The sequence below is a fragment of the Rhinolophus hipposideros genome, assembly GCF_964194185.1.
Source record: "Rhinolophus hipposideros genome assembly, chromosome: 3".
Taxonomy (NCBI): Eukaryota; Metazoa; Chordata; class Mammalia; order Chiroptera; family Rhinolophidae; genus Rhinolophus; species Rhinolophus hipposideros.
The window spans coordinates 95,791,008-95,861,503 of record NC_138049.1 but is presented as its reverse complement, the minus strand read 5'-3'; the positions used below and the strand labels follow the sequence as shown (position 1 = coordinate 95,861,503).

Genomic DNA, 70,496 nt, shown 5'->3' with positions numbered 1-70,496 from the left:
ATAGGAGTGGTATGTACTGATCTCCAAGGCTCCTTCCTTCTCTGAGCGCCTTTGAGATGAAGATTCTCTCTCTAGGGTCCAGCCCCTATAAGGGGGCCTTGCCCTCTCTACTCCTGGGGGCCAATTTCTCTCTGAGAAATAGAGGGTCATTATCCACTCAGGGCCCAGGGATCCCAACCCCAATTCCCCATTTCCAGCTCCACTTGGGACTTGAGTCTTCAGTCCCTGCCCTAAACTCCCGACATGCTCCTCTTTCACCACCTTCATTTGCATGTGGGGCTAAGCTCAGTGTCACCCCAGGCAGCAGAGGGGTCCCTGTGCCTGCACACCTCACCTTCTCATCCCTTTGCCAGAGGCTATTGACTGTGTTCAAGGCCCGCAGCAGGAGGCAAAGAGAGACGGGAAGGTACTTCTGAAACCGGCCTGCAGGGGTCCATGAGCAGGAGGGTGATGGGCTTTGTCTTTTAGGCCCACAGCTAGGAGTGGGGATTCTGAACAAGTGTGGCTCTGGCCGTCCTCGGCTGAGAGTCCTGGTGGGCCATGGACAGGAGGGGCAGCCGTTATTTTGGCCTCCCACCTGTACCCCCCGCAGGATCAATCAGTGGGCCTCCAAAGGCAGCGGAGAAGGGAAGTAGTACTGAGAGGGTGGGCTTGGGAAACCCAGCACGGGACCCTGGGCTCCCCTCCCCCCAGGCCAGGATGAAAGCTCCCCTCCCTAACCCGTAAGTCCCTGGTTCTCATTAAAGACCCTAATCCTGTTGCTGATTCAGATGCTTCTACCACCAGGTCTAGTGGGGAGGGGACAAGTGATCTTTCTCTGTCCCTTCCCCCACCAACCAGGCTGAGCCTAGGCACCTGACCAAGTGGGTAGTGGGCGACTGGGGGCCACGAAGACCCCCGGATGGAGCTTCTGGGAAGTGGAGGAGGGAGAAGACAGGCCTCTGAGGGGAGGAGTCCTGGGAAAAGAGGGAAAAGAGGAGGAGGTGGTGGCAATGTTCTAACCGAGTGGGAGAGTCCCTGGCAAGAGACACTTCTCCCTTCCTCTTGCCCCTTGCCACCCCGGAGATCCCCCACTGAGGGGTGCCTGGAGGGCAGGCATGGGCACCCAGCTCAGTACCTCTGCTGGAGCAGAGAGATGAGGGCCCAGGAGCAGGCTGGAGACTCTTGGGACTTAGTTTCCTCAGCTCTCCAACGGGGCAGATCATTCCCTCACTGGCTCTTGCCTCCCTTCCCAGGGCCAGCATGAGGGCAGATGGAAAGTCCAAGGGGAACACACTTGGGCAGGTAAGCATAGCAAGTGCTGGAGGAGGCTGGGGCCTGCGTTCGCAGTTGGATGGCCTGGTGCCGGCCTGCGTTGTTTCCATTGGCCCAGAGCTTCCTGGTGGAGTGTGGAGCAACCCCGTTCCTTCCCTTTTACCTCCATTGTCTCAGGGCTGCTGAGAGTGCTTCCCAGGGCTCTTCTATCTAAGCTGCCTAAAAAGGCCTTACTGGGAGACCCGAGGTTCTCTGTGCCCACCCACCCTCCATGTCTACCAAGCTCCCTAGCTGGGGGTGCTGGGCAGGGGGCTGCTAGCAGCTCTGGGCAGAGAAGATAGCCTGTCCTCAGGCAGCTCCCAGGCTGATGACAGAGACACAACTCCTGAAAACAGGCTTGGAACAGAGAAACAGGCTCTGTACAGCATCCACTGTTGATTGAAAGGAGCAGGTGGTCAGTGATACAGACCATGGACATAATCAACTCTGTTTCTTCAAAAGCAAGCCCCACAATTCAATTACGTACCGCCAAGAAGAAAGAACACTGCTAATTAAACTATGACACAGTGCCTTCTTGTTAGTGATTACAAGGTGCATTCTAGTTTCAGAGATGTTCAAATGTGTGTCAGAGAACCAAAATAAAGTTAAAAACATTTCTCTTGAACACATTTTCTCTGCATCTACTGGTGTTTACTTAGAAGGGGTGTTCTGAGGTTATGAGATTAGATATGTCACGCAACTGGCGCATAGTAAACGATCACTAAATGTTAACTATTATGGCTGTTGCTATTACATGCGCGTGAATTTTATGTGTATATAGAAGTGCTTTCTGCTAATTTTGTATTGTTCTAGAGGCCACGGTCTCTGAGAACACAAGTGGCTCGAGACAGAGAAGCCAGGAGTGCTGAGGATACAACTTGGAGAGGCGCTATTCCATGGGTGAAATCTACAGTGCACCTATGGTCCCCGGGGAGCCCTCAGGTGGGGACTGAGCCCAAAGACACATTTGCCAGTCTCTCACAAAAGTGCTGCCCCTGACTCATTATCCTTATTGATCAATCAATCAATATTCAATCAACTCATTCATTAAGACATGTCTCCAGCACCTGTGCCTTCCTTCACAGTCACTGTGCTAAGTCCCCTCCTCCAGCATCACCACTGCCCTCCGCCCCCAGTGAGGAGCACCCAGGCTTCGGCTATTTAAATTGGCACATCAAAGGCGGATTGGCCCTGACCCCTCTTCAGGGGCTTTTCCCTGTGGATCAGCCAGAGGGATCAGCTCCTGCCCCCTCTCTCACCACCCCCCATCTTGCTCACAACAGGGGAAGGGGTCGTCCTTTCCCAGATGCTGCTAGGCCTTTGTAGAGGCTGTTCTCTCTGCCAGGACACCCTCAGCTCTGTTCTGTGCAAAGCCTCACTCCTTCCCATTGGTTACAAAGAGGCTTCAAGCCCCTTATTCCGGAAGTCTTCTCTGAGAATGCTTGTCCCCCCCCACACTCAACTTCTGTGCCCTATTTCTCAGTGCACTCAACACACAGTCTGTACCCTGCACATTGGGCCCTCTTGTGGTCTATGCTTCTCTCTTGTCTCTGTGTCCCAGCTCAGCTGGCCAGATGCCATCTGTGCAAGAAAAAAGGTCATCTAGGATGGGTATCTCCAGGATACTGCCGCCCCTGAACTTGAATCCTGAGATTTTCCCTCCCAGACCTGCGTGTGTGCTCCTGGGAACCAGGCCAGGCTCTGTGACAGGCCGTGGGGATGGCCCTGCCCTCAGAGCCCCCTCTCAGCCTACTGGGCTATAACGTCCTCCCCTGCCTCACCACATTCCTCAGGCCTCAAGTCCTTGAATGCCAGCCTCTTCCAGTGGAGACGGATCCTATGCCCTCATCAGATTGGGGTATTCCTGTTGAGGGAGGGAAGCTGTGTGGAAGCTCTTGGGAGACCCCAATCTCCCATCAGCTACAGTGCATTAGCTAAACTCTGTCCCCACACCCCCTCCTACTCTAGCAAGCCCTCAGTTGTTTATTGTTCAAGTGCAGGCCTCAGGGGCCCAGGCCTTTCCCATACCAAGGACTGAGCTGTCCCGTCCCCAGCTTTCCAAGAACAGGCTCCATCGAGTGCACACAGTTGTGAAACCATCCTGCTGGCCCCTCCAAGGGATGAGGCCATTTGTAGGCTGAGTGGGCTGCTGCTGACTGCCAAGGGTCAGGCAGGGGACCTGCATGCGCCAGGAGCCAGGGCTCAGGCTGCCGCCTCAGGGAGGGCCAGTCTCCTCCCTTCACACAGCCTCTTAGGAGCAGGCCCGCCCTCCTGCTTTCCTCCCCACTAGGGCTTCTCCAGAGGAGAAGACATGGGGAGCAAAATAGACCTTCTAAGCTGGGGGGGGGGGGGAGGTTGCTATATAATCTGTGGGCCCAGTGCAAAATGAAAATGCAGGTTCCTTGTTCGACAGCAGAGAAGAAGCTGAGCATGGGGGCCTGTCCTACATCCTGCTGGAAGCACCCCAGGAATCCTGGGGCCATGTTCCACATATACCGAGGAGGTGTCTGTGACCTGAGAGGAGCCTTAGCCACTGCCATCCCAGAATGGAGCCTGGGATTCCTGCTCCCTGTGCAGGGCTGTTCCCAGCCCCACACCCTCTTCCTGTCCTGGGCCTTCCTACTCACCTTGTCCTCACATACTTCTGCGCCTCCAGAGAGGTTCCCTGTCCCCCAAGCTCTCCTCTTCCCGGAAGCCTTCCTTTCCTGTTTAGACCAGTTTAACCAGCTGATTATACCCACGCTTCTTACGCCTTCCAGGCTCATTCCCATAGCTTTGCCCTTGAACTTCTGAGTCTTTGTTTAATTCTGTTAGTACACATTAGTGAGAGGGGACAGCCTCCTGCCCTTGCCCACCAGTTGGGGTCTCCCTCATCGTATTAGGAGCTCCCGAAGGACAGGACAGGCCATCCCTTCAGACTGGGGGCCCTCTGGGATTGGAACTCTTTCCTGGGGCCTCCCTCTTTGGCTTGCCTCTGCACACGGGAGGCTGTCCCAACTATGTTGAACTAAAAAGGTGACTATGCCCCTGTGGGGTCCCCAGTGGGCTGTGTATATTGGGGGTGGCTGCTTCTGGTTTTCTGACCATCTTTGCTCTTCTTTTCTGATCAGTGGCAGCCAATTCTGTGAGTAAAGCCAGTTGGGGGAGAGGGAGCCAGGGTGAAGGAGGGAAATGGGGGCAGCAGGAGGAAGGGTGGCCCCCCACTCCGCCTCCCAGTAGAGCCCCAGTGGAGAGTGCAAAGTATGACCTCCTTTCTGTATGGCCTTTGCTCAAGGTGTGAGGGAGTAGGGCTGGTCTTGGGCTGGGGTCAGGATGGGGAGAGCAGCCCTTCAGCTGAGGCTGGTCACTCAGAGGCAGGGTTTATGACATTTGGGCCTGCAGGGGAGGCAATGTGAGGAATAGCCTGACTCAGCAGCAGTCAGGCACCCTCCCCCCCTCCCCTGCCCCCTGTCCCTGGCCCCTAGCTGCAGAGGCATTGGGGGAGGACTGATTGTTGAGAACATACAGATGGTGGAGGCCTGTCCACCCCTCCCTCCCCCCTCTCCATTCTGAGCCCCCCCCCCCCACCTCGACTGTGTTTGGGGAGGAGGCTGGGGACAGATAGAAGTCAGAAACACTGAGGCCTCCTAAAGATACTGGGGAGGCAAGGAAGGAAGCTGAAGGAGGGGGACCGGGGTAGGGGTGATTTTGACATTGTCGTAGCTAAGAATATCAGTGACACGCAAAGGAATGTCCCAAACATGAAGAGGGTTATTCCTTTGTGGGGACAAACTGGGGGAAAGTATGAGGGGAGGGCTTGGCTAGAGAGTAATGTAGGGGAGGGGTATGAAGGGGAAAGGGTATTAAATGTGAGCAAATGGTGGCCTGAGCCCCCAGTCCAGTTGAGTGGGAGGTAGATGGGAGCCCACTTTAGTGAAATCTAGAGCTCCTTTCCACAATTTGATTAGAAGCTTCATTAAGGCAGGGACCATCTCATAACATCTCTTAATTATCTGACAACCCCTCCACAGGGCTGAGTGCACAGCAGCTACGCATTCTGTCTAAGCTTGATTTGGAGTATGCTTAAATTATTTTTAAAGCGGTCGTGTAATATCAGGTACCCCAAATTAAACTCACACCCATAATCCCGGCTATTTACATTTCTCCTTGTACCTTCCACCGTCTTTATAGGTATACACTTACGTAAGGTGGACTTATGTAAACTCGGCGTGAGTCAAGCTTTTCCAGCGGCTTTGGCGAGAGAGCGCAGCCTGACGGGTATGAACGGGTCAGGCCACGCTCGGAAGTAACCCTTGTCCACGGGCAAGGAGACGGGGTGGCAGCCTCACGAGGCAGGTTTCCCTCCTCTCCCCTGTGTTTACATTGCTGCCAAGCAGATATCTGCTTCGTTTATCTCCAGATTTGAAAGGGTTCTGACTTATGTAAAAATGGATTTATGTAAGATTTGCCAGAACTAACCTGATTTGGGGAACACTTGTGTGTGGCAATGGTTCGTTGCCTTCATGTACAGGTACCCAACCATTTTGAGGTGGAAAAACCCTATTTTAGCACTAAAAAAATCACCCCAGGGCCGGCCCGGTGGCTCAGGCGGTTAGAGCTCCACGCTCCTAACTCCGAAGGCTGCCGGTTCGATTTCCACATGGGCCAGTGGGCTCTCAACCACAAGGTTGCGGGTTCAACTCCCTCAAGGGATGGTGGGCAGCGCCCCCTGCAACTAAGATTGAACACAGAACCTTGAGCTGAGCTGCCGCTGAGCTCCCAGATGGCTCAGTTGGTTGGAGCGCGTCCTCTCACAAGGTTGCTGGTTAGACTCCCCTAAGGGATGGTGGGCTGTGCCTCCTGCAACTAGTAATGGCAACTGGACCTGGAGCTGAGCTGCGCCCTCCACAACTAAGACTGAAAGGACAGTAACTTGAAGCTGAACGGCACCCTCCACAACTAAGATTGAAAGGATAACAACTTGACTTGGAAAAAAAAAAGTCCTGGAAGTACACACTGTTCCCCAATAAAGTCCTGTTCCCCTTCCCCAATAATAATAATTTAAAAAAAACCTTAAAGAAAAAAAACACCACCCCAAACGTCACAAAGCTCCAAAGGACAGTTGTTGTATGACAAGTATCCATCGTCTGAGAAGTTCTGTGAAGGTAACAGCTACTGTGAAGTTAGGAATACAGTTGGCCCTCCATATCTGCGAGTCCCACCCCCATCCCCGGGATTCACCCAACCACAGATAGAAAATATTTGAAAAATAAAAGTTGACCCAGCAATCCCTCTCCTGGGTATCTACCCAAAAAGTCTGAAAACATTTTTCCATAAAGTCAGGTGTGCTCCAGTGTTCATTGCAGCTTTATTGATGGTGGCCAAGACATGGAAACAACCAAAATGTCCTTCGATAGATGAATGGATAAAGAAATTGTGGTACATATACACAATGGAATACTATTCGGCGGTAAGAAAAGATGAAATAGGACCATTTGTGACAACATGGATGGATCTTGAGATTACAATACTAAGCAACGTCAGACAGAAAAAGGAGAGAACCATATGATTCGCTGATATGTGGTATATAAAACTGAAAACAACAAAAGAACAAGATAAACAAATAAAGAAACAAATACTCATAGACACAGACAATAGTTTAGTGGTTACTAGAGGGTAAGGGGGGTGGGGGGAGGGAGATGAGGGTAAGGGGGATCAAATATATGGTGATGGAAGGAGAACTGACTCTGGGTGGTGAACACACAATGGGATTTATAGATGATGTAATAAGAATTGTACACCTGAAATCATGTAATTTTACTAACCACTGTCACCCCAATAAGCTTTAATTAAAAACAAAGAAAAAGAAAAGTGACGTTGTTGCTGACATGTACTATACAGTGAGGCCTATGATGGTTCCATCTGTACTGAACATGTACAGACTTTTTTTCTTGTCATTATTCCCTAAATAATATAGTATAAAAATGATTTATTACAGCATTTACATTGTGTTAGGTATTATAAGTAATCTGGACTTGATTTAAAGTATATGGGAGGATGTGTGTACATTCTAAGCAAATGCTACCCCACTTTATATAAGGGACTTGAGCGTCCCTGGATTTTGGAATCTGTGGGGGGTCCTGGCACCAATCCCCACCTTGGATACTGAGGGATGACTGTAATTTGAAATGAAATTGTGTCTCATGAATTTTCATAGTATGTATACAAGTTTGAGAGAACAATAGCAAATGTATTGAAGACTAATATTCACTTGACTACGTGAGCAAAGATGCTCCTGACAGTGTTATCATTTACAGTGAAAGAACTAGGTTCCTGTGGGAGAAAGCATTCGTCATCTGGATACATGATGTCACTGTACTGTGAAGACTGTGTTTGTGGGGGCTGTAAATGGAAAAGGGGAAGGAAGACATTAGAACACAGCATTTTGCTTGTGAAAATTCAGTGATCCTTGGGAGAGGAAGGAGAAGATGGGTGGTGAGGAGGAGCTGCATGGATGGTGTCAAATCTGTGGGTGCTGAGAAGTCCATTCTGAGACCAAGTAAGTTAGTGCCAGGCTTTGAATTCTGGGTGGGGTGGGGAGAGGAGGCAGGCAGAGAGGCCAGAGCACACAGACTCCTGTGGGTCATGCTGAGCAGAGGCTCCTTATCCTTACAGAGAAGACTCTTCTCTGGGTGCAGTGTGAAAGACAGCTGGGAAGTTCTTCCTTGCACTGAGATCCTTCTTGCTGTGGTTTCTGAACCATCCCCTTTTTCCTTCCTCTCCATTTTATATAATCGCTCACGGTGCAGGGCAGCTGAGTGTAGACCTTCAATCTGCAGTTCCAGAGATCCTAATTTGCCAAACTCCACATCTTGGCCTGAGGTCTGACAAGTCCCAGAAGAGCTGCGGGGATTATGAAGCAGGATATATAAAATAATTAGGGCCTTACAGAAAACCAGAGCAGGAGCAACGAAACGGGGGGCCAACTCCCACCTCCCTTCCCTCTTGCCTACCCCCCTCCAGGGGCTGGGAGCAGTCAGCCCAGGCACTTTGTGTCTTCACACAACACTCCTCTGGGTACTTCTCCAAGAGTAACGTGCTGAGGGAGCACTTGTGAACCATGGGGACAGGGGGGTGGGGCAGGGGTCAGGGTGTTTTTTAATTTCTCGTTAGCGATGACAGCTGTAGAACTCAAGCAATTAAGGAGGAAGACTCCCTCAGGATGCCAGAGGGCCAGTCCCCCCACCCAGCTGCGCAATCTTCCTCCCTTCCTCCTATTCCATTACCACCCCCCCCACATCCATGCACACACACCCACACCCATACACACACACACACACACACACACACACACAGACTTCCCCTCTCTGGGCCCAGAAAGCTGTGGGCTACAATTATAGGGAGGAAAGGGTTGCAAAGGGGTCCCCTCCTCTGGGCTCCAGCAGAGGGAATAGGACAGAGTAGGGAGAGGCTGCTGAATCTGAATCTAGAAGATGTCGCCATCATCCACTCCCGGAGGTGAGCTGAACTTACGGAGAGGGGGTCCACTTTCTTCGGAGTTGGTATTGAGGATAGAAATGACCAAGACCATAGCAGCCTTCCCTGTGCTTTTAGACTGAGTGACCGCCTTCACCCAGCCTGACCTTTGTGGGTGCAAGAGAAGGGTTTCAGGTGGGGAGGAGCTTTTCTTTTATTCTGTTAAGACCTCCAGGGCATTCCACAGCTCACACATTTCCTCTCCATCATCTCACTGGAGATTTTTTCTAACCATCTACTCTGGATCTTGCCCATTTTGTGGCTTCTGGTTCTGTCTCCAGCTGTGGGGGGAGGGTACATGTGTTCCATGCCATTCTTTCTATTAGCATCAGTCCTGCTGCATGGATGGGGTGTGTTTGGGGATGCAGGAGCAAGGCCTTATATCCCTGGACAAACGTTTCGCTCCACCCACCAAAGGACACTTGAAACCCCACTACTAACATTTGCTTCTTTAAGGCCGTGTGCTTGTTAAATCGCAAATACCCCTGTGGAGAGAACCCCTTTATTGTGAACGAAGGATCTAACAGCTGATATTGATAAAGAATAACTTGGGTGGGGGTATGCTGGCCAGGATTTCCAGTATGGGGATGGCTCGGGGGTCAATAGGTTTATAGAGAACAGCAGATACGCTCCACAGCTTTCCCCTGCATATATATATTTTAAAGATTTTATTGGGAAAGGGGAACAGGACTTTATTGGGGAACAGTGTGTACTTCCAGGACTTTTTTTTCCAAGTCAAGTTGTTGTCCTTTCAGTCTTAGTTGTGGAGGGCGCAGCTCAGCTCCAGGTCCAGTTGCCATTACTAGTTGCAGGGGGCACAGCCCACCATCCCTTGCGGGAGTCGAACCGGCAACCTTGTGGTTGATCCCTTGCTTCTGATTAAGTCTTTAGAGCGTGGGAGAATGACAACGCAGGCTGGTCTTCTCTGACCTAAAAGAAAAGGAGGCCTCCAAATTCTCATGGTCATGACCGTTACCATCAAAGCCTCAGGCAGACAGGGAACACCGATCATGCTACAAAGATACTCAGCGCATGGCCCTCGCTCTCAAGATGCTTACAGCCAGGTTTTGAGCACCCAGCTCCCCTGAGAGACCAATGAGGAGCCTATGGAGGTTTCAGGGGACGGGTTTACACACGTCAATTGTTATCTTATAGGGATTATAAGATAGGTGGCTGTGACCATTTGAGGCAGGGAAGGGAAGGGGGGATGGTGAAACTCTTTGGGAGCCCTTGCCATCATACAGGTGAGAGCTAAAGAGGCCTCAGTTAGGCTGATAGTGGTGGGAAGACAAAGGCTGAGACTTAGGGGGAGGCATTTGGGAAAATAAATCTCCAGGACTCTGGCTATGGGGAGGATGAGAGAGGGAGGAACTGAATGTGAATCTAAGGTGCAGAGCTTGGGTACCTGGGCGATGGTTGTGTTATTGGCAGCAGAAGGGAAAGGAAGGGGAAGTTGTGCTTGGATGGAAGGTGATGTCTATCTCAGCATGTTACATTTGAAGAGAAGCCACTCCCCTGAGAAGAGGGCAAGAATGAAGGCAAGCCATGCTTACACAGAGTGCAATTTTTTCTTAAAGAACTTACACAAATATCAGCTGTCCTTCAAAGTGGTCAGCACAAGAGGCTAGACAATTTCCCCAAATAGCTTGCCTTTGATCAAAACATTTTACCCATTTATGGAATGGTTCCTGAGCGTCCACTAGGCACCTGCACAGTCTTGTGTAAGGACATGTAAACTGTTGGGTTTATGCCTTCAGGGAGCTTACTACCAAGGTGGGGTGACATTAAAGTAAAACTCATAAACAAGGGTATATGTATCTATGACTTCCCATTATACCGAGTATATTAGATGTCTATTGCTATATAATAAATGACTACAAACTTAGCAGCTCAAAACAACATTTATTGATGAGCCCACCGTTCTGCAGATCAGAAGTTTGGCACAGAGTGGCTGGGTTCTCTGCTCAGGTATCAAAAGGCTAAACAAGGTGTTGGCTGGACTGAGTTCTGATCTGGAGGCTCTGAAGGAAAACTCTACTTCCCAGCTGATTCTTATTGTTGGCAGAATTCAGTTCTTTGCGACTGTAAGACTGAGATTCTGTTTCCTTGGTGACTCTCAGCCAGGGCTGCTTGCAGCTCCTAAGGCCGCCTGTATTCCTTGTAACATGGTCCCCTCCGCGTTGAATCAGCAATGGAACATCAACTCCTTCTCACGCTTTAAATCTCTGACTTCCTCTTTGGATAGCGAAAGAAAACTCTTTGCTATTTTTCTTTTTCCATATATATTTTTTATTATGGTAAAATACACATAACATAAAATTTACCATCTTAACCTTTCTTAACTGTGCAGTTCAGCTGTATTAAATACACTCATAACATTGCACAGCCATCACTCCCATCCATCTCCAGAACTCTTTTCATCTTGTAAAACTGAAACTCACTGCCCATTAAATAATAACAACTACGCATTCTCTCCTCTCCCCAGCCCCTGGGAACCACCATTACAGTTTCTGTCTCTATGGATTTGACTACTCTAAGTACTTTATATAAGTGGAATCATACAGTATTTGTCTTTTTGTGACTGGCTTCTTTTACTTAGTATAATGTCCTTAAGGTTCATCACCATTGTAGCATATTACAGAATTTCTTTCCTTTTTAAGGCTGCATAAGAGTCCATTGTGAATAATGCTGCTATGAACACAGTTGTACAAATACCTCTTTGAGACCCTGTTTTCAGTTCTTTCAGAGAAATGCCCAGAGGTGAAATTGGTGGATCATTCTGATTTTAATAAAAATTAAAATAATTCTATTTTTAATTTTTTGAGGAACCTCCATACTGTTTTCCGTAGTGGCTCTATCATTTTACATTCCCACCAATAGTGCCAAGGTTTCCAGTTTTTCCACATCCTTGACAACACTTGTGATTTTTTTTTTTTTTTGGTAGCAGCCATCTTAATGGATGTGAGGTGGTATCTCATTGCAGTGGTTTTTTTTTTTTTTTTTTTAAAGATTTTATTGGGGAAGGGGAACAGGAGGGAACAGAATTTTATTGGGGAACAGTGTGTATTTCCAGGACTTTTTTCCAAGTCAAGTTATTGTCCTTTCAATCTTAGTTGTATAGGGCACAGCTCAGCTCCAGGTCCAGTTGCCGTTGCTAGTTGCAGGGTTGCAGGGGGCGCAGCCTACCATCCCTTGTGGGGGCTCGAGGAATTGAACTGGCAACCACGGAATTGAACTGGCAACCTTGTGGTTGAGAGCGCACTGGCCCATGTGGGAATCGAATCGGCAGCCTTCAGAGTTAGGAGCACGGAGCTCTAACCGCCTGAGCCACTGGGTGGGCCCCTCTCATTGTAGTTTTGATTTGTATTTCCCTAATGATTTGTGATGTTGAGCACCTTTTCATATGCCTGTTGGCCATGGGTATGTCTTCTTTGAAGAGAAATGTCTCTTCAAGTCTGACCATTTTTGAATTATGCTGTTTGCTTCTTGTTGTTGAGAAAACTCTATTTTTAAAGGGCTCATGGGATTAGGTCAGGCCCATTGGTATAATCTCTCATTCTGGAGTCTACTGTGCCATGTAACATAACCTAATCGCAGGAGTGAAAGCTATCACATTTACAGTCCTGGAATTATAGGAGTCCCCCTTTATCTGAGGGGGACACGTTCCAAGACCCCCAGAGGATGCCTGAAACTGAAGATGGTACTTAATCCTATAGGTCATGTGAGTGTGGTCTCTCTCTCTCTCTCTCTCTCTCCTTTTCTCTGATAAATGATCTGATAACTGAGACAGCTACTATGTGACTATCAGGAGGGGAGTGTATACAGTGCAGATACTCTGGACAAAGGGATAATTCACATCCTGGGCAGGATGGAGTGGGACAGTGCAAGATTTCATTATGCTTCTCAGAACAGCATGCATTTTAAAACTTATGAATTGTTTATTTATGGAATTTTCCATTTAATATTTTTGGACCAAAGTTGACTGCGGGTAATTGAAACCACAGAAAGCAAAACCACAGATACGGGGGGGGGGGAGCTACTGTACATAGAGTGTGTACACCAGGTCGCAGGGAATCATGGGAGGCCATTTTAGAATTCTCCCTACCACACTCAATTAAATGTGAAGTTTCTACAGCGGCCTATAGGACTTTACATGTTCTGACCCCTAACTACCTCTCTTCCGGCCATTTAGACATTATTTTCCTCAAAAAGGCAAACATGTTCCAACGTCAGGACATTGCACTTGCTTCTCTCTCGCCTGGAGCACTTTTTCCCAGACATGTGCGTGGCCTTCTACCCTATTTCCTCCAGGTCTCTGTTCAGAGACAGGCTTTTGTTGACCTCATCTAAGATAAAAATAGTATCATCCAGCCTGCTCGGTCTTCATCCCCTCACCTTGTTTTATTTTTCTGCATAATGTTTATTACCACCTGACATATTATATTTTTATTGCCTGTGTTCTCCAACTAGAAGTAAGCTAAGTGAGGGCATTAACTTTGTTTTATTCACTATTCTATTCCCAGAGCCTAGAACAGTACCTAACACATAGTAACTACTCAATAAATATTTGATGAATTAATTTTTGGATGTGTTTTCATACCTACTGAGAGCTTTCGAAATGGAAAAATTATTCTAGAGCACAAAATCGATGAAAAATTTTTTCTGGGTTATTTTTGTTTGTAGTTTGAATTTTTAAATGTATTTAAAAGCCTTTAACTAGAGCAAATTAAACACAAAGTAAGCAGAAGAAAGGAAGTAATAAAGATCAAGGAAAATTAATAAAATAGGAAACAGAAAGACCTTAGAGAAGATCAATGAAACCAAAGCTGTTTTTTAGGAAGGTCAATAAAATTGATAAAACTAGCCAGATTGATCAGGAAAAAAAGAGAGAAGACACAAATTACCAACATCAAGAATGAAAGTGATGACTTCACTATAGATTATACAAATATTAAATAGACAATAAAATAATATTATGAATAATTTTACTCCAATAATTTCCATAACTCAGATGAAATAAACAATTTTATTAAAAGACACAAGCTATAGAAGTTAACTCAAGAAGACATAGAACAACCAAAATGTCTTTCGATAGGTGAATGGATAAAGAAGTTGTGGTATATATACACAATGGAATACTATTCGGTGGTAAGAAAAGATGATATAGGACCATTTGTGACAACATGGATGGATCTTGAGAATATAATGCTAAGTGAAATAAGTCAGACAGAAAAAGCAGAGAACCATATGATTTCACTGATATGTGGTATATAAACCAAAACAACAAAAAAACAAGACAAACAAATGAGAAACAAAAGCTCATAGACATAGACAATAGTTTACTGGTTACCAGAGGGTAAGGGGGGAGGGAGGTGGTAGATGAGGGTAAAGGGGATCAAATATATGGTGATGGAAGGAGAACTGATTCTGGCTGGTGAACACACAATGTGATTTATAGATGATGTAATACAGAATTGTACACCTGAAACCTATGTAACTTTACTAACAATTGTCACCCCAATAAACTTTAATTAAAATAATAATAAAAAAAGAAGAAATAGGTAACCTGAATAGACCTATATCAATTTTTTAAAAAGTTGCATTTGTAGTTAAAACCCTTTCCACAAAGAAAAATCCAAGCCCAGATGGCTTTATTGATGAAATTTGCCAAACATTTGTGGAAGAAACAATACCAATTCTACTCAAACTTTTCTAGAAGGTTAGAGAGGAAAGAACACTTCCCAGCTCATTTTATGAGGCCAACATTACTCTGATCCCCAAAACAGATAAGATTACAAGAAAATAAAACTATAGATCAATATACCCCTCATGAGCATTGATGCAAAATTTTTCAACAAAATTTTTCTAAGTTGAATCTAACTCTATTATTGTAGATAGAGTTTCTGTCACTATCTCTATATCTCTATCTCTACGTCTATCTCTATGATAATAAATCATGACCAAGTGGGATTTATCCTAGGGTTGCAAGTTTGGTAACATGAAAAATAATCAATGTAGTTCATTATATTACTAAATTAAAAAAGAAAAAAAAGAGATCCTCTTAATAGATGTAGGAAAAGCATCAGACAAAATCCAATATCCATTCCAGATAAAAGAATTTCAGCAAACCAGGAATAGAAAAGAACTTCCACAACCTGATAATAAGCCTTTACATAAAACCTATGATGATGAAAGATTTAAAATCAGGAATAAGACAAGGATACCTACTCATACTGTTTCTATTCAACATTGTAGCAGAGGTTCTAACCAGTGCGAAAAGGCAAGAAAAATAAATACAAGGCATTAAGATGGGAAAGGAAGAAGTAAAATTGTCATTTTCCGATGACATGATCATCCAGGTAGAAAAACAGATGTCATATGCTAGAACTCATAAATGGATTTAGTCAGGTTGCAAGATACAAGACAGGTATACAAAAATTAATTGTATTCCCATGGATTAGTTATGAACAACTGAATTCTTTTAAAAATTATTATCCGTTGCACTGGGCTCTAAGGAATTCTTCAGTTCTGGGAAAGTTTGTTAGATTATAACATTGATGATGTCTTTCCTTTAGTTTCTCTGTTTCTCCTACTATTTGGATGTTCTGTTATTTGTATATTATTGTCTGAACTGGTCAATTTTATTGTATAGTCATTCATACCTTTACATCTTTTTGTTATTTTCCCTCTACTTTATGGACATTTCCTCAGTTTTATTTTCCAAACTTTTACGGATTTTTTTTTTCATTTCTGCTAGCACATGTTTGATTTTTCAAGACTTCTCTTTTGTTCTCTTTTTAGAAAATACTATTGGGTTGGATTGGTGCAAAAGTCATTGCAGTTTTTGCAGTTATTTTTGACTTTTTAAACCGCAATGACTTTTGCACCAACCTAATATTCTGTTTTTGCTTCATTTTTGCAATGTTTTTTCTTATCATTCTCAGGATATAATGATAATGTGTTGTTATGTTTAACCGTTTGTCTTGCTGTGTAGTCTTGACTTCCTCTAAGTAATTTTTTGTTCAGTTCCGTTTTGGTCTCTGTCTTTTGTGTGTTAGAAGCTTTCTTCAGATGTCTCATAATCCTTGGTTGTTTGCTTATTTTTTAAGTGTGGATATCTGAAAAGCTGTTTGGAAGTGTGTGTATGTACGTGTGTGAGCATGTGTGATTTGTCATCTGTGAGCCTCACAGTAAGGTGATCAAACTGACTGGGATATTTCATGATGAAGTCTCCAATATTAGTATCTTTGGGTCTTCTCTTCCTTTCAGGTTGGTCAGATTCCACAGAGATACATCCTCCAGTTTCAAGCCTCGAGGACGAAGGGCAGTCTGGGATTTCAGGAGGTAAGAGGACGCAGGTCTCAGCATTCACTACGTGAACATTTTCAGGAAGATACTTCTGCCTTCACTATCCTGGGGTTCCCCTGTCAAAGATCCTCTGTTTTCCCCTCACCAGGGAACAAGCCTCCAGCCTTTTGCCTGAAAATCCGAGGATTTAACTGCTTTTAAAACCACTTTCTACCAGTCTTTTTTATTTATTCAATCCCCCTTATATTCACTTCCAGAAGTAACTAGTGCCACCAATTCCTGAGCCTTTCGGGGATTCTGGGGTGTAGATTAAATGGTTTTGGCTTTCCTCATCTCCTACTCCATGTTCTTTACCGCTCTCCCACCTGCTTTATAGCTTCTCATAATGTGTTGCTGTTATCTTCTCTTTCATTCTCTTGCCCCTGCAGTTACACCTTGCCCCCTATCTCCTGCCGTTGTTGGTGAATACCTTAAACAATACAATTTTAGAAAGGCTTTAACTTTGCTTTAGTGGAGTTTCAGGAAAGAGCAACAATGGATACAGGTGTTCAGGCTGCCATTCCCACCCCCGCCCACCCCCCAAGTCCCTTAATCAATTAGTAGAGTCTTTTATTATTATCAGTTCCATATATCATGTATGCTCTGCTCAGGAGCTAACCTGTACAGTCCAAGAAGGCAGGAACTGTGTCTATCTGGTTTACTGTGGTATTTCATCCTCCAAAAGACAGCCTGGTATATAAGGAAGTATCAATAAATATTTACTAAATTTATGCATCAACAAATGAGCTGCCTTCAGAGCCATTATTACATGAAAATTTTTCCTTAGTGTGTACAGATGGCCACAAGACTTGTGAAAAGATGCTCAATGTCACTAATCATCAGAGAAATGCAAATTAAAAGCACATCTGTCAGAATGGCTATCTTCAGTAAATCAACAAACAACAAATGTTGGCTAGGATGTGGGAAAAAGAAACTCTCGTGTACTGTTGGTGGAATTGCAGATTGGTGCAGCCTCTATGGAAAACAGTATGGAGGTTCCTCAAAAAAATTAAAAATAGAACTACCGTATGACCCAGCAATCCCACTTCTGGGTATTTAGCTTAAGAAATCCAAAACACTAATTTGAAAAGATATATTTATCCCTATGTTCATTGCAGCATTATTTGCAATAGCCAAGATATGGAAGTAACTTAAGTGTCCATTGATAGATGCTTGAATAAAGAAGATGTGGTATATATAGTGGAATATTACTTAGCCGTAAAAAAGAATGAAATCTTACCATTTGTGACAATATGGATGGATCTAATGGGTATTATGCTAAATGAAATAAGTCAGACAGAGAAAGATGGATACCATGTGATTTGACTTATATGAGTAATCTAAAAATCAAAAAAACTAACAAACAAAACAGAAAGAAACTCATAGATACAAAGAACAAACTGATGGTTACCAGATGGGAAGAGGGTTGGGGAGCTGGGTGAAAAAGGTAAAGGGATTAAGACGTACAAATTGGCAGTTACAAAATAGAAATGGTGATGTAAAATGCAGTGTAGGGAATATAGGCAATAATAGTTTAATAACTATGTATAGTGACAGATGGATACTAGACTTATTTGGGATCATTTCATAAGTTATAACTGTCTAACCACTATGTGGTACACCTGAAACTAATATAATATTGAATGTCAACTGTAACTGAAAAATAATTTTCCTCAATGATTAATGTCAAGATTTCATCCTTGGAAACTGAATTGTACAAGTATGTGGAAAGAGCCAAAAGGTGTTTAATGCCAAGACATGTGACCTAGAAGAGTGAACTGAACAGGTAATGACAACACCTTTTTTTTTTTTTTTTTTTTTGCTTCTAAACAATGTGTGGTATCAAATTATGAGATTGGTTTCCTTGTTTGGTGTGCAACAAAGTCTGAGGTCAATTCACACAAAGAAATAAAGTCCAAAAGTATTTTGAGTAAACTTGGTTTCGTTGGCCTAGGTATATAGGGCCCAATTTTTGGATGTATGAGATTTTGCAGGTAATTTGGAAGCAAACAGTGTATGATTTGGGGCAAACCATTTAGGCTGCAGATTTCCAAGGATGAAACCTTGACATTCATCATTTTCCTGTCAGAAAAAATAAAGTTGACTGGGTGAACTCTCACTGCCTTTTCGGCCATGGAGCATGACTCTAAGTCTTTGGGGGGCAAGGTGTGACTGCAGGGGCAAGAGACAGGGGTCCATGTAGGCAGGAGGGAAGGGGTACTAAGAGTAGCAACTTCCCTACAGCGAGAGTGGGGTCAGGCAGCTGGGCGTCTCTCCTTGGCTTGAAAGGGCAATATCAACAGCCCCAAACATTTATTATGCGCCTACTCCATGCCAGTCCTATGCTTTATACACATCCCCTCATTAGATCCTTGCCATAGCCTTGTGGGGTTGGTAGTGATAACGATAACATCTCCATTTCCCAGGTAAGAAAACTGAGTCACAGGGCGAGGAATATAGCGCAGACATTCCAAGTCAGTTTAGCCGCAGAACGACAAGAGGACAATGGCAAAGGAGGCCAGAAGGGCATACATTCCCCATAGCCAAGTTTTATTATAACAGCTGGGGAGTGATGGAGGTATACGTGAAAATCAGTCAGCAAGCGGTTTTCTGGTGCTTACTCCATGCTGACTGACCAAAGTTGCCAATTTAATTATCAAAACGTTGTTAAATTATTGATCAACAAAGGGTGAGAAAATAAGTTTTTCTTACAGACAGTTAAAATAGAGCTAGGATTGGGGTGACCGGATGGCTCTGTTGGTTAGAGTGCGAGCTCTGAACAACAGGGTTGCCGGTTCAATTCCCACATGGGGCAGTAAGCTGTCCCCTCCACAACTAGATTGAAGACAATGAGCTACCGCTAAGCTTCTGGCCGGATGGCTCAGTTGGTTAGAGCGTGGGCTCTCAACAACAAGGTTGCTGGTTCAATTCCTGCATGGGACGGTGGGCTGTGCCCCCTGCAACTAAGATTGAAAACGGTGACTGGACTTGGAGCTGAGCTGCGCCCTCCACAACTAGATTGAAGGACAATGACTTAGAGCTGATGGGCCCTGGAGAAACACACTGTTCCCCAATATTCCCTAATAAAATTTTTTTTAAAAAAAGGTTAAGACTAAATTAAAAAAAAAAAAAAGCTAGGATCATTCTGAGGATTAGAACATTCTGGTGACTGAGTGATCAACGTAAGTGATTTTAAAGTAAGTGATTTTTTTTGACTCACTCTGGGATGAGTACTTTTTTCAACCTCATTGGCTAATTTTTTTTTTTCTAAAACCCAAGTAAGGCAAGAAGACCTGGTGCCTCTTTCTGCAACGACTAAGGTACGCTGACCTCGCTCTGAACTGGGTGTGATGGGGCTCAACCTCCAACAGACTCTGATTTGAAACCCTGAAAGCATTTGGTTGAAGTTTTGATATCACCTTGCTTTATTGTTATTTCCTTCTTTGACTACAGAAAGGATATTCTGGTTTTCGGTTCATTCTTTTACTCAAACCAGAGTGTAGGCTTTGGAGCCAGCCAGCCAGTGTAAATCCCAGCTTTTAGTTCTGTTTTTCATTTGCTGTATAACCTTAGGCAACTTAAAGTCTCCAAGCCGAAGTTTTACAATGATAACCTACGTCACAGGGTTTTGTGGGGATTAATGAGATAACACAAGGCACACAGTAGGCGGTATCTACCATTATTATCACAGGCATTTACAGAGTCTACGTGTGGATATCTCCACCTGCAGGCCTGTATTAGTTCTTAGGTTGCGGTGGAGGGGATAGAGGTCACTGAAAAATACAATCCCTCCTGTGTAAGTGTGCTTGGAGATCTCTCTCTCTCTCTCTCTCTCTCTCTCTCTCTCTCTCTCTCTCTCTTTCTCACGCACTCACAAAGTTAAATGCTTTGAACAGCAATTCGAGGATGGCATGAGAGGCAGAGATAGCTCCTGCTGCAGGAATTTTGGGGAATTCACTGAGCAGAACTGATCCATGAAGTCTTCCTGTTTTAAGGGGTTACACTTTCATGGCTGGTGGGGCATAGACCAGGATAAAGAAATAAACAGTGTGTGTGTTTGGGGCCGTCAGAAGACCTGTCTGGCTGGATTGGGATGCATGAGTCGGGAGGCAGTGGGCAATAAGGCTTCAAAGTAAGCTGGGGCCACCCATCATCATCATCATCGTAGTATTAACAACGGGAATGGCAATCACTATTTCGCCTCTCCTGTGTGCAGGCCAAGTGCTTATGCTACATTCTTTCCATATATTATCTCACTTAATCCTCACTACAACCCTATGATGTAGATATTATTATCACAAGTTATCAAGGAAACAGGCTCAGAAAGGTTGGTTAACTTGCCCTAGGGCACATACCGTATTTCCCTGAAAATAAGACCTAGCCGAACAACCAGCTCTAATGTGTCTTTTGGAGCAAAAATTAATGTAAGACCCCATCTTATTTTACTATAAGACCAGGTAATATAATATAATATAATAAATATATTATAATATAATATAATATAATATAATATAATATAATATAATATAATATAATATAATATTAGTATAATACAGGGTCTTATAATAATTTTTGCTCCAAAAGACACATTAGAGCTGATTGTTTGGCTAGGTTTTATTTTCGGGGAAACACGGTAGCTAGAAACTGAAAGGCCCACAATTTGCACGCACAAATATACTCACAGGGACCCAGGCTCAGACGACAGACAGTTATGTCCCTCCTCAGCCTTTGCTTCCCTCCCCTCTAGCTGAGCTAGGAGCTAGTTCTTTCCTTTGAGAGGTCCACTGTGACAAAGTAACCTCTTTGCTCATCCACCCCACCTCTGCCTCAAATATTCCTGTGGCTTTAGTCCCCAGGACTGGCAGCCCAGAGGGCAGGGCTGGGACTAAGATGAGGGGAGTGAGGTGACAGGGAAGTATTTAAACAGGCAATCACTATCAGGGCCAGCCCTGCCCTTGAGAGTAAGCACCTCCTGGAATTTTGTGCCCTAGCTGCCTCACTTGCCTTGCCCTAGTTGTGACCCTGAATGGGGGTGGGAGGCTTTGCAGCTTTGCCGTGTGGACCAAGAAGCCCCTTCTATTCCAAAGTCAGGCAGAAATTTCTAGGACCAGGCCACTGCTCTCCTTTCTGTCCCCAGTTGAACAGGGGGGGCAGGGTTTGGTCTCAGATAATCTTTCCATTGTTTAAACCCACCCACCCTTCTTGTCCCTGTACCCTCCAAGCAGCCACGCTCCCAGGCCTGGCTCATACTCTCCTGCACCTGGATGGCTGAACCTGGTAGCACAGCCTCCAGCATGGTGCCCTCTCCCCCACGCCCAGGGGGTGGGGGCAGCTGGTTGGTCCCAAAGGCCTGTGAAGAGAGCCACCTGGTTATGCCCCAAGGGCTGGGAAGTCCAGCACTGCTCGCCCTCGCCCTCTAGAGGCTTGGGGTGGCACTGGGTGAGGTGCTCGGGAGGGGTCTTGATTGAGGAGGGGGCCCTGGGCTTCCAAGAATGACTGAAAGATGGCCATAGTCAGACAACAACTTCATCTGAAACCTGTTGCTGGAAAATGCCCAGCAAGGTGGTGCTGTCTGCTCAGGCAGAAGGGGGGGTTCAAGGTCCTCACCTCTGGGCAGGTATGGAGTGTTCTTCCTTCTGTGAACCAGAAAAGTTGCTCCATAGCCCGCACCCTGCCGGCTCAGCTGGTCAGCCCCTTTCCCCTTCTCATCTTCCCCTTGGGCAGCTTCAAGGAGGCTGGAGGCTGTCCCTGCCAGCGCTGGGGGAGGTGGGGACAACTGCGGCTCTGTCCTCTGACAGCCAGGAATCCCTAGAGGAGCTTTAGGCCAGGAGGACAGGATAGTTGAGGAGGGTGTCCCAAGGTGGCTTTGTGAGGACAGAGCCTGGAAAGATGGTGGGAGAAATCTTCAACTCCTGGTTGATTAGGACAGAGAAGGAAGAGGAGGATGACATGGGGAGAGAGCCTGGGAGAGTGGACAGAGGTGTGGAATCACTTAAATCTTTCCAGGCTGAAGGACTGGGTGCTGGAGACCTGGGCTTCCAGAGGAGATTGACGGGCCTACCCAGCTTCCTTGTAATACATAAATCGTTTGCATATCTGCTCCCCTGGCCCCATCAAGGTACCCTGGCCTCACCTCAAATTGTCCATTATTTGGCTGAGGCATTTGGGGGGGCGGGCTTGGCCCCACTCTCTTGCTCATTCTTTTCCTTACCTGGTCCTCATTGCAGCAAAAGAAAAGGTATATAGAGGGAAAGAGGGACTTGCTTCCTGGGTGGTTTTTCAGCCTCAGTTCCATTAGGAGACCAGAGAGTCCTAGTTTTGGGATAGAGGAGGAAGAGGGTCTATGGAATGAGTCACAGAATTGTCTGACCAGCCCAAGTGCCAGGCCAGTAGTAGAGCAAGGGCAGAACTTCTCCTAGAGCCTTATCAGGTGCCCCCAGGTAATGGAGGTGGGGGGATACCCAGAGAAAAAGCAGGACTGGCTTGAGTATCCTGGAAGTCTTGGGGGGAAGGACCCTTATCCTCACAGTCTGTGCTGGGACACCCCCAGTCTTACGCCCCGCAGTGCCTGGGCCCAGGCTAGGCGGGTGTCATCTCTTTTCTCAAACAGTGGCTCTGGGCTCTCCTGCCCAAGTGGATGTCAAAGTGGAGGCACAGGCCCCGTCCTCAAAAGGTCCTGTTGTGCCTGGAGTGTGGCTGGGGGTGCTGGGGCACGTGGCCTAGGGCTGAGGTGCTCTCTCATCCCCTCCCATCAAGAAAGGGTCTTTCTCTCCATTTCCCACAAACACTTGCTTTGCCACTTTACAGCCTTCTCATTCCATTCCCCTGCTGCCCTGCTCTCGGCCCTACCACACCCCTGACAAATTCCTTCCCCCACTTCAGCTCCCAGATCAGAGACACAGGCACCCCACCCACCTCCTCTCCTAAAGAGGGAGGCCTGGGAGCTGACATCCTGTCTGTCCTCTCCTCCTTGCTCTTCCCTTCCTCTCCCCTTCTCTCCCACCCCCTGACATTTCATCCAGGCCATGAATGGGCCTAGAGACCTCTAGATAAACATCCTGCTGCTATCATCCCATAAACCCCCCAGAGATGATGAGGTTGGTAGGCCTCTGCTTATCTAACTTAAATCCTTCTTGCTGCAATCCCAGCTGGTCTGGTTGACGGTAATGGGTAAACTCAGGCTGTAGGTCAGACAACGAACTGAAGAGTATGCTCTTCTTTGCCTTCCTGCCCACCTATACTCCAGTAATTTTTACAGCATCTCTAAAATGTGGTCCCAAGTGGTGCTCCCTGGTCCTCCCTCCATCTCTTTCAGACAGCCAGGTCACGGGCCAGAGTGTCCACAGCTTACATCCTTACTGCTTGCTCCCCATCCCCTACAGCTATGGACTGAGAGCCCTAACAGGGCTTTAGAAGTCAGTCCACCCTTTACTCTCTGGAGAGGATGTTGAGGCCAGAGACGGGCAGTGCCCTGTTCCAGGTCACACAGCAAGGCAGTGACAGCTCCTGGTTTTGAACTTAGTTGTTCTGACCAGCACAGCCCCACACATCTGAGGAGCTGCTCAGGCAGCAGCACTGCTTAATGGCAGGGCTGTATAGACATTCTTTGTATGAGGGGCTTTCCAGGTAACTCCTGTGGTGGTATTGGGGGGCACATCAAGACTCTGCACAGCTCTGGTCAGTTTGCTTAGAGCAGCTGGATTTCTCAGAACACTCCTCTCTTTTCTGAGGGGCCCCGTCATGGGTGGGGGTGGTGGCGGTGGTGTGCCTGTGGTTTATTAGTCCCTGTGGCCTTCAGCCTGGAGATCTGAGGAGCAATGGAGAGGAGATTGGTGGATGAGGGTCACGTAGTGGGGGAGCAGCTCCTACAGGGCAATGTCAGAGGCTGACTCACTGTGCCTACCTCTGTCCTCTTTAAAGCCTCAGCTCATGCCAGTGTATTGGGGGAAGGGGTTGGTGCCCCTCACTGTACTCGTTGCTCTTTCTAGAGCTGCCACTCAACTCCCCTAGCATCCAGATGAGCAGGAAACTGTCCCATCTCCTCAGAAACCTCCCTTCTGCAGGTTCAGCCTTAGTCCCCGGAGGGCCATTGGGAACTGGGGAGAGGTGAAGACCATCTTTCCCTCTTGCTTGTCCCGCACTGCCTAACCTGGCCCCCAATAGTGAATGGGGGAGTGGTGGACAGTCACCTCTGAGGGGGCTCTGAGAAGTTTAGGCTTCTCACAGGCACACAGAACGGCACTCAGCCAACAGGACTGGCCAGGAGGTCCCCTGGGACAGTGGGGGCTGAGAGAAAGGAGGGAGAGTGAAGGAGGAGAGGAAGGATAGTGATAGCCAAGGAAAGAGAGAGACGAAGGGAAAGGAAAATGCTCTGATGGTTCATAACTGTGATCTGGGTACTGGGGATTGCAATTCCAGCCCAGGTTTGGGGCTGCCCGTGTCCGCCATTTTTTCAACAGTGGCTACAGCGGTGAGGTCGTTGCTATGTTGGGTGTGGGCTACACTTATGTATGGAAAGTAGGGGGAGTCCTGGCCTGGTCTTCCCAGGAGTGGAGGAGATATGGAGGCATGTAGAACAGGGCCCCAGACAGGCTCATTCTCAGCTGGGAACTGCACATTCCAGCCTAGAGTCGAGAGTGGACTGGGGCAGGGCAGACATGCAACTGGTACAGCCCAGCACAGCCACCTGATTGGTAAATAGCTGCTGTTCCAGCCCCTGACCCCCTGTATGTCTCTCTGGCCATCGCAGTCCCTTCTTGGGTCCCTTGGACCTCCCCACTATCCGGAAACTGAGGGGTTTCTGCATAGCTCAGCAGATGTCCCCAGCTCTATGTAAACTGTGCCCAGGCCATAATGGAAGTTAAATATTTTAGCCATCATCCTGAGCGGGGGGGCGGGGGGGGGGCAGATGTGTCAGAGCTGGAGCTGCCCAGGGCCAGGTTTTGGGTCTTGGGGAAGCTGGCAGCAGGCACAGCAGCCTAGAGCGTGCCCTACCCTACCTTTCCTGGTGCTTAGGACCATCCAGGGGACCTCAGGAGGGCATGGTTCACACCATCTGTACCCTCTGAAGAGTACTACTGAGCCCCTCCACCTAGGGAGGAGGAGCAAACACTGGAGCCCTGGGCCCAGCAGCTGACTGACCAGCTGTACATGGCACCTTGTGCCAGTACCCTTCCTAGGCACCGCCTGCCTCCCCAGCTCGCTAGTCAGCTCTTGGGGGCAGAAGCCCTGTGTATCTCAAAGGTGCCTAGCTTCGTGCTGGACTCGGAGTAAGTGATTAAGTGGCCCTTGGAGAGGTAGAAATGGCACCAAGCTCTAAGTCAAGAGATCTGAGTGTAGGTGTTGCTTCTGTGTAGCTGTATGGCTTCAGACAACTCTGGGCCTCATTCTGCTCATCTGGCCAGTGAAGGGATTTTCAAACTTCTTCTTTAGCAGTGGAGCCTTTTCTTCAAATGAAATCCTGAGTAAAACTCCAATCAGTGAGGCAGATAAAACTGGGTATGCTGTGTCTGCCCACTCCCAGCCCTCCCCCACCTGCCCCACCTCTGAGGCCCCCCCAAGGCGCCCAGGAACACAGTCTGATGTTCTCACACAGATACCCCTTGATTGTCTGCTTTACTGGTTATGTCGAGGACATTACGCCAGGCTGCTCCTGGGAACTGAGGGGAGGTCTTCCTCACTCCTCCTGGCCTGGCCTACACTTCTGGATGTGGGAAGGCAGGCAGAATGGTGGGGGTGACTCCTCTCAGGGGGCCAATCATTAACTGGCTTTATCTTTGTGAACCATAGTAGGGGGCCTGGGTCATGGGCTGGGCTTCCAGCTCAGGCCCAGGGGCTCACTAGGGGAGGAAAAAAAGGACACTTCTTGCTAATAAGTTGGGGGCACTTTAGGTCCCTCCCTCTCCCCCCCATTCCCTCCAGGATTTCCTTGAAGAAACCTACATAGCAGCCAACTCAGTGACAAGCCGGTCACACAGTTGCTTCGAAGAAAGGCTAAAGCAGGAACCAAGCCAACATACCCCCACCCCTAGTCATCTTTGGCATGCATTGTGTGATTTCTTTCTTTTTTTAAATAGGGGGATGGAATAAACCCATTTCCCCATTTCTTTCTGTTTGACTTTAGCTAAATGATAGTGGGTGTGCATTTTCTGAAAGTCCCCCCCACCCTTTTTCAGCCTCCCCCCCCCCACTCTGGGCGGTTATTTCTCAGTCTAGTTGTGTAGGACACAGCTCCCTGGCCCATGCTGGTATTCTGAGCCTTGTGCTCTCCCCGCCTGAGGTAGTCAGTCATCGATCGGCCGCTCACAGCAGCTCACGGCAGCTCTCCCTGGCTGCTGGCCATTCACGATGGTTGCCGGCCACTCACTGCGACACAGACGGCCCACGGCAGCAGACAGCAGCCCATGGCAGCCCATGCCAACCTCCGGCTGCTCACCAAAGCCCAGCTCCAGGGAGAGAGGTTCACAATCTTAGGCTGTTGTTCACAATCTTAGCTATAGAGGGCGCAGCTCACTGGCCCATGTAGGAATCGAACCAAAGATCTCAGTGTTAGGAGCACAGCACTTCAACCACCTGAGTCACTGGGCCAGCCCCTGAAAGTTTGCTCACACAGAGGGGTAGGGACAAGAAAAGGGGAAGGAAAGTAACATTATGTGACACTTACTACATGTCAGGATCTTTGCTTAATATTCTCTGTCCCTTGGTATCCACAGGGGATTGGTTCCAGGAACCCCCCCCCTCCCCCCGCAGATACCAAACTCCTCCATGCTGAATCCCTCGAATCCTTGGGATACAGCGGGCAGACTTTGTCTCCCTATAACCCTGGGATGTAGGAACCATGACTCCCATTTTACAGATGAGGAGACTGAGGCTCAGACAGATGAAGTGACTTGTGCAAAGTCCCAGCTTGGATGTGGTGAATCAAAACTGAGTCTCGACTGTCTGGCTTTTTCCATTGCAAGCTATGCAGGTGGAAGGTGGGGCAGGGGAGTTAGTGGGGCCTTTTCACAGTGAGGGTTCACCAAGCCAGTGTCTTTTCCAAAAGGACAGAGGTTCTGACCTCCCAGGTAAGAGAAAAAGCAGTCCCTTACCTGCTGGAATTTGAGAGTTCCTTGGAACCACATCTCCGGTGCACCACTTGGTGCTGTGCCTCAGATTTCACTATTTGTGCTGGATTTCTTTGAGTTAAGCATTGTCCTCTCTAGGAGCCTTTAAGAATACACAGACTCTGGAAGATGTGATCCTTTGCATCAGTGATCTCAGTTGGAGTGTTTGGTGGAGCTGTTATGGAGCCTTAAAGCTTAGGGAATGTGACCTCATGCTTTTACCAAGGAGTAGGCTGAGGTTCAGAAAGGGGTGCTCACTTGGCCAAGGTCACACAGCATATAGCAGATGTGACTTTTTTGCCCAGTGCTGTTTCCAAGTCTCCACACATCTGTGGCAGGCAACAGGAAAGCTCTGGGCACCTGCTGAGGATAGGGAGAAGACAAAGCTGGAGAAAAGGTCTTTCTGCTTTGTGCCCTGCCCCAGCAGAGTGTACCTGTGCTTGTCACAGGCTGCTGTCCTCTGTCCTCCTCCTCTCAGCCCTGGGCAAACAAAAGCATTGCTCAGTGTGCAGGCTGGACCTACCTCTAGTGTCTGGTTGTTTGTTTAAATTCTCTGGCAGAGACATGTTGTCCCAGAGGGCGGGGAAACCAGCGTGGGGCTCACCCCCTGAGGGAATGTCATTGTCCCTGTGGGCTTTGGCTGGGAATGTTTCTGAAGAAGCCCTAACCCCCTTCCCTGCCTAGCTCTCAAGTCTCTATCAGAGGAGCAGGGGGAGAGTTATGTGAGCGATCAGAAGCCTCCAGACCTCACTTCCCCTGCCTGTTCTCTATCCCCACTCCACTCAGCTGGCTAAACTCCTGCTCTTCCACCCAGACTCAAGTGTCACCTCCTCCAGGAAGGCTTCCCCTCCTCCCAGCAATTATGCGCTCCCTTTGGAGAGTTTCTATTTTCAGTTTATTCTTTATTTCACCTCCACCCAGAAAGCCCCTTCTACAGTGTTGCAGCCCCAGGGCCCAGCCCCAAACAGGGCTCATCGGCTGAGTTTAATACTTGCTCGTGGAATAAATATCCTGTATTACCTTCCCGATGCCCATTCCAGCCAGTTTGACTGCAGCAAATCTACCAGGCAGGTATTTTCACTCCTGATTTACAGACTAGGAGAACTGTCGGTCAGAGAGGTTGAGTAACTTGCCTAAGGTCACATAGTTAAAAAGTGGCAGAGCCAGGAGTGCCACTTGGGTCCATTCAGACCCAAAGCTGCTGAGCTGTCTTACTTAGGTGTCCCTGTATCTCCTATAATATCGGCACAGTGCCTGGTGCCTGGTGGGCCTTGGAAAAAATCTACAAGTTGGAATGAAATTGCTACTAGGGAGGACCCTGGTCGGAAGGGAGGATGTAGCATTAGGAGCTGCCACCTTGGGATATCACTTTCTTCCCAGCAGAAGGGATGTGGGCTGGTACAACAATGGGCAGGATGGGGATCTGACTTTGAGGGGTCGCAAAGACAGGGGGGTCGGCAAGTACACAGGCCTGGGGCTGTCAGGCAGACGCAATCCAGGGAGACAGCTGGTGTTAGGGAATGAAACTGAGGCCCAAGAAGGAGAGGCAGAGACTTGGCTGGTGGGGCGGGGGCTGTCGTGGGTAAGTGTACTCCCCTAGACAGCAACCCTACCTGGCCCCTTTGCCCCCTCTCCTGCTTGCTCCCCATGTCATACCCTCCTTCTCCTGACTGGCTCCTCAAGGGAGTTGACCTTTCCAGCTCCCTCAGCTCCCATCTAGTTATAAATTGGCATTGTTACCTGTCATCACGGGAGTCAAACCTCCAGGTCTGCATGTGGCTAAGATGCTGGCACTGGAAAAGAGGCCCTTCACCTTGGCATTTGCTTTGTCTCTCCATTGTTTTGTTGCGAAGGTCTATTTGGAGAGAGAGAAAGAGAGAGACCCACAGGCAGACAGAATTGAGGGGAACCAACCCAATTCTCTTTCCATCAGTTCAACAGGTTTGTGTTTCTGCCCCTGCTGAGGATCAGATTCATGTCCTTCTCTGTACATGGGGGTCGGAGAATCAAGTGAGGGAGAAGAACTTCCTTCCATTAGAGAAACCACTTGGAGAAATGTTTAGATAACAGCAAGACTCAGCGACTCTCCCTCACTCGGAAGGGGCTCTGTCCCTTTATCCATGGATTTGGAGGTTAACTGCCCACGCCCACACGGGCTGCGAGGGCTTCCCTGGACATCAGAGGTGACAGAACTTCAGGACAAAGTACAACTATTGTGCCTTGGGCCTGATCACTACTTCCTTTGTTTGGGCCCACAGCTGGCGCCTGGCCACCTGTCACACTCTTCCCCACCTCACCTCTGCCCCTCTCTCCCACTCCCCCTCACCTGGAACACCTTCCCTTTCGTTCTAGACTCCTTCTGCACTGCGCAGAGCCAGAGGCTGAGGCCTCCCCAGGCAGGAGTGCAGCTGAGGTTGCCCAGCATGACCTCTGTTTGGGCTGTTCTCTGCTCCATGCCTCACCCCCCACCATGTTGTTGGATGAACTTGTGTCCCTCCGTGCCCTTGGGAGTCTCTGGAGGGATAGTCGGCCCTGACATTCCCTGCCCTGAAACCACCCGAGGAGGGCAGAGAAGTGGAATGAAGCTTGTGGATTAAGTCGGTGGGAAGAGAAGGTGCTATAGAGACAAGATTTGGTCTCATGATTATTGATTAGTTCCTTGTTCTGTGTGGTTTCTTGTTCCCGGTTTTGAAGACTCGGGTGCATTGGGCTCTCAATTTGATGATAATGTGGGCATTGGCTGGATCCATGACAGTGTATTGTTGTGAAAGCTGGGGAGGCCACATTGGGGGAGGGGATGAAGCATCAACCCCTCTTCTCCAAGTCATCACCAGGTTGTGTCTCTGAAATGAATGTTGGAGATGGGACACCCCTCCCCACTCTGGTGAAGGGTGCTTAAAACCCCTCAGGCCAGGCTGCAGTTCTGCTCCCCTCATTCCTCTGATGCCTTGGGCAGAGCTCACAGAGGGAACTTCAAATAGGCCATTGTAACACACATTGCTGAACGCCACCAAAGGGGGATGGTGGGCTCAAGTTGGGGGAGAGTCCTGTGGTTATTAAGTGACAATTGATGGCCACCCCTCCTTGGAACCCCTCCATCCTCCTCCCAACTTCAGGATCCTTTACTAAGACCTCCTCTTCAGGCCTCTCCAGGGGCCGAGGAAGTCTGAGAAGAGAAGGGATACAGAGCTGGTGCCACTGGGGGCCTCTTTTCTGGCCTCTGCTGGCCCCGGGGTAGGGACGATGCAGGGGGTCTCTGCCAAGGTGCCCACATCTTGAGCTCTGGAGGTGCGAGAGGCAGACCAAGTTGGGCAAGGAAGAAGTTTAGCAGCTTCCCTTCCATATCCCATGGAGCAGCTTGGAGCATGGAGTCTAGGTGAGGAAGCCTGCCTGAGAGAGGGCCGGGAGCCAACAAATAAACATTTACTAAAAAAGTAAATTGTAAAAAGACCTTGTTCCTGCTGCTGGGGAGACTGCCAGGGGGTGGACACAGGACTGAGGCATGAATGATGGAAAGGGTAGGATAGGGTTGGGGGAAGCCAGCCCCTCTGCTCATAGGGGCCTCAGGACACCACGCCTGTGGAACTGGGGTGCTAAAGGGGTAACCTCGCACTCCCACCAAACCACAGAATCATGCGCTGCAATGGAGACGGGCTGAGTAACCTCCTTGGATCATTTTGGTCAACCTGGGGGAAGTCGCTGCACTTTCATTCTCAGCCTAGGCCTTCACAGAGGCTACGTCATTCCCAGGTCAGGCCTTGGCCAGGTAAAGATGAATAATGACACTGATTGGTCCCTCTCTTCCCACAGGTATCAGAGACCCCTTTTGTTCCCTGGGGGAGCCTGGGAGCTGCTGGGTCCAAGCCCAACCAGGAATTTTTCCAGGCTGGTTTCTATATGCAAGGGTGGGGTGGGGGGCCTTGGGGAACACTTAGAGAAGACATGGGGCGTTGGGAGAGAGAAGAGAGGCCACCCGCTGGCAGAAGTGGGCAAGGGATCCTGGGGGACTGAGGGTTGCTGAGGACAAGCCCCCAATTCTGTTCAGAAGAGGAGCTGTGAGCCTGGGTTGGGGCTGATGGAAGCCTTGGCCCCCAGCCTGGTGGGAGCTCCGGGCAGCTGGCCTACAGACGTTCCTTAGTGATGGTGAGTAGGTTTGAATCATCACTCAGGCCCTGGCCTCCATCCGCCCCCACCAGCCCCTGGCCTCAGTTCCCTGGCAACATCTGGGCTAGGGGAGCAGGAACAAGCGCCTCTGTCTGCCCAGCTGCCTCTCCCCTTGGGCTCTGCCAGACTCCACAGCGCATACGTGGGCTTCAACAGGTCCTCTTCCCTCTGGGCCACTGACTAACCCCAGAACCACACAGCTTCCCGCTCTTAGCCCCACAAGCTTGGCGCCAAATACTTCCCTCCAGGGACGCCTCCTTGGACACTTCCCAAAGGACCCCAATCACCCCAGTCTGCTGGCTGCAGCTCATTCTGAATGTCAGCAGGCCAGCTGAGGACTCCAGATGGGCACATTGTCCAGATGGATATACCGGGCCCTCTGTGCCTAGCACTGGGCTCTCTGGACATGGGGCCATTGGAGCCCCCCAAATGCCACTGTTTGGGAGGTCAGAAATCGGGGGGATCAGGGGGTAATCTTTCACCCTCTTCCTGAGGCCCATTCCCTCTTGAGCCAGAGCTGGGGTGTGCAGATGGCAGTCACTAGGGGGCGCTCAGCCACCGCAGGGAAGCTTGGTGAACTTGGGAGAGCAGCATCTGCGTGAGTGAGGACGCGTGTGTCAGTTTGAGACTGTGTGTGGGGGGGAGGGGGGACCTGAGAGCGTTGGGGGGGGGAGAGCAGGGGTCACCCCAGGATTCCAGTAGATCTGTGTTTCTCTATACCTACCCGGCCCTGTCCGATCCCCCATCCCCACGCCCTCTCCAATATTCCCAGGAAAGGTAGGGAATACGTAGCTCTAGAGCCCTCTGTCCGCATATAACCTCACTTTCCTGTTCCCTCCCGGCAAATACCGCGTGTGAGTCTCCGGGCAAAGGGGATTAGATGGGTAATTTTCAGGCGGTGAAGCTTGGTGGGTGTCAAGCTTTCTCTTCTCCGGGGTGGGTGGGGGAGACTAGGATTCACTAGGTGTCCCCAGGCGAAGGCAGTGCCAACGGACCTGGCTGAGCGTGGAGCGGCTGGAGGCGGAGGGGTCCGATTCCTCCTCGGGGGCGTGTCAGAGGCGGGGTCCGGGAGGGCGGGGACCGAACCAGTAGGCCTTATCTAGGCGGCTGGTAGCGGTGAGAAGCGCAGAAGCTTGGGGCAGCCGGGCTGCGGGGAGGCCGCGGCTCGGGGGGCGAGTGGAGCAGGCGGCAGCAGCGCTCAGTCGGAAGACGCAGCAGCGAGACGGACGAACCCGCGGAGTCACCAGCCAGGGGTCTCCGCACTGGAATTTGATATTCATTTATCTACGGTTTACCCTCCTTTTTTCTTAAACATTTTAAAAAACCGTATTCTTTTCCGTTTTAATTTATTTTTGCTTCCCATTCCCCGCTTAAATCGGGCTGACCATTTGGGGAGATTGTTCCTTTACTCCCCCAAATCACTCCGGATTTTGGAAACCAGCAGAAAGAAGAAAGAGGTAGCAAGAGCTCCGGAGAGAAGTCGAGGAAGAGAGAGAGAGACGGGGTCAGAGAGCGCGCGCGGGCGAGTGAGCTACGAGAGGGACCGGGGTAAAGTGAGTGACCTGCTTTTGGGGGTGACCGCCAGAGCGCGGCGTGAGCCCTCCCTCTCCGGATCCCGCATCGGACCAGCAGCGCTGACGGACAGACAGACAGACACCGCCCCCGGCCCCAGCGCCCACCTCCTCGGTGGCCGGCGGCCGACGGGGGACGCGGCGGCGAGCCGCGGGAAGGAGCCGGAGCCCACGTCCGGAGGCGGGGTGGAGGGGGTCGGGGCTCGCGGCATTGCACTGAAACTTTTAGTCCAACTTCTGGGCTGTTCTCGCTCCGGAGGAGCCGTGGTCCGCGCCGGGGCAGCTGATCAGAGCGGAACCGGGAGAAGTGCTAGCTCGGGCCGGGAGGAGCCGCAATCCGAGGAGGGGGAGGAGGAAGAAGAGAAGGAAGAGGAGAGGGGGCCACGGTGGCGACTCGGCGCTCGGAAGCCGGGCTCATGGACGGGTGAGGCGGCTGTGTGCGCAGACAGTGTTCCAGCCGCGCGCGCGCCCCAGGCCCTGGCCCGGGCCTCGGCTCCGGGAAGAAGAGGAACCCGCCTAGGCGTGGAGGAGAGCGGGCCGCCCCGCAGCCCGAGCCGGAGAGGGAGCGCGAGCCGCGCCGGCCCCGGCCGGGCCTCCGAAACCATGAACTTTCTGCTCTCTTGGGTGCACTGGACCCTTGCCTTGCTGCTCTACCTCCACCATGCCAAGGTAAACGGCCGTGCCCGCCTGGCGCTGCGGGCCGCTGCGAGTCCTCTCCCGGCTGGGGACGTGCGTGCGAGCGCGCGCGTGGGGGCTCCGTGCCCCACGCGGGTCTTTCGGCACCGGGCGCGCGGCTTTCCCGTGTGTTCTCGTACGTGTAGGGGGAGGGGGCGCGCGCTAGGTGGGAGGGCACCGGGATAGAGTCTCACCGCCCACGCGGGCCCTGCCCACCCACCAGAGTCACCGCACGTACGATCTGGGCCGACCAGCGGAGGGCGGGAGCCGCAGGAGGAGGCCGAGGGGGCTGGGCTTGCGCTGCCGCCGGCTGCTGAAGTTTGCTCCCGGCCGCTGGTCCCCGAAGAACTGGAAGTCCGGGCGGCGGGGGCGGGAGCCGGAGCCCAGCGGGCAGGGGGGTGCTCGGACCTTGGACCGAGGGAGGGCTGAGAGCGTAGAGGGGGCAGGGCGCAGGCGCGAGAGGGGGCTGGCTGTCACTGCCACTCGGTCTCTTCGGCCCTCTCCTCGAGTTTGGGAAAAGTTTTGGGGTGGATTGCTGCGGGGACCCCCCTCTCCGCCAGGCCACCTGCGCGGCGCCACCCCCGCTCGTCCTCGCTCGCGTCCCGCTCCGTGCCCGCCCTCCCCCGCCCGGCCGGGCGCGCGCGGCGCGGAGCCGATTACATCAGCCCGGGCTTGGCCGGCCGCGTGTTCCCCGAGCCGCCGCGGCCCGAATGGGGAGCCGGGGCGGCGAGCGGCGCCCCTCCCCCCGCCAGCCCTCCGCGGGAAGGTGACCTCTCGAGCTAGCCCCGGCCAGAGGACCCAGAGAACCCTGTCCCTTCCCGCTGTCCCTAGCCCTTACCCCCCTCCTATGCTAGGAGGAATTTCCTAAGGCCCCTTGCCCAATTCCTCACTAGCGTGGAGAGAAGCCCCTGCCACCCCTTTAGTTTTTACTCCCTTCTGCTGAGAAGATCCATCTAACCTCTGTCCGGCCCCAGAGTCCAGGGAAAGGATGGTTTCTGTCAGAGTCAGGGTGCCAGGGCCCACTCGGGTGCTTTGTTGAGACTGTACCTCAAGTCCGGACTTGGTGACAGTCAGCTTCCCTCCCTTCCCCCACACTTCCGAGTGAGCTGCTCTTTAGCTTTTATGAGGGTGGGCCAAGGGAAGGTTTAAAGAGTGTCGTTACCCCACTTTGCACTTTTTGTAACAATGGTTTGAAATTTGCTGTGACATAGGCAGTGTAAGACTAGCCTTTTCTGAATCTTTGGAAGGAGCTCCTGCCAGCCTTGCAAACACACTTTGTCCTGGTAAAATGGGACATTGGAGCAGGAGCAGGTGGTTTTTTGGAACTCCAAACTTGCCCACCCAACTTGCTTCTCAAAGCCAGCTAAAGAGGTCATTTTTCCACCCTTCTTTTTACACCTTCCCTCAGCCAGAGTTCCCTTGGAGAGAAGCAGAAATGGGCTGGGGTCCCTGCTGCCACCCAGAGTTCCTCAGACCCTGGCACAAAGGCCTTGGCTCTGGGCCTCCAAGTTGGTGGGGGAAGGGGGAAGAGTGGCGGACTGGTCACAGTGTGACCTTCAGAGGCCCCCAGAGAAGGGCACCTGGCCCCTCCCTGCCCAGAAGCGCTCCTCCCTGTACCCCCTGGCCTTGGAGGGGAAGTTTCTATCCCCTTTCCTTGTTGGGGCCCAGGAGGAGTGGAGGGCATACAGAAAATGTTGGTAGAAGAAAGCCAGGGGGTGTCCTGGGGATGGGTGAGGGGCTGAGGGGAGACTCTGGGGGGCCCCTGAGGGAGCTGCAGTTGGAGGCTATCCAGCTGGGAGTCTGGAAACTGTTATCTGACCTTGGCCCTGGGGGCAAGGCTGGGGGATCTGGGGTACGTTGGGAGTGTGTGAAAGGCAAGAGAGATCCAGGCTGTGAGACTGCCTCTCAGAGGGTCTGCAGTTCTGTGGGCGAGAGGGCACCTCTGCTGCTCTGGATCTGCCCTTGAAGAGGGGCAGGTGGGGTGGGCAGTTAGTGAGAGCTGGAGATCCTCTGGACAGCCTGGGAGAAGCCTTTGCCTGGTGCTGTCAGGTCCACATGGTTGGGCTTGTTGACCTTCACAGCTTCTGGGGAGGGGAGGAATGATCTGGTGGGGGTGGGGAGGGTTGGGGGAGGCCTGCCGCCTTGGGAGTGCAGGGGGCCCCCTAGGGGTTGGGCATTGCTAGGGCATAAAGGGCTTTCCTGGTTGCATTTGAGGAAGGTGCCCAGGTGAGGGACTTGGGGACCCCTTCCTTCTTGGAGGGAGAAGAAACCAGGGAGCAAAGTAGGAGTGTGAAGCTTGAGGCTTTGGAGATAGGTTCAGGCCCTGGCTAGATTTGTACATGGGAAGAAATGGGGCTTCCCCTCCCCCGGGGCTTCCAGGGCTTGCAGATTTTACCTTTCAGGCAACCTGTGGGTTTGCCGACTCTGAGAGCTGAAGAGTTTGGATGGGGGAGGGTGGTGCCCTTCGGTCATCTGCACCCCCTCCCTTCCCAGCACCAGCTCACCCTGGTATTTGTCATGTCAGCAGGAGAAGGTCACCATGTTGTTTTTCTCGCCCCCAGTCCTTCCTTCCTGCCCCAGTCCAAATTTGTCCTCCTGTTTGACCTTAATACTTACCGGTGGCTTTGGACCAGGGAATCAGGGTGGCTGAGAGGATTCACTTACCTTAGGTCAGCAATGGGCCAGTGAGAGCCGAGAGAGGGAAATGTGGGGTAGGGGCGGGGACCTGGGCAGTGGAGCATTCTGGAGTATTCCTACTGCATTTTGAGCCTCTCACTCCTCGGAGTCTGGTCAGTCTTTATCTTGGGCTTCCGAGTTGGAGCAGTTCAAGGGTGGTGGGTGGGCTCTGTGCTATGGGGAGTCCACCGTACTGCCCAGTTCCTTTCAGAAGCCTTGGCAAAGCCAGAGGCTGTGGGCTGGGAGGGCCAGGGGAGGGAGCAGGGGCAGGGTGGCTTGTATGTCCCTGCTCAAGCCCAGGCCTCATTCTTTTGTTTTGTCTTCAGTGGTCCCAGGCTGCGCCCATGGCAGAAGGAGAGCAGAAAGCCCACCAAGGTGAGTTCCCTGGCTCTTGGATGGGGGTCCCTTTGCCACCCGTGGATTGGGTGAGGAGGCCTAATTACTTCTTTTCAGGTGGGGGGAAGGAACTGGGGCCCAGGAATTCAGGGACTGGGAAAGGACGATATTAACCCTTCATTCTGGGGGACTTTCTTTCCTACTCAGGCCTCTGCTAGGAATAGGACTACGGCCTTTTTCTCCTGTTCTTTCCAGTAAAGTTTTCTTTGGAGAGGGAGCTGTGAGCACAAACCAGGAAGACAAACAGTGTTCAAGGATCCCAGATGTTGTGGGAGGTGTCCCTTGTCCCCACTACCAGGCGAGGATAGCTGCTATTCCTTGTCACTTCCAACCCAGCCATGTTCCACCTTCGGGGCCTATGTGGAAGGGTGCTGTGACCCTTGCCACCCAGAGAGCTGGTTGTGTATGAGCTGGAGGTGTAGAAGGCCCAAACTCATGGGATCCCGTTCCCCAGTTTGCATTCCTTTGGGGATGGAGAGAGGAAGCCCTGCAGCCTCCCGCTGCCCTCCGGGTGGAGGAGCTTTGGGTGCTGTGAACTTCCCTCCGGGGCCAGCAGAGGGCTGGCTCTAGCTTCCAGGCGCCCCGCCCCCCTGCCCAAGCCTAGTCGGCCTGTCTTTTGTTCCCTGCGGTTTGAAGTAGGGAGCGTGCCATTTCTCTAGGGACGCCCAGGCTCTCCCCACTACTGAATGTGAAAGGAGTGCGTGATGCCACCCCCCACAGCTCCCCACCTCTGTGGAGGGAAGGCCCTGGGGTATTCCTCTAGGTGAGCTTCCCTGACCTAAATCCAGTGGGCTCAGGGTAGTGGCCAGGGCTGTGTTTGCACTCCCAGGCCGGTTCTGCCTCTTTCCTGGCTCAGAAACCCTTTCCTTGGCCCAGGGCCTGGCTTCCCGGCCACTTCACAACCTGTGCCACTGACAGGCCACCAGTTCCCAGTGGTCTCTATGGCCTGGGAGAGGCAAGACAAATAGTCTTTGTCGGAGAAAAGGTTGTCTTCAGAATTAAGGAAAACCATGGAAGTCTGATGTTGGAGTGTCTGTGTGTCCACGCCCTGTGCAAAAGCAGGATGGCTTCTTTGGAGGCAGTGGCTGGGGTGTGAAGGGTGCTGCTGAAGTTGCCCCCTTCCCCTCCTACGGGCCTTGGGAATTCCAGGGAGCTTTTCCAAGGAATTTTCTTCCAGGATCTTTTTACCCTCAGCTATCAGCTGCCATGGCCCAGGCCAGACTTTTCTGCTATCCTATCCTGGGTGGGGCCTGTGGCCCTGAAGCCTGGGCCACCTCTGTCTTCAACCATGACGAAGTGTCAGGTTAGTCATCTTCAAGATAGACTTGGCTTAGAAAAGGACTTCTTCAGATCCCTGGTCGTGTTTATACTCTTTTTTGACTGTGTTTCACCTTAACCCTTTTGGGGGGTTAGAGAAGAATTCTGTGCTGTTGCCTGGATGGGAGAAGTAGAGACCTCAAGCAAGGCCACAGACTGGCTTGGGAACCCTACTATTTCTGTTTTCACACCTGTGGCCTCCTCAGCCCCCTTCACCACCCCCCACCCCCCATCCACTTCCCCTCAACTCTCTAAATTCTTCTCACTTCACCTATTGTACACACAATCCTAGGCTCCTTTTCCTTTGCTCCTTGGAGGCAGGAGGAAGGGGAAACTCAGCTACAGTCTCTGGGGAAAGGCCGCCTTGGTGAGGTTCCAAACCTTGTGTCACCTGGGCTGAGAAAAGGGAGCTTGTTCTCAGGGCTAGAAATGGAAGACAGAACTCCACACGTTAGCCTCTGTTTCAGTGTCTTGAGAGCTCAGCCCAACTCACTTACACAGATGCACAGAGTCTGAGTTACAGAGAAGGAGGAACTGACTCAAGGTCACACCAAGTCCTGGCTAGAGCCCAGCCTCCTCTCTGGCTGGGTGCTGCTTCTTACCTCCTGTGTAGGGGAGACTCATTTTAGGGACAGGATTGCTATGTGAGGGTAGTGGGGGGGGGGGAGGGTGTGATGGTGAGTGGCAGGCTGGGCCACAATTTGGAGTAGTCATTCCAGAGGGAGTCCTGAGTTTATTTATTCTCAAGGGCCCGCCGCTGTGGCCCAGAATTACCCCTTCATGCTCCAATGCACCTCAGGCTCTGTGGCCAGCCTGGGAAGCTGTCTGCCCTGGTCTCCCTCCAGATCAGCTTCTAGAAATGCTCTGTGGCAGCAATGGCAGCACCGTTTTTTCCATGATGCAAGCAGTTTGCCCTCTTGGGCGGGGTTATCGGTGGCTGGCAGGGCCTGCTCAGTGTGCCCGCCCACTGCCACCTGCTGATTCCAAGCCGCCCCATTCACTGTGCCGATGCCCACTACCTCCTCAGCCCAGGTCTGGGGAGGGGTCTGGCAGGTGGCAAAGTGCCCCCTGAAGCTTCCCGTCTGTTTTCACATGATGTCAGCTAGGAAAGGCTTTGATGTCCGAGCTGATTTTAACTCTACCACTTACTAGAAATACGGACTTGGGGCAAAGTTACTCAGCCTTTCTGAGCCCCCCAGTTCCCCATTTGTAAAATGAATGTCCTACTAAAACCTCATAGTACCATGTCCGGAGCATTGTTTGAGATGCCAACTGTGGACTACCATACACAGTAATAAGTACTCCTTAAATGATTGTCGGTTGGTTGGTAGATTATGGCAGTGGCTGTGGAGAGGTTATAAGGAAATGGGAAGTAAGTTGGCCAAGCTAGCTGTTTCTCCTCTCGTGGGAAGCTGCACCCCCAGCGGGTATACTCTCACTCAGACTGTCTTTTGGCATCAACGTTGACCCAGGAATTGGCTCGGCCGTCATGGTGAGGCAGGGGGTCCGATGTGGCAGGCCATTTTCCTTGGAACCTGACAGTATCATGTGATCTTTGGCATAAAAACAGCCCTTCATCCATGTTGACCGTGGAAAGCTTAGGGAAGAACTTCAACCATAGTTGGAGGGACTTAAGTAGGTTTATGGAAGGACATGCCCTATAGGGGGTATCTCTCACAGAAACCCTGAGGAGTGAACTTCCCAAGCTGGTGGAGATAGGGACTGGCCATCTTTTGCGTGACCTCCTGGGCTCATGTGTCACCCCGTCCCATGCAGTGGTGAAGTTTATGGATGTCTACCAGCGCAGCTATTGCCGTCCAATCGAGACCCTGGTGGACATCTTCCAGGAGTACCCCGATGAGATCGAGTACATCTTCAAGCCGTCCTGTGTGCCCCTGATGCGGTGTGGGGGCTGCTGCAACGACGAGGGCCTGGAGTGTGTGCCCACTGAGGAGTTCAACATCACTATGCAGGTGGGTACCCGTGGGGAATGGGTCAGGGGGACACTTGGGAGGAGGAGCCAGACTCGCCTTGCCCGGCTCCTGGGCCTGAGTCAGTCAGGGGGAGGTGCGAAAGGTCTTGCCTCTTTTGGGAAAAATATGCCTGCATTTCCCAGTCCAGGTTTCCAACGAGCCCCGACCACCTCTTCCTCCTCCCTGACCTTTTTCTTCTTGGACTCAGGAGGAGGGTGACACCTGTTATAGCAGTGTGTTTTGTGTTTTATCCTCCCTCCCTCTTTGGGGCTCTGTTTGGGAAGCTGGATGAGAGTGATCTGTGGAGAATTGAAAAGCCAGTTGTTTGGTGCTGCCTGGTGACAGGGTCCATCTCAGCCTGGACAGGGTGGGAGGGAGGGGCTCTTGGGTTCCTGCTAGGGGTCAGGCTGAGCCTAGAGGGGATAAAAGGAAGGGAGGGGTGGGGAGTGGCGAGAATCCAGGACTTGAATTCCCAGCCTGGCCAACCCTTGTAGCCATGTCTGCCCTCAAGAGGAGCAGGGGCTCCTTGAGGTCAGCAGGGCTGGGGGAGTTGGGATGGGCCTGAGGCACTTTCTGGTACAGCCTCTGGTCCCCCTACCTCCACCACCCATCCCTGCTCTGTAGAACCCCTGGGTGCTACGTGGCAAGAGCCACAGGGGTGTCCCATGTGGGTATGGCTGGCTGGGTCACTAACCTCTGTGATCTGCTTCCTTTTCCTCTAGATTATGCGGATCAGACTTCACAAACTCCAGCACATAGGAGAGATGAGCTTCCTACAGCACAACAAATGCGAATGCAGGTGAGGATCGAGTCACGGATTCATTCGTTCAGCAAACCGTGGCAGGGTGCCTGCTCTGTGCCAGGGTTAAGCATATTCCATTTGTTAGCCCGTTTTCACCTTCCAAATGTATAATCTTGGGCATTACACATTGGGCATTTGAATTTTATTTCAGTGTGCCTCAGCTTCCATATCTGTAAAGTGGGTGCAATAATAGTATGTACCTTATAGCATTGTTATAAGGATCAAGTGAGTTATGTGTAAAGAGATTAAACCTATATTGATATATCATAAATACTATGTTAAGTTTTTATTACTATTATCATCATCATTATCATCACCATCTGAACCCCTCTCTGTTTTGTTCTTTTCTCTTTTTCTTCCCACTGCAGACCAAAGAAAGATAGAGCAAGGCAAGAAAAGTAAGTGGCTATGACTTTAGTTCTTCTCCTTTTCCTTGGTCGGTTTTCTTGGTTTGGGGCTCTTGGCTTCCTCTCTCAGGGGGTCTGATGGCTTCACTGGGTTAGGGAGTTGGTCTCATGAAGATATGTGGTGGCAGCAGTGGGATGGAGCAAACTCCAAGTTTATGGCTTCAGAATTAGTGACAAAACCCAGCCTGGAACCTGGAGCCTGGAACTTCCTTTGGGAGAGACGACGTGTTCCAGGTCTCTAGGTCATTCCTGGCCAGGACTTGAAGTTTTGGTGTATTGAGGGGCAGGGTGGACATTGGCTCCCTGGCTTGCTTTGGCCTCCCATCACCCATAGCAGGGAGAGGGAGGGGGTGGCAGAGCTTTTGTGTGGTAGACAAAACGGCCTCTTATGGTGGCTGCTGTGGTGATGCAGTTGGATTTGGGGCCAGCTGGGGTGTTTTCTTGGTGCATGCCCTCCTATGGGAGTGAATCAGGCCTGGGACTGTCAGTCCTCTTGGCCAGGGAGAAAGAGTTGAATGTTGGTCATTTTCTGAGGCTTCCAGTTATTCAGTATGGAGGGTCGAGTCAGGATGGAGCAGGGATGAGTCGGGGCAAGGTCTGGGGTTGGGAGCCTTCAATACAGGGTGAGCGCTGGTATGGCAATGAGTCTACAGGAAAAGAGACTGAGAGAGAGCACCTCTGCCCTTTCCTCTCCCCACCCCCACCATCCTATCTGCCCCCGATGTTCTGGGGACATTGAAGCCCCCCAGACCTCGACCCCTTGCCTCTTCCTAAGTCCCCAACTTCCAGGATTGCTGGGCTATCAGCAGTGATTTGGGAGAGTAAGCGTGTGTGCATGTATACACACACACACACACACACACACACACACACACACAGACGCCTTCCCTCTCTCCCCGTGTGTGTGTGTGTGTGTGTGTGTGTGTGTGTGTGTGTGTGTGTGTGTGAATGTGAGTGAAGACCTTCCTCCTTCCAGCACTTTCTCCCAACAAGAGGGAACAGACTTGCCTCTCACCTTGATCCCTTCCCCTCTCTTTCTTCCCCGGTGGCAGACATTCTGAAGAGCATTCTCTTGGGCCTGGCAGGTGTGGAGCGTACTGGTTCTCTTGAGGTGGACAGGCTTCAGCCTGCCCCCCTTTCCCATTCCCCAAATGCCTGCTTTGCCCACAGGGAGAGTGGGGGGCTCGCCTGGGCTCCGAAGAGAGTCTGGTGAGATGGTGTAGCAGGCTTTGACAGGCTGGGGAGAGAGCTCCCTGCCAAGTGCCGCCCAGGCCACTCCTCTCCATGCCTCCTTAATGCCCACCCCACCCTCCTGCCAGCCTGCCTGGGGCTCTGAGGACATCCAGCCCCACCTCTCAACCCAGGTTATGGCTGGGCAGGCGGGTGATTTCTATGTACTGCTCTTGGTTTTGTGCCAGCACCCAAGTGGAGCTGCTTTCTCATATTTGCAGAGGCAGAGCCTCTTGTTATTGCATTTAGAAATGAAGACAGAAGCACAACCTTGGTACCCTTAACCCCCCATCCCCTCCCCCAATCATGTCAGGTCTCTGACCGAATCCCCAAAACTCTGGCCTACCTTTTATAGCCCCCTGACCTTCAGGGTCAGTCTTGTACATGGTGCTTTGCCCCCTACCTGGTACCAGGAACCACCATGAGCATGGGGGCCTTTGGGGCCTGTGCCCTCCACCCACCCTCTGCTCTCTGCCCAAAGACTTGTTGGGAGCTGGGTTTGCCGCCCCAGGGTGGCCAAAGTGAGAAGAAGGAGCCATCGAGTGCCTGCTGCCCCAACCCACGTGTGTGTGCAAGCTCTTTCCTGGAGCCCACCTGCCTTCAGTCCCCGGAGCATATCCTGTATCCTGCCTTCCTCACTGCTGCTTTTCCTCTCCCCTGCCCCCTCTCTCTCTGGCTCTGTTTTTTTATTTTCCAGAAAATCAGTTCGAGGCAAGGGAAAGGGGCAAAAAAGAAAGCGCAAGAAATCTCGGTATAAGTCCTGGAGCGTGTATGTGGTGCCGCTGCTCTCATTCCCTGGAGCCTAACCAGGGCCCCCAATCTAACTCCTGCCCACAGGACCCCTTAACCCTTCTCCCTCCCTCCCTCTCTCCCTCCCCGGCTCTCATCCTCCCCTCTGCCCCAGTGTCTCTCTCTCACTCTCACTCCACTAATTGGCACCAATGGGTAGATTTGGTGGCGGTGTTGCTGGTCCAAGGTTGGGCTGGGTGGGTGGGCAGAGGGGGCCTAGAGGAATCAGGGAGGGGGTTCTGGCTTGGCTGGGCACTACCTTTCTCTCACCCACTGGGCACTGGTGACGGGCCCATGTTGGCACAGGTGCCAGCCAATGGTACCTGCTTACCCAACTGGCTTCCACTGCTCTAGGCTTCTGCGCTTGTCTGGAAGCTGAGGGTGGTGAGGAGGGCAGACCAGGTGTGAGGAAGGGGCTTGAATGATATGAGGCAGCTTGTTGTTGGCTGGAGGAGGAGGTTGGGTGGGTTCAAGCACCATTTGGCAGCCCCTCTTATGGACTTAGGGCCTCTGGAGGGGAGTCCCCTATTCCAGCCCAACCATGACACACACACAAGCCTCCCTAGAGGGTAGCTGTTTCCTCTGGATTGGAGGCTGTGGTGGACCCTGCTCAGGGCCCTTTGGCCTCCAGTGGCCTGGCCTGTGGACACTGCCTCTGGGCCCAGCCTGCTGTCACACCCTATTTCAGCCCACCTCTGGTGGCGGAGCCTGGGCATGAACCCCCCTTGCACAGGGAGAAGGTGGCCCTCAATTGCCGTCCCCATCGGGAGAAGAGTCAAGGTGTACTCTTTTGGGGACAGTAGCTGTTGGGGCCCTGTGGCCAGAGACTTGCACTTGTCCCCATGAAACCACATTGCCCCTTACTGCAGCCCTTTCCTTGCACTCTGCCCGTCTGTGTCTGCCTCTTCCTGCGGGCAGGCTTCCTAGCCATTGCTGCCTCTTTCCGCCGCTCTCTCTTCTGCTATAGCACTTGGTTCTTTCCAGGGTGTGGTAGGATGTGGGGGCCCACGAGCCGGGTGGGGGTGCCGCTGTGCACACGTTAGGGGATGTTGCATGGGTTTTTTTTTCTCTCTCTCTGCTGACGCTCTAGCTTAGATATCTTTCCTTTTGCCTTTTTGCAGTCCCTGTGGGCCTTGCTCAGAGCGGAGAAAGCATTTGTTTGTACAAGATCCGCAGACGTGTAAATGTTCCTGCAAAAACACAGACTCGCGTTGCAAGGCGAGGCAGCTTGAGTTAAACGAACGTACTTGCAGGTTGGTTTCCAGAGGGTGAGCGAGTCAGAGAGGGGCTTCACATAGAGGTGGAGAGAAAGAGAGAGAGAAAGAGAGAGAGAGAGAGAGAGAGAGAGAGAGAGAGAGAGAGAAAGAGAGAGAGAAGAGAGAGAGAGAGAGAGAGAGAGAGAGAGAGAGAAAGAGAGAGAGAAGAGAGAGAGAGAGAGAGAGAGAGAGAGAGAGATTGAGAGCGCATGAACGCACCTGAGAGGGGCCAGCTGCTTGCTCGGCTTCTAGCTGCCTGCCTGGTGACTACTACCTTCTTGGTTCGCAAGGCCTCTGCGGTGGGTGGCGTGCGCTGGCCTGGCCTGGCAGGGCCCATTCAGAGGTGGCCCTGGTTGCCTGAGTGGGTAGACTGGCGTGGCCTAATATGGTGGTATGGACGCAAGCTGTGTGTTGTGTCCCGTGGTCCTGCTCGTTGTTGGCTGTTGGTCCTGATGTTGTGATGACTATCTTTGCTACTAATACTGAGGGCCCTTCCTGGTGTGGGGGGAACGCTGCGATGTGCAAAGTGAAAACACTCCATTTGGGGGCCTTGCCCTCTGAAGTCTACACCACTGGGCTTCTCATCCCTCAGTGTCTCTCCACAGGGGCCAGGGGTTGAGTCCCTCCTCAGATTGGGGTTCTGGAGTGCATGGGCTTTGGCTGTTGTTGGTTTAGGGCAGGTAGGAGATGTAACATCTGGGGACACTAGATATCTTTAACACCTAGTAGTCATGGTGACAACCTCAAATAGCCCACATATTTCCAGATGCTCCCAGGACGGGTGGAGGGAGGGGCCGTGCCCACTTTCCTAACATTAGATTGAACTTCTCATACCCTGGGCCTGGTTTTTATTCACCTGTGTGACACCCAGCCCTCCCATTCTCACCTCTGAGGCATCTGTGTCTCTGTTCTTTGTCCACAGCGGGGGACCAAGGAAGTATCGCTTTTGTGAGTGAATATAAGAGCGAGTTCAGGGAGTGAGGTCAGGAGCACCGGGCCATTTTGGCCTGTCCTCAAAGGCAGGGAGCCTCTGAGCCCACAGAAGTGTTACCCAGGGAGGAGGGGCTTGTATGGGGATTCCCCAGGCAGGGCCGGGGTGTCCCCTCACTTGTCCAGATGCTCCATTAACCAAGTCCTTGGAGTGTGGCTGCCTCTTCCCATCCACCATGTTCCTGTGGCTTGTGAGTGTTCAGAGGATGCTGACCAGGTCTTGGGGTGTTGGTGTGGGGCTCTGTCTGTTTTGGCAGTATGTGAAGACAGGAAGTGTAGACTAGAATTGGGGTGGGGTCTCGGCCCAACTCCAGGGCTGGATGAGGGATCTCCATCCCCCCCAGAGGCTTCATGGGAGGTAAAGGACTTACCATTTTAGGGTTTCTATAGAGATGATTCTGCAGAGAGACTGACTCTCTGGGATGGGAATGTCTGAGGTAACCTGGGAGCTAATTGAAGTTACCCCGACTTCCAGAGACCTTTCCCCACCCCTGACCTAGCTGTATGGGCAAGTTCAGTACCTCAACCTGGAGGCTTAGGATCCCAATTCCCAAGGTCTCAGAAGAGCAGGGCCTGCTCTGACTCCTCCTCACAGTTGGGAAGGTAAAAGACATCAGACCAGGGCCAGGGGCATAATGAGAAAGTTCTAGAAGTCCCTTCTGCTTCCGTGCGAGTAGCACAGCCACCAATTTGTCTCTCCCCACCCTGAGTTAAGTAGCATATTAGGAAGGAAAGGCAGCCTGGGACCAAGGACTGGCTGCTGCCAATGAGCTCAAGAAAGATGAGGCTTGTAGCCAAGGCTGGGAGAGAGGGCATGGAGAAGGGAGTTGTGTCCCTCACCTTCCTGGGGCCTCAGACCCCGCTGGCTCCCCCTCCCTTGGGAGCCTCACTTCCCCAGGGGCAGAGTCTCCCCTTCAGTTGGCTGTGCTCTTTCCCGTCGCTTCCCCAAAGCAGCCCCATAAAGACTGAGCTGAAACACCTCTTTCAGGGCAGGGACCCTTTCCTGATGAACTTGGTCCAACTCTGATCACCCAGCAGCTCTTAAATGTCAAGTAGCGACTGTTCTTTAGTACTTACTCATTTGTTGCATGTGATGAGATGTCCTCATGTTCTTGTTTTGTCTCAACAAGATTGTAAGCTTTAGAGGGCAGACTGGGCATAGCTACTACTCAGACAGTAGCTCAGACAGTCTGGGGGGGTGTCCTCGAACAGGGGTGGCTTTCTCCCTCGCCCCAGAGCTCCCTGAGGCAGGACCTTTCTGCTGCAAGGACTCTGGCTGCCAGGAAGGGCAGGCTGCCTACCTCACCACCAGGTCTCCTCACCTGGCCCTGACACCTGGCCTCTGTGTTCCATTCCCTGCAGATGTGACAAGCCAAGGCGGTGAGCCCGGCTGGAGGAAGGAGCCTCCCTCAGGGTTTCGGGAACCTCTCACCAGGAAAGATGGCTACAGAATGACTGATAGAAAAAGCACGCCGCTGCCACCACACCACCATCACATCGACAGAACAATCCTTAATCCAGAAACCTGAAATGAAGGAAGAGGAGACTTGCGCAGAGCACTTTGGGTCCGGAAGGCGAGACTCCGGCAGAAGCATTCCCGGGCGGGTGACCAAGCACGGTCCCCCTTGGAATTGGATCGCTATTTTATTTTTCTTGCTGCTAAATCACCGAGCCCGGAAGATTAGAGAGTTTTATTTCTGGGATTCTTATAGACACACCCACCCACATACATAACGTTTATATATATATATATATATTATATATATAAAAATAAATATATATATTTTATATATATAAAATATATATATTCTTTTTTTAAATTAACATTGCTAATGTTATTGGTGTCTTCACTGGATGTATTTGACTGCTGTGGACTCGAGTTGGGAGGAACATGTTCCCACCCAGATCCCGACAGGGAAGAGGGTGGGAGGAGAGACTCTGGCATCATCTTTTTGACCCTCTTAGGGAGGCCAGGGTCCCCTCCTTTGCCTAGGAACATGCAAGGCCAGGGCATGGGGGCAAATTTGGCCTGCTTTTGGGAACACCGACAAACCCAGCCCTGGTTCTGAGCCTCTCCCCCAAGTCAAATGGACAGAAAGACAGACGACAGGTACAGGGAATGAGGATGGTAGCTCCCAACAGGAGTTTGGGGAGCCTCAGGACACTTCTGTGCTTTGGGGATCCCCACCACATGCTGCACGGGAATCTTGCTCCCAGAGGCACTGCTTGGAAGATTTAGGAGCCTTTACCTACTCTCACCTGCTTCCGAGAAGCCCGGGAGGCCACTGACAGATGTCTTGGAGAAGACAAAAGAGACATTGGTGGAAGATGGATAGCCCGGTGACAGCTCGTCGTCCGAGGGAAGGGCCTCCTGCCTTGGTCCTTTCCCTATTCTCCTTCCTGGGTGCAGCCCAGGAGGGCCTGACGTCCTCAGACTATTGAAACCACTAGTTCTGTCCCCCCAGGAGACCTGGCTCTGTGTGTGTGAGTGGTTAACCCTCCTCCGTCCCCCGACCCAACCCTCCCCGCGGCACAGAGAGACAGGGCAGGACCCACATGCCCACCATGGAGGCAGAGAAAAGAGAAAGTGTTTTATATACGGTACTTATTTAATATCTCTTTTTAATTAGAAATTAAAGCAGTTAATTTAATTAAAGAGTAGGGTTTTTTCAGTATTCTTGGTTAATATTTAATTGCAACTATTTATGAGATGTATCTCTCTCTCGCTCTCTCTCGCTCTCTCTTATTTGTACTGGTCTTTGTGTATAAAATTCATGTTTCCAATCTCTCTCTCCCTGATCGGTGACGGTCATCAGCTTGTCCCGAACAGATATTTAATTTTGCTAACACTCAGCTCTGCCCTACCCTTTCCCCTGGCTCCCCACCACACATTCCTTTGAAATAAGGTTTCAATATACATTTACATACTATATATATATTTGGCAACTTGTGTTTGTGTATATATATATATATATATATATATATGTTTATGTATATATGTGATTCTGATAAAATAGACATTGCTATTCTGTTTTTTATATGTAAAAACAAAACCAGAAAAAATAGAGAATTCTACATACTAAATCTTTCTCCTTTTTTAATTTTAATATTTGTTATCGTTTATTTATTGGTGCTACTGTTTATCCATAATAATTGTGGTGGGAAAGATATTAACATCACATCTTTGTCCCTAGTGCAGTTTTTCGAGATATTCCGTAGTACATATTTATTTTTAAACAGCAACAAAGAAATACAGATATATCTTAAAAAGCATTTTGTATTAAAGAATTTAATTCTGATCTCAAAGCTCCTCCTGGTTTCTCCTTCTCCATTGAATCCTTGTTCCAGACTTCCTCCTGCCCCCTTTCCCTCTTCCCTTGGGGAATATGGCATTTATCTTAGGTCTGGGAAAAGGGGTCCCAGGTGTGTTATATATGGGCCCCCCCCCACCTCACTGTGCTGGGGCCCAGAGTCCTTCCATTCTGCCTGGGCTGGTCCTGAGGAACCTGTCCATTCTCTTCCATGATATGGTGTGTGTGTGGGGGGGTCGGGGGTGCGGGAAGGGAGTGAGTGCTCTGGAAATGGGGGAGGGAGAGACAGCTCCTTAGACAGGAGCCAAGGCCCTGCAGTGAGTGGTGCTGCCTTCAGGAATCACGTCATCCTGGCCCTGTCCCTTGATCAAGGAAGGACCAGGCCATGTGTCTGACCTTGCTGCCCAGGGGACAGGAGAGAGCTGGGTTTGGCTACAGGGCCCTGTGGGCTACAACAGGCTGAGAATAGGAAGTGGTTGCTCACAGGGGCTTGGACCCCAGGGTATAATTTAGTTTTGCTTAGTGAGTCCTGGAGTTCCTTGAGCCCCTGTAAGGTAGACCCACAGCTCTGGTTGCCCCTGAGGGGACTTTTCTCCTGCAGTCCTTGCAGGAGAAGGTAGAAGCTGTCTGGGTCTTTGGCATTTATGAGCAATGCTTCCAAATCCATGTCTCTAGCCTCTCTTTTATTGCTACAAACAGTATTTATTGGGCCTGCCATCTCGCTAGGGCAAGGGATGCTATTAGGACTAAGACACCATTCCACCCTTCATGGATCTGGTGAGGAGACACAGAATTATACATCCACAAACAGGAAAACGTGAAATATTGTGGGGCCACCTGATCCTGCGTGGGGGATGTATCGGGAGTGGCAGAATCTGGGGGGGAGGGCTCTTACTTCTAGGCTGCCCCTTAAAGAAGACAGATGGGTTGTGTGGAGCGTGAAAGGGTTGCAGCAGACATCCCAGGCAGAAGGGATAAAGTGAGCAAAGGCATGGAGGGGGCACTCAGGAAGGCAGCGGGTGAGGGGTGGAGGCTGGAGAGAGAAGCAGAGTCAGCTTGCGGGGAACCTGCAATGCCGCCCCAGTGCCAAGAGCCTATGACCTGTCGGAGATGAGCAGCAGCTGAGGGGCTTTAAACAGGGAACATCCCAGCAGTGTGGCAGGCAGGAGGCAGGGAGGCCAGCAGGAGGCTGTTGCAGTCTCCCAGGGGGAGATGTCGAGGGGGTGGTGACTTCCTGAGAGTGATTGGGGAGGGTGCCCCCTGTCTCTCCAGGCTATACTGTGAGGAAGACAGGAGGCAAGGTCCCTGCCCTCACGGAGCTTTTGGTCAAGTAAGCACTGGTTTTCCAAGCACCTTCTACCTGCCAGCTCTGACATTGGTTAACGATGAATCCACACAAAAATGTCCTGTCAGATGGGGGCTCTTGTCGTCCCCAGTAGGTATTTGAGCCTCTCAATTGGCCTCCTGGATTCTCCTCCTCCGTTTAGTTGATTCTCACACAACAGCCAGAGTGAATATACTAACATGTGAGCCCAATCATGTCACCTTTAGGCTCAAAACCCTGTAGAGACTCCGTTTTACTCAGAGAAAAAGCCAAAGTCTATACAATGGCCTTACAAGGCCCTGTACCATCCAGGCTGCCTCGACCACCCTGACTCAGTGACTTCTGACCCACCTCCCACAATAGTCACTCGTCTCCAATCACACTGGCTGCTTCTTTGTTCCTCAAACAGCAGGCATGCTCTGTCCTCAGGGCCTTTGCGTTGGTTGTTCCCTCTTCCTGGAGTACTCTTCCTCCAGACATGGTATGCGTGGCTCTCTTAACCTTCGGGTCTTGTTCCCTTCTCAGTGAGGCCACCTTGACCACTGCACTCCTTCCTCACACTGCACTTTTCAGCACCTTCTCTTTTTTCCCATTGCACATGCCATCTTCTGACATACTCTAGAACAGAGCTGTCCAACAGAATTGTCACGTGAGCCACATTTGGAAGTGAACGTTTTCTAGGAGCCAGATTTTAAAAGGTTAAAAGAAATAGGTGAAATTGATTGGCATCGTTTATTTTCTAAAATCATATATCTCGAAAATATCATTGCAACATCTAATCAATATAAAAATCAATGAAAGATTTAACTTCTAAACGACATCTTCAAATCTGTATTTTGTCCTTATTGCACCTCTCAATTGGGGGGTAGCCACATTTCCAATGCTCAATATACGCACGTGGCTAGCGGCTACCATTCTGGATAGTATAGCTCCAAAATGCATTCCACCTTTGGTCTGTCTTCACCCTCCCCACCCCCCACTAGGATGCAAGCAATGTGAGGGTAGAGATTTTTATCTGTTCATTGTTTTCTCTCCAGCTCCTAGAACAGTGCCTGGAACATTGTATATGCTCCATAAACATTTGTGAATTGACTGACATTGTTGAAACTGAGGCCTGGTGACTGAGGGTTTCACCCCAAGATTGTAGAGGTGGAGGAGGGCTGGCACTGGTGAGAGGGGTTGGTGGAGGGGCTTGCTAACAGGTGGGGATTTGAGCATGGCTGGGCGAGGAGAAGGGTTCAGCATCAGCGGTAAGGATTAGGGACAAAGGCCTCTTCGTGGGTGCCAGGCTCTGTCTCCTCCTTTTAGCAATCCTGGAGATGGGGCTCATTATTTCTGCTTGGCAGGGGAGAAGCAGGAGGCTCAGAGAGGGTAAATAACTTGCCCAAACATTTACATACAGCCAGTACATGGCCAAGCTAGAATTTAAACCAGCTTTCCTGACTCCAATTCTAGTGCTCTTTCCATCACACCATGGTTGCCCCAGGCTAGGGCAGAGCATCAACAAATAAAAATGAGTCGTCTAGACCGAATACAAACAGGCAGAAGAAAAGTGGGACAGGGGGAGGATGTGGTGGTGGCCAAACCCAGGGCTGAAATCCAGACTTACCCAAGTGTGGTAAGGCAAGGCAAGGGACGGCAAGAGCTGTCTCCAGGGGCTGAGGCTCGTCAGTGGAAGATCCGAAACCTAAGTACGAAAGAGATTGCAACACGTAGCCTTGGAAGAGAGAAACAGTCTTTAAATAGATTATGGAGAAAAGAAGGATAAAATGAACATGCTGCCTCCCCCAATAGTATAAGTCCCGCTCACGCACCTCTGCAGTCTTCCCAAAGGACTGCTCAAGGCCCAGGGAAGACCCAGTCAAGGCGCAATGCCTCTGTTCCCTGTGATTGGGCCTGCCAAGCTGTCCCAGTTCATCTTCCCTCTGTGGGACTCACCCCCTCGCTTCCCCAGTCTGAGCAGCGTTTTCTCTGAAGATTCACAATGCTCCTTCTCAACTCTGGTCTGCCCACCGAGTCCCTTTCCCTTCTTCCTAGGGACTGACCTCCTCTGGTCACAATCCCAAAGGCCTTTGGGGTACTTGCTTCTCCAAAGAACCTGCCAGGCTTCTCTCCTCCCTCCTGGAAGGAATTTGAGTGGATCCGTACAGACCTTAGTGATTTTGGAAGTCCAACCACCCTGCTGGAGAGAGAAGCCAGGTAGAGAGAGACTCAGGTAGAAGCAGGCCACCGCTGTTCCAACCTCCCCAAGCTGACTCACTAGACATGCGAGGGAGGTCATTTTGGATTCTCCAAACCCAGCTGAGCCATTCTAACCAACAATACAGAAAATAGAAAGAAGCCATCCCCTGCCAAGATGTAGAGAGTTGTGAACAAAGGTATGGGCAGTTGTGTCAAGCTGTGAAGTTTTGCGCTGGTTGTAACACAGCAATCATAACGGAGCCACCCAACTAAACTAAACGGTCACATTCTTGGGGCTCGTACCTTTGTCCCTTTCCATCCATAAGGTTTTACTGGTACCCATGATGCTGTCAGGAAGGTAAAGGGAGGTCCAAGGATGGAAGGACATATTTATAAAAGGATCAGAGACCAGGAGTCCGTCCTGTTGGGAAGATTCAGTGCGAGGGCTGAATTCTGGCAGGACAAAATATTGTCCAAATTTCTAGAGTGAGGACAGGAACTCCGTTTTATTGAAGTCTCACCAAGAGAAAGTGGGCCTCACCTACAGCATAAGGGAGAGAAGCTAGAGGACGAGAAGAATGAATTGGCAGAAAGAGAAGCACAAGGGATTTGGAGGAACAAGCTAGAGACTCCTTTCCATCCCTTCCCTTCCTCCCTCCCATCCTCCAGCATTTATGGAATATCAGCCGTATGTACTATGCCCTGGTATAGAACGGTCTCTCAGTCAGCCTACAGCAGACAGGGGATAGCTAAGATGACCCTTTGGAGACCCCACCAGGTTGGTCTTGGAGTCGTTGGGAGGGAGACAACTCAGCTGTATCCACAGGACTTTATCCATCAGGACACCGGAGGTGGGGGAGGGCAGGGAAGGAATCAGTAAATATTTATAATCTGCCTGGAAAGGGAAAATGCAAGCAAAGATAGGGCCTGGTTGAAAATCTGTTGAGGAGAGGACAGGAGCAGGAAGAGCTAGAACTGAGAAGAGCAGTGATTCAAAGGGAAAGGAGCCGTCAGGCACTGGTACCTACGGGAGGAAGGCTGGGCCTGGGTCTCCTCAGGAGACCTGAAACAGGTTTTATAAAGTTGCGTTTGCCTGTGGAGGGGCTAGTCTGTTCGTGAAGGAGGTATAAGTGCTGGGGACTCTGGGAGCTCCCAGCCTGAGGGGGGGTGATAGCCCTCGCCCTCACAGTTTCTAGAGGGAGGAGACAGAACCCCTGCCATCAGACATTTCCTTGTTGATTAAGATGAAAACAGTTCTCAGGAGGCAACCTTTGCCTTCATTTGGCTGTTGTAGGTGTTTGGAACGACCAGATATTGATCCTGATGAGCCCTTTCGGGGCCTGCAACCCCATTCTTCCCTCTTCTCCCAGCATATTTATTTAGTCCTCTCAGGGCTTCTCTCCCCATTTGGTATGAGACAAGCGAGCCTCACTAATCTGCACACTGATGTTTCCCCACATATCCCCCCACGGTCCCTGGCTCTGGCTCCAAATAGGGCAGATGCCAACACGTGTCCCCCTGCTGGGGCCCCGTCCTGTCTCCTCTGCAGAGGAGGCCAGAGAACCCCTTTCATCAGTTGCTCGGGCTCCCTGCAAGGAAACGATGTTCTTACTCTCCACCCTTGGTGCACTGATTTAGCCATCCTGGGACTGGAAGTGGGGAGATGGCCTGTGAGGCCCCCCGCTTGTAGGGACCTCTCCTCAAACGTCCTGCTGGGTGCCTCTGCAGAGACCTGTCTAGGCCACCCTAAGCCCCACCAAGACTTCTGGAAGATCTTGGTTGGAATCCTGGGTCTGTCATTGGCCAAATTACTTCCCTGAGCCTCAGCTTTCTGATCTCCAAAGTAGGGACAGTCATATCTGCATTGTGAGCTTGAGAGGATGGATGAAGGGATGGCATGTGACAGTACGTGGTACAGTAGCTGGTATGCAGGGTGTGCTCAGAAATGGTCATTGTAATTATGCTGTTTTTTCCACATCAAGGCTTTTCTTCTCTGAGCTCCCACTTTAGTATAATTTAGCTGGGTGGTTTTCCTCCTCACTTTTTCATTATTAAACTGAAATACCATGATGGGGTTTTACACCCATCTTTGTGAGTCTATATCCTTACTTTCCCTCTGAGGAGTGAGGCAAGTCAGGGCGGGTTCAGCCCTGGAGCCAGGACTGGAGAAGAGGGGTTGGACCAAAGGGAAGGAGGGTGTGGAGAGAGCCTCTTCTGGTCGGGGCTGAGGCCCCGTGGTTCTGAGCTTGCACTGAGTATTTGTGGAATTAGTGAGCAAATGAACCAGAACACAAAGCCAATCTTCGCTCACTGGCCCCCTAAAACACTGAGAGTGTCTGTGTGAAAGAGGAGGCCTTGTTCAACCCTTTATACACACAGCTGGGCTCCGGCAGAAAACCTTGAGGCCTGGGCAGGGCTGCCTGGGATTGTTCTTCCCTCAGCTGCCCTCAGATTGTTCCCAGCTTACATCTGAGGGGTCTACAAGGGAGACCCTCAGGAGCATCCATCTCAGAAGCCCCTTAAGACTAAGCTGCTGTCATTCAGGATCTTCAGGGGGAAAGGTTTGTGGTACAGGTATGGGGACGGACTTCTGGGACGGAGGCAGGGGAGAGAGAGGCCTTCCTTGAGACTCTGAGAGCTGGGAGCTGGCATCTCCTGGAGAGGCAGCAGGAGGATAGTTTCTGGAGAAATCTTTAAGGAGGGTGTTTGCATATCCGTATGCTTTTGGCTTCCAGAGGAATCTCCACCCCACCCCTGGTCTCTGCTTCATTCCGACAGTGCTTCCCTCCCAAACTGCCTCAGCCTTGCTCCTCTCTATCCAGCTTGAGAAAGAGAGGATGGCTGGGCCTGGATTTAGCGCCTGCTGGACGCTGTGGGGGAAGGCAGGCACCCTTGAAGCATCTTCTCATCCAGAGCACAATCCCAGGCCACAGGCATTCTTCCGCACGAGCATATCCACACAGGCTTGCGCCCGCGCATACACAAGTGTGACAGGGGTCACACTCCCAGTCACGGGGCGGCCGCCTGGTTGGGTAAGGGTTCCTGGGGTGGGGGCTGTGAGGCCCAGCGGAGGGACCTAGCTTCTCAGGACTAGCCCCCAGGGGGTTGGGGGGGCAGGGGACTAACATGGCTGTAGTCCCATGACCCCAAGCTGCCCTCCGGGAGCTGCTGTGTTCAGCAATAAACACCTCGTGGCTATTAATAGAACCCTTTATCTGGCAGCCATAGAACTGATAACACTGGGTCACTTCTGGCCCATCCCAGCCTGACTGCCTGGGTTCAAATCCCAGCTGCTGATTCTGGGTGCCTGATGTCCAAAACCCAAACTCAAAACGCAGCCCTAACCCTGACAGCTTCTAAACAGAGTCTTGGGAAAAAATTACCCTTTTGAATCTCTGATGTCATCTGTCAAACAGGTACCATGATACCTGAGGCTCAGAGAAATGTGGGTGGGCTTACGGTAGTGACTGGTAAGTAGTAAGTGCCCCCCACAAGGTCAGCCCTTGTTGCAGCCGTGACTGGGCATGGGATGGCGGGAAGAGGATTTGGGGTCAAACACTGGGCTGTACGTTTGACAGCAGTAGTTTTCTGGCTCTGTGACCCTGGGCTAGTGGCTTGACCTCTCTCGGTCTCATTGTGCTGATCTGTAACACTGTGGTGATAACACCTAGTTTCCAGGTGTGAATGTGGATTAACTTAGATAATGAACATAAAGTATTGCCACTTAAGAGGGGCTCAATCAAGATAGTACTTGTTAAATGAATGGATGAATGTTAGTCATGCCACTCTGTCAAGGTCCCCAAGGGCAGGGACAGATTAGGTCTCATCAGCCTTGGTACCTCCTGAAGATAGAGAGCAACTCTGGGCTTGCTTCCTTGAGGCTGATCTACAGAACCCAAAATAGGTTCATTTTAGATAGTTTATTCCCTTGGTTGGGGTGGAATGTGAAAAGAGCCAGTGTAGAAACCCACAAGGCAAGAGAGAAACAACTTTTCCTTTCCTCTTAGTAACGAGGTGCAGGCCGGCGACCCAACCCTTCGCCCCCCTCCTGGCCCTGGGGAAGGGAATATTTTTACCCACAAAAGCTATGAGAACTCAGGGAATGCCCTCCTGGTGAGGCCAGTGGGATCACCCCTTTTCCTTCTGGCTGCAGCCATCCCAGCCACACTTCTGGCACTGCCCTACTCCAGTGTCTCACTAAAAGCCAAAACTGTGGATATGTATGTTGGCGGGGGGGGGGAAGGTGCGGGGAGAGAAGAGGACAGAAGAGACATGAGGGTGTAGGTCAGAGCTCAGCTCAATGCTGGTAAAACCCTCCCCTAGGCCGCATGACTTCAGAGAAACTGTCCCCAGATGCCAGTGGTTTGCCAGGCCCAGCCGTTGGTGTTTGCCTAACAGGAAGTTCCCCCAAAGATTGTCTTATCTTGACTGGCCTGGCGTGGCTGCTGAGAAGGGGCAGAGGAGGTCATTCACTCTTCTGCCCATCACCACCACACGCCCACTCCAAAGGCTATTCCTCGCCTGCCTCATCCCAGCCACACTTCCTGGGGTTGGGGGGAGGTAGCTGCGCAAGCTGGGGTGTCTGGGAATCTGAAAACTGCCTTCTGGTAGCTGAGGGTTCCCAGGGACTCTCATTCTGCCCCCTCCCTCGTCCCCCTGATCAGTACCTGGTACCTGGAGACCCCGAGTTTCTCCTGCTGTCTGTTAGTGCTTTGTGGGTCTCAGGGCACCCTGGTCAGCCTGACCCTTTTGGGTCTAAGGATGGGGTGCCACATATAGCAAGTAAAAACACAAGCTTATCCAGTTAATTTTCCATCGTTTTCCTGAAATTCAAATTTAACTGGGCATTCTGTACTTAGTCTGGCAACCATACTTGGAGGGAGTGGCTCGACCTGCCTCTCAAATGATTCCTTTTGGGGCTTTGATGCTTCTCTCCCCCCTCCCCTGCTTCTTGCTGCTTTGCCAGTGAAGTTCCCAGAGTAGACATAGCAATCAGGCCATTGTTCTGGAGATTTCCTCAATTTTTGCCGGCAGCTGAGATGGGAAACACATTAGGAGCTTTCTGAGGGCAGAGAAGCAGGGTTTACCCCCGGTAGGGGCCTTGTGTCTCTCCCCTCAGACTGGGAAGCTCCTTTTCCCCCTCTCCATCATCACTGGGACCATTCTCTAGAGGAACTGGATGCTGACCCCCAGGCCTGACCTTTTCCATAGGCTCAATATGTGCTGTGAGAGCTGGGAGAGCCTGCTGGTCAGCAAACATTCATTTCATCTTTTCTGACGTCAGCCAGGGGTAATCTCCCCCAGCTTTGTTTTTGTAGGCAGCTATCTCAAGAAAGCCCCCAGGCTCTGGACACTTACAGTGGAAATTCTTCCATAGGAGCCACCTGAGCTCTGTCAATGACCAGCTCTGTGATGCGGGGCAGGCTCTGACTCCTCTCTGGGCCTCAGCGTCTCCATCTGTACAATGGCAATGCATCTAGCCTGCTGACCTAGGAGCAGTATTTTCCCAAAGGCAAATTATGACCTCTCCGTGGATCATGAAGTCAGTTTTGTGGTTTGCCACCAACATTGTACTTTTTCTTAACTATGAAAGAAAATAGGGTAGAAAATATTCAGAGAGGCTTGTGGGTAATAAGGGTAAGCATTGTTTCTTGAAACTCTTGGAGGATGTGTGTGTGCATATGTGTTCAGGGGTCACAGGGTAGAATATTTCACATGGGTTATGGTGAAACAAAAACGTCAAGAAGACAGTATCTTAGAAGCTATGACAGAAGAGTGGCCGGGGCAACTGGAGACCCTGAAGTAGGTATGTGGTCCTTCACCTCATGTCAGGCCTGCGTGCAGCCCCCTCTTCGAGGCCCTTCTTTGCTCTCCCAGGCCTTATCTTAGTGCCCTGCCTCTGTGGGTCTGGGACACCCGCCAACCCCCTCCCGCCCCCCACACGTCCAGAGGCCAGGTCCCTCCCAGCTGAGAGCCTCAGGGGCTAGTCTGGTTCCCCTGCCACCCCACAGAAGGTGCTGAGATCCTCAGCCCGGTGGTGGCCAGCCCTCCCGGCTGCCTCTCTCTGCCCCACAGTAGCAGGATATTGGGAAACCAAAGCTCTGGCCAAGTGGAGAAACATTGCTCCCTCTCTAGCTTTCCCAACTGCCCTCCACCCTGCCAGGGCTGATGCTCATTAACCCCTTCCTGGGGGATGGGGGCCCTCTTCAGGAGTTGTGGGGTCTGGGTGGCTAGACATGACAGAGAGAGGGTGAGGGGCTGGGGGCCCTTTGCTGTGTGACTTGACAAATCTCTGGCTTTTTGAGACTCACTGCCCTGTCTTTCCTCTGGGGAATAAGATACAGGTGTGACCCACATTCCGGGGGGGATTTGAGGATAAAACAGGTAGAAGGTGGGAAAGACCTGGTAGATTGCTATTTGGAATGTTACATCGTTGTTTCCCTCTCTCTCTGTGGGTGCCATGATCCTGGGGTCCAAATCACATAGGGTAAAACAGGCAGAAAGAGGAACTGGCCCTGAAGTGGGGTCAGGCTCACTCAGGAAGGGAAAATTTTGATTTTTGGTTTGGAAAAAAAGTGGGAACAAAAAGCTCTTGACTTGTAGGGCTCTCAGTTAGAGGGCAAGAACAGCCTTGCCCTCAGGGCCATTAGTCTGAAGGAGAGACACAACCCTGCCCTCAGGGAGCCCTGGTTTGGGGGGTGGGGGAGCCCTGGTCTGGGGGGTAGGGGAGGCCTGTGGAAATCCACTTCCTTGGCTCTTCCCCTAGATGCCCCAAGCAGGCTGGTTTGGGGAAGAATCTCCAGGGCACTACTATCCCTTCCCCCGCAGCGCTAGCCTGTGGCCTTAGGTATGGCATGATCTGGAGTATCCCAGGAAGGAGTCCTCCCCCGCCCCCCGCCATGCCCACCATCACCCTCCTAGCTCTCCCTTCCCTGACTGACCACATGTCAGAAATCAGTGCATTCAAGTCCCTCCTTAGATTAAGGGCTACAAAGGATCCTGGAGATCTGTGAGTCCTAGATCCGAGGAGGAAACTGAGACCTAGGGGAGGACCTCTTCCCGAGGTCACACAGGAAGTAACAGCAGAGCCAACACCCAGACTCTTACTCTGGGCTAGATGGAGACTCTAGGGGATGTGGGACCACGCAGCCCATGTGTGAAGGGTTCGAGAGAGAGAGAGAGAGAGAGAGAGAGAGAGAGAGAGAGAGAGAGAGAGAGAAAGTAGGAATCTGGTACAAGCCACTCTCAATCCTCTGTTTGTTGACGTAGGTGTGCTCTGTGAGGGGTCTGGCTATTAGTCTTGGTGCAGAGTAGAGGGGGAGGGACAGCCTATACCAGGGATAGCAGACAGGTCTTGTTCTATCCCCATCGCAAGTCCACCCAGCCCAACCCTCTTGGGACCAAGGGCAGAGGGCAATGAGTCACAGATGACTCAGGTGCTGGAGGCCACAGCCATGCGTGGCATGTGACAGCTAAGAACTGAGTCTGTTTCTGGACAGACAGGTGACCCGGGAGGCTGACACTGCGAGTCTCCTTTCCTAGAGGACAGGAAGGCTCCTATTCACAGCCTTGGAGCCTGGGCCCCTGTGACAGGGCTGACAAGGTGACCCAGCCCTCCGGCTTTTCTTTCTTCCCGTGGCTTTGATCCACTGGCTGGCGGAGCAGTCCTCCAGTGGGACAAGGATGGGCTGTGCTGAGCCATTTCCACACCCCAGAAGGTGTGGAGTGAGGGTTCTCCATGGACAAGAGTTTTCCCGGCCCTTTAGAAGCAGCGTCCAGCGGCACTCTGCCCTGCCCCAAGAGCACAGTGTCTGACCATGGTCTTTGCCTGAAGCAGGAAGAGCCAAAACCTTGATCTGCTGCGTGACCTCAAGACCTGGGCTGCAGGATGAGACAGTCTGGGACATGAACAGTGTCCTGGGTTTGAATCTTATGATGTGAACGGGAGCGGCTCTGTTTCCTCTCAGCGCCTCAGCCCCACCCTCTGTACTATGAGGGTTGTGTTTGAAAGTTTGGGGGTTCCTTTTAGCTTTTCTCCCATCAAGGCTTGAGGGCTGGGCTGAGGGCAAGGCCTAGAAGAAGTCCTGTCTCTCGCCCCTGTACTTGAGGTGGGGAACCGGGGAGGGGTGGGAGGTCATGCCCCAGGGTCCCCGTCCACCTGAAATACCCTGCTGATGACAGGCTGACCAGCCAGGACCAGACGCTGTAATCCACCGCCCTCCCTCCTGCCAAGAGCCTGCTGCAGTGTTTCCTACTGCTTTCTACAGCTGTTTTCTAAGAACCATGGGAGGGGAGAGGCCCTCATCTCCATGGGGTCAGGCTAATGTGAAAAGAAGTGAGGAGAAGGAGGGAGAGGAGGAGAGAGGGAGGGAGGGAAAGAGGATGAAGGGGCAGAAAGGAGATTAGAGGGGAGGAGAGAGAGGTGTCCTTAGACAGCAGAAGGCTTTTCTCTGGTTGATAGATTGAGGAAAAGGAGGGGAGGAAGGATGGGTGTCCACCCTCTGCCCCTCGGCTTCCAGCTTAGATGCTCCTTCTCAGAGTGACCCCATTACCTAAAGTAGACCTCCTCCCCATCACTTTCTATCCATTACAGCCCTTAATCAGGGAAAGGTGGGTCACATCATGTCAATTTTTGCTCAGCTCCCTGCAACGGCTCCTCATTTTCCTCAGATTAAAAAAGCCCAACTCCTCACAATGGCTTTCAAGATCCTTCACGATCCTTTCCCAATCCGGCTGACTCTTTGACTTTATCTCCAGCTCCTGTCCTTCTCACTGCTTTAACCCCACTGGTCTCCTTGCTGCTCTTTATACATATCAGGTATGCTCCTGCCCCCGGGCCTTTGCACAGCCTTTCTTTTCTGCCTGGAATGTTCTTCCAGATATCTGCAGAACTGACCCCCTCGCCTTCTTCAAGTTTTTGCTCAGACATGACTTTCTTAATGAGGCCTGCCCTGAACATCCTATTAAAACGGCAATGTTCTTCCCACACTCTCATCTCTCTTACCCTGATCTATCTTTTTTTCCTAAACATCAATCACTTTCTAATGTCACTTACAAAATGAATTTATTCATTATGTGCGTTTTGTATTGTCTCCCTCCTGTCAGTAGAATTTAAGTTCCACAAGGGCAGGTCTCTATGTTTTGTTCACTGATTGATGTATCTTAAGCATGCAATGCATAGTAGGTACTCTGTTGAGTGAGTGAATAGCACCTATCATTGTTGGAGACATCTTTTTTTCTCTCTCTCTGCCTCTACTACTTCCCTACTTCCCACTCATGCATTCACCTACCTGGTTATCATCTGACTCCGCATTCAGAATAACAATTCTGTGAGGGCTGCGGCCTTGCCTGTGTGTTTACTGGGGTGCTCCCAGCACCTGTCTAGCACAGAGTAGGCCCCCAGTAAATATTTATTTGTCGGGTGGAGGACAGGGGCCTGAGGCAGAGACCTGGGAGAGTAGGAAGGCAAGACAGCTACAAGGAACAGGCCTATCAAGGGAGCATTTATGAGGAAGAGGATGGGAGGGTGTCCACTGGTCACTTCAAAGCTCCTTAAGATCCCCCGTCTAAGCAGGAGATGTGTTCTTCCAGGCCTGTTTGACACACACACACACACACACACACACACACACACACATTCCAGGATGACCACACATCAGCGTACAGAGCAGAGAGGGAAAGAAGGCTGGAAACTGTACTGTCAGGTTAATGGTGACATCAAGCACACCCACGGGGACTTCCTGGAGGAGGTTGTCTGCTGCTAGACTAGCACAGGAGGAAAGACATCTGCCCTCTTCAGTCAGAAGTAAAGAAGGACCACGTGGAGGGACTGGGATGGAGGAGAAAGAAGAAGGATGTGGCAGAGGTCAGCAGAGGCCCAGGAAAGAGGCAGGGCTGAGACCCGGCCTGAGACAGGGGTGGTCAAGGCCCCAAGGGCTGGGCTTGGGGTCGTAGGGGGCTTCACAGGATACAGAGTAGAAAGAAGAGAGGCTGGATTACCCAACCAGAATACTTAGAGGAGGGAATTTGCCGGGCGGGCCTCCCTCTGCGGTTTGCATTGACAGGTACTGGGGAGGTGGTTAGTGTCGTCCTGTAACCCGGGAGGCTCCTGCTCTAATACCCCTGTTTCCCTCAGAATGTGGCACTGAGAGTATGGTTTTATATGTCATTCCAGCTGATATGTCTTTCCAATAAAAAGGAACTCTTGACTTATAAAAAAAGAACCACGCCCAAATCAATGATCACTGTTGGTTCGCACAACATGGAAATGGAATAAGAGAGTGAGCAAGAGTTAAAGAACCGTACAAGGCCTTCCTGCCAGCCGGAGGCCCGGCCCAGACACTCTCGCCTTTGCCCGGAGGGAGAGGCCTGGCCACCTGCTGCACGGTGTGGAAAACCCAGAAGGAAAGCAATTTTGAAATTCTATTCATGATTGAGACACGGCTGGACATTTTGGACATTTTCAGAGCTTGGCCTCTGCACCCCCATCCTGTCACAACATCCTTTGAATTCTTGCAAAGGCTCTATCTTTTGCTGTGATATGGACATGCTGTTTGTTATATAGCACATTCACACGGAACAGGTTTTGTGGGCAAAGGACAGTGAGCTTTTTTCCTCATACACAACTGCTAACCTCTGGCTTCTCTCCTTTCCTATACCTGTAAATGGTACCACCCGGTGGTGGCTCAGGCCCGAAGCCTGGCATTCATATTGGATCAGCACTTTGGCTTTATCTCCCCATCCAAATCCATCAGCAACCCCAGGGCCTGTTCTACTTTAAAAATATTTCCACCTGTTACTCCCCTCTTCCCACGCTCTGGCCTGACCTCTGTCGCTTCCTTGCTTCCCTCCAGCCCCTCCAATTCTTGCCCCTCCCAGCAGCCAAGATAAGCTTTGGTACAAAGACAACAGACAATGACACAATGGCTAGGTCATGTTGCCTCTGTTTAAACCCTCCCTGCAGGCAGCATAAAGCCTGCCCTCTTCACCTGTCTCCTGACCACTTCTTCCACCTGGAGGGCTCCTCTCACCCCCTGCACACACTGATATTTTTGTTCCCGAACATATCAGTCTCATGTCTGCCTTAGGGACTTTGCCCTTGCTCTTTCCTCCTTCTGAAACATTCTGACTCCACACCTTTGCATGGATGCCTCCTCCTTACCTTTCAGGACTGAGCTCAAATGTCACCTCCTCCAAGAGGCCTTCCTTGAACACCTCTCCCCTCCACGATATCAATTACATCACCACACTGTTCAAATATCACCCTGTTTATTTTTTTCATAGTATTTATCTCTAGCTAAATTAATTTTATTTATTAACTTGTTTACCGGTTTTCTCTTTCTCTAATATTCCAGGAGGGCAGGAACCTTGTCTGGATGATTTACTACTGTCTGCCTATGTCTAGTGCTTGGGGTTCAGGACATATTTGTTGAATGAATAAATGAATGAATGAATGCTCCAACTCTGCCTTTGCTGACCTCCTAGAAATTTTGCAACCTCTCTTGCACATTCAGGAGCTTGGTAACCTGTTTGTACTCTCATTCCAAGGATTTTAGGCTTGCTTGGCCAATTAAGTGACTGCTTATCAATTCTTGGCAGCCCACCCCTGCCAGCGGGGCACAGAACACATAGTAGGTCTTGGGACTGAGTTGGTTAATACAGCCTGGCTCCTGTACTGATTATCTGGTCACTTCAAGCAAATCCGTATATAAACCACATTTTGTGGTTTATATTCCTCATCTGGAAAGAGGAATGTGCAGATGTTCTCTAAGATTCTGTTTGACTTTCAAGGACCAGGATGGAATTAACCAGTTCAGGGAGTTTTAGTGGATTGAGAAGTTATAGGTGGGGGAAAGGGAGAGGGTGGTGAGCTGTTTGGAGGAAGCCTTTCCTTCTAAGGCCTTGAGGATTGGCTTTGGGGGACACTTTGGGTGAGGTTTGATCTTCAAGGTTCAGGATTTGTCCTTTGTCATTTCTTGCTTCCCTAGGATTGTGACCATGGGAAACATGATCTGAGGATTGTGACAGCCTCTTTCTTTTTCTGCTCTGTCATAGAGCAAAGGTCTCCACACTGGGACAATTGAACCCCCTGAAACTGCCTGCATAGACTTGGGGATATGTCGATCAATGTATTTTAGGGAGAGGAAGTCCTAGCTTTCATTGCTTTCTCCAAGGGAGCTATGGCCCCTAATGTTTAGGAACCCACATTTAGAAGGCCAAGCTGCACTAAGAAGATGAGTGACAGGAGAAGAAGGACAGAGTACCCATCCCCCTCATTTTTTTCATGTCTTTCTTGACCTCAGTTTTCTAATCAGTAAAATTAGAAGTTTGAATGATCTCTAGTAGCATCCCTCATTGAGAATATTAATGCCTTGTTTTATTGCATGTACATGATCTCATTTACTCTTTCCAAAAGCCTGTGAAAGTGTCCCCTGTCAGTACAGTACCCCCCCCCCCGTTTTTCCAGATGATAAAACCAAGGTTTGGTGAGATTTGGTGACTTGCCCAAGGTCACACAGCCTGCGATTGGCAGAATGGGCTGGAAACCCGGCTGCTCGCTGAGAAATTCCAGAGCTTCTCTTGTTCTACCCATCAGGGTCCCACACAGTGAGGCTTCGACAATTCTCCCCTCACAGGCTAGTCTGGGCCAAAGTGAGTGAAGACAAGGGAGAAGAGGAAGAGGTGAGAGGAAGAGCCCATACCCAGGTGGAAATCCTCAGCTTCTTCCAGCAAATCCAGAAGGCTTCCTGGAGAAGGGGGCATGCGGGGAGCTGGAGAGCTGGGGCTGTGGAGTGGAGGAGGGAAAGAATTCCCAGGCGGCCCTAAGCATCCTTTCTGGTGGGTTCTCAGGTATTTATAGCCTCTTTGGATGACTGGAATGCAGGTGTGCGCTAGCTTGCTATCGGACTTTGGGCTCCACTGCAGGCCTCAGGGGAGGGAGATTTTCGGAATGTGCCCCTTGCCTTCCAGGGCCACCTTTGGCCTCACCTGCTGTTTACCCTCCTCTTCCTCCCCCTCTGCCCCCCTTGGCAGTCTGAGCCAGTGCCAGGAAATTGTTGGTCAAAGGTGAGGTCACCAAGAACGTGGAGAAACAACAGGTCCTCACTAACCTTGTTTACCTGTCAGGTACCTATTGCCTTCCCCTTCCATTATCTGTATCTCCTGATCCCTTAAAAGCTCAGATCTATGGGCTAATGTTGGTGGGGATTTCCTCAAGACTGACCCTCCCAAAAGTCTCCCCACTCCTCCAGTTCCTGGTACGTGGTCTATAGATCTGTTAGGTCACATTTCGGACCATGTGGTCGCCTGAATTTAGATGCTGGCTTTCCAGTGAGGCTGCAAGCTCCTCAAGGGAAGGGCTGTTTATTTACTATTGTATTCTCAGGGCCTGGCATTTAACAATGTCTGTTTCAATGGATGGATGGATGGACAAATGAGACGAATGTCCTGGGTCTATAGTTCAGAACTCACCTCTTCTGGGAAGTCTCCTGGGATTCCTTCTACCCTGTTCTTATCATTGTCTCATCCATATCTTTGGTCTGTCGGTCGTCTCCTGATTTCTCCTTGTTGTTGTTCTCAGATGATTTCAGATGGGTGCGTTTAACCACAAGTGAGCTCTGCAAAGGCAGAAACCATGTCTTCTCATTCTCTCATGTGGCCCTCTGACCACCCCCACCACAGTGTCCTGCATATAGCAGGCCCCTAATATTGATACTCACCAACTAACTGGCTTGTGGGATCTGGGCCAACGGGGACCCAGGAAGGTCAGATTATTTCTCCAGGTCACCCAGCTTTTTGATGAAAGAGCTTGGCTCTGTCCTGGCCCAACCTGCACATCATCACTCAGACTTGAGGTTCCTTCTTTGTGCATTGCTGATATTTTAAAAACTGCTAGCATTCATTCAGTCCGTCAAAAGATGTTTGCCCAGGTCTTCAACGTGGCAGGCACAGTGCATGCTCTGTCTCAGAGTCACAGTTGATACAGTTCCTGACCTCAAGGAAGTACAATCCATTCAGGGAGGTGAGATATTTACCAGAGCCGTCCTCAGTGCTGGAGCCAGATGTTGGGACAGTCAGTGAAAGCTTCCCCCGAGGAGCTGGCACCTGAGGCACTTGAAAGATTCTTTCACAGCCATTCATTTGGTGTAAGCCATTTAAGAGAGATTTGCTCATCTCTGTTAGCCCAAGATATGCCTGTGACCTCTTGTGGTCCTGGTCACAGGAAGCAGGGTGAAGGCAATCCCCTGTGTCAGCAGCACTCCTTGCTCCATCACTGTCACCAAGCGCTGCAGAGCCACAGACAACGGCTGGCAAGGAGAGGGCCCATCGCCTGCAGGCAGACATGCTGGGCTTGCAGATAGGCAGAGACACTCCTGAGGCCCTGCTTTCTCCCATAGACCACCCCTGTGGTCTTTGCCGGTACTTTGCTGGGCCAGTACCCTGGGCTCTGGGCTGGGTGCTAGGCACAGAGGGGTGCTCCTTATCAGGGGTCCCCTTCTTACACAGTGACAGATGAGCATTGAAAGGATGGCCCAGGCTAAGACACTTGTCGGAAGGAGGTGGGGTATGAACGAAGCCTCACACTTCAGGCAGAAGGACGCCCATCTGAGAGAGTATGACTCCTGGAGACCTGCATGCACAGCAGAGTCCATTAATCATGGGCAGGGCAAGCCTATCAGAGGGATAGAGTGGGGAAGGGGCTAGAAGACGGCTCTCTCCGGGCTGGACTTTCCGGCCCAGGGGCCTGTCTGGATAGGCTCCCACACAGCTCCTGGCCTTGTTTTCCCCAGCAGCCTCAGGGCACAAAGTCCAGTGGGGTGATTTTGTCATCTCTTCCCAGGGCAGCCTTAAAGGGCCGGCACCTCTTTCTGGGATTAATGATTACCTGTTGGGTTGCTCATAGACCCAGATGTCATTGTGTGTGAGAGTGGATGGGAGGTGGTGACAGAGGGGTGGCCCCAGGCAGAACTGGGAAGAGATCTGAGGAGGATGGTGGCTCTTTTGAATCCATCCTCTCAGGGGCTGCTTCCTCTCTTGACTGGTGTTGGGCCGTGAGGAGAAACCCGTATCTTTAAAGCCAAACAGCCCAGGGAACTTGTGCGCCAAAAAGGGAGGGTAAAGTCCAGGGAGCTGCCCCTAGTTCTGACAGGAGAGCAGTTTGGGAGAGGAAAAAGCATGCCAGGCTTAGGATTCCCATAGTAGAGGGGTGTGTGTGCGTGTGTGTGTGTGTGTGTGTGTGTGTGTGTGTAGGGGGGTGAGGAGTGGGGGCGGTCTCTCAGCCAAATGAGAGAGCAGAGCGTGTCTAGGGACCTCAGGAGAGCAGGCCTTGGCTGGGCAGGTCCCTGAGGCCCCTCCCTCCATCCCCCTGACACACTCATGTCCCACAGACTTGGAAGGTGTCTCTGTGTCACCCCGTCACAGCCCAGCAACCCCTACTTCTTCTTCTGTGCTCCATCTCTGTCCCACTGCCTAGCCTGGAGGGGCAGAGTAATAAGTAATGATGATAACAAGAGCGACCCTTCGTTGGCCCCTGGGGATAGTACCTAGATTCACTTGTACCCCTTAGTATAACAGCCCTGGAGAAGGGGACAGATTTCACTCCCATTTGTCAGAGTGGAAGCAGAGAGCTTATGTAACTGCTCAAGATTACACACAGAGCAAGGGGCAGAGCGGGACTCGAGCCCTGGTCTGTATTGCGTCAAAGTTCTGTGCTTTTTGCCACCGTGGGTGATGGGCTGTGGCCCTGCTATTTCCCCAGCAGACTGGCTCCTCAGCCAAGCCTCAGAAAGCTTTTGAGATTTACCCATCCACCCGCACCCACCCGCAATGCCCCATGAGAATTAGTGCCCTGAACTCAGCCAGGCTGGATTGCCTGTCACTGCCTTGGGTTCTATGGCTACAAGTGGCTGCGCCTTCCTGCAGCCTGGGAGTCTCCTGAGGGACAGGGGCAGGGGCTCAGAGGGGCTTGCTGAGTAGGACCAGCCTGGAGGAGGCAGAGAGATGGACAAGGTGACCCTCATAGTAGAGCCTTCTGTGGAAAGGGAAGAGCCTCACTCTCCTTTCCTGCTTCTGATTCATAGAGCTCTTCATGAACCCCTTTCTTTACTTAAGGGTTTAAATCTAACAATTTCCATCAGATTCCCGACGGTGGCTTTTAACTGTTATCATCTGTCTCAAATGCCACATGCTCACGATTTAATCTTCCCCAAGCCCTTTGCACACACAATTTCCTATGGGATTGGCAGAGCAGGTTTTATTATTCCCACTAGACAGAGGAAAGTGAGTCCTTGAGCGAGGAAGTGACACTTCCAGAACATAGCAAGGCCTGATGACAGAGGCCAGCTCTACCCTCATGGACACTCAGCTCCTCATGGTGCTGCTTACTCTGTTGCCTCTGTCCCGTCCCTGTTTCAAAGAAACCTTCTCATTTCAGCCTGGCTGGCTTTGGAGTCACACTTTGCTCAGAGTTCTTTCACTTCATTTTTGTTTATTGTGGTAAAATACACATTACATAAAATTTACTGTCTTAACCATTTTAAAGTGTACAATACAGTTCAATGTATAAAGTACATTCATATTGTGCAACTATCATCACCATCCATCTCTCGAACTTTTTCATCTTGTCCAACGAAACTTGGTACCCATTAAACCACTCTCCACCACCCTTCCCCCCAACCCTTGACAACCACCCTTCTATTTTCTGTCTCTACGAGTTTAACTACTTTAAATACCTCACATAAGTGGAATCACTTTCCTTTTTGTGACTGGCTTATTTCACTTAGCATAATGTCCTCAAGGTCATCCATGCTGTAGCATGTTGCAGAATTTTCTTCCTTTTTAAGGCTAAATGATATTCCAATGTATGGATATATACCATAATTTGCTTATTCATTCATCCATCCATGGACACATGGGTTGCTTCCATGTTTTATCTATTGTGAATAAAGCTACTATGGACACAAGTGTACAAATAGATCTCCAAGATCCTGCTTTCAATACTTTTGGATATATAACCAGAAATAGAATTCCCGGATCATATGGTAATTCCATTTTTAATTTTTTGAGGAACCGCCATATGGTTTTCCCCAGTGGTTGTACCATTTTACATTCCTACCAACAGTTCACAGGATTCCAGTTTCTTCAAAATCTTTGCCAACACCTGTGATTTTCTGGGTTTTTTTTCTTTTTTTAATAGCAGCCATCCTAATTGATGTGAGGTGGTATATCATTATAGTTTTGATTTGCATTTCCCTAATGATTAGTGATGTTGAGCACCTTTTCATGTGCTTATTGACCATTTGTGTCGTTTTTGGGTTTTTTTGAGAAATATCTATTGAAGTCCTTTGCCCATTTTTGAACTGGTTTTATTATTGTTGAGTTTTAGGAGTTCTCTATAGTATATTCTGGATAGTAACCCTTCATCAGATATATTAATCTCTATCAGGACATATGTGGGGACAGAATCCCAGAGAGCAGTTTTCAAGCTCTTGACCTCACATGGAAATATCGGTCAGTAGATGGCCATCAGCTGTGATCAGATGGCCATCAGCTCTTACCAGGGTTAGCCATTAGCCACCAATATAACTGCCGTGGCTACGCTAGGGGGTGGGTTGGTTGGCAGAGAAGCGGATGGCGGATTGCAGATCGTGTGGCTCCTACTTCCTATGTCTCGCCCAGCCACCAGCAAGACTGGGGTGCAGGAAGACCCCTCACTGGGGTACTGACGGATGTTTGCTTTTGTGTCTCCACCAGCCTCCATCGAGAATATAGTCGTATGACTCCCCTATCTGTGGCTCCATTGGTGCTGCTTTTTGGCCTCTCCATATCCTGTGTTCTTGTGCGGGGAGCGCGACCAGAGACACCGCATGACAATACATCAGTAAATATTTTCTCTTCTTTTGTGGGTTGCCTTTTGACTTTGTTGATAGTGTCTTTTGATGTACAAATGATTTTAAGTTTTCATGAATGTTCATAGTACTTGGTGCTGTTAGTGTGGCCCCTTCACCTGGCTTCCAGAGTGTCCTGTTACCTACATTGCCTGTCTCCAAGCACTGATGGCCCATTTACTTGGTCGACCTCACCCACCAGACAGAGAGCTCCCTAGGGGCCAGGCTGAGATCCATATTTCCAGCGGTAGCACAGCGGCTGGCATATAGCAGGCGCTCAATGTGTGTT

General features: G+C 50.7%; 1 protein-coding gene across 4 annotated transcripts; it reads left to right on the top strand.

Annotated features, from left to right (window-relative positions):
* Positions 1-16,106: 16,106 nt before the first annotated feature.
* VEGFA (vascular endothelial growth factor A) lies at positions 16,107-48,756 on the top strand. 4 transcript variants are annotated; one of them, XM_081044359.1, is made up of 8 exons: positions 16,107-16,152; positions 36,673-36,721; positions 39,836-40,032; positions 40,755-40,831; positions 41,203-41,232; positions 43,169-43,240; positions 44,382-44,513; positions 46,869-48,756. In XM_081044359.1, the coding sequence occupies exons 2-8, from the start codon at positions 36,691-36,693 to the stop codon at positions 46,888-46,890; spliced, it is 561 nt and encodes a 186-aa protein (XP_080900485.1). In that variant the 5' UTR covers positions 16,107-16,152; positions 36,673-36,690; the 3' UTR covers positions 46,891-48,756. The 4 variants fall into 4 exon arrangements, with proteins under 4 accessions (XP_080900485.1, XP_080900482.1, XP_080900484.1 ...); XM_081044358.1 differs by lacking the exon at positions 16,107-16,152 and adding an exon at positions 34,394-34,436; XM_081044357.1 differs by lacking the exon at positions 16,107-16,152 and adding an exon at positions 35,887-36,339.
* Positions 48,757-70,496: the final 21,740 nt, after the last annotated feature.

Excerpts from the sequence above, each read along its gene's own strand:
- VEGFA (XM_081044359.1), top strand. The coding sequence starts at position 36,691 with ATGGCAGAAGGAGAGCAGAAAGCCCACCAAG. Across the intron at positions 43,241-44,381 it reads CGGTATAAGTCCTGGAGCGT|TCCCTGTGGGCCTTGCTCAG; the intron begins GTATGTGGTGCC and ends GCCTTTTTGCAG. Across the intron at positions 44,514-46,868 it reads TTAAACGAACGTACTTGCAG|ATGTGACAAGCCAAGGCGGT; the intron begins GTTGGTTTCCAG and ends CATTCCCTGCAG.